We start from the raw sequence: 69,295 nt of genomic DNA on the forward strand, positions 1-69,295 counted from the left end.
GCATGCGCGCAATTTTTTTTTTTTTTTAATCTTTAATTGTGTACCCCTTTTTATGTTCCGGTTGATTTATTTTAACAATTGCTCATCCTTGATATTTTCACGAAGAAACCCCGTCCTTCATTTGACCTCCAACATCCCCCGCCCCCGTAATAAAACTAAAATTGTTACTTACTGAGAAGATGTGGATACATAATTTGGACGGAAGGACGATGCAAACCAAGATTGAGAGTAATAAAATAATTTCATGTCGTTGAATCGATAGCGGTAAATCTTGTGTTTGGAATGTTACACATGTAAGAGAATAAAAAATGATTATTTTATTAGGAATAAAATAAATATTTGTACCTACATGTAGATAAAAAGGGGTACTTATAAGCTCATGAATGATCACACTCAGTGACTCTGTCCCAATTTGAGTATTTGAGTTTTTATAAGACAGACCGCGTTATTTTTCTGGCGTCTCCAAAAAAAATATATATATACTATTTTGCCAGTTCTAGATGTAAGGGGAAGGCAATATTGAAAAAAGAATTATCGACGGAAGGTTCTGAAAAAGAAAAAAAAATGAACAAAATGACCCCCCTCTTTTCATAATTTTTCAAAAAGTGCTTGATTTTTTTCTACATTTAAGTGACGTCACAATTTAAAAAAAATGACGTCATTTTTGGAACTATTGGCATTGCGTTTCCAAATTGTCAGACATTTCCGAAGATTCCGAAGTTTCCGATATTGAAAGTGAAACAGACTCAGATGTTGATCTAGCTCAAGAGATCACAGAATCGGAGAGTAGCGAAGATAGATAGATAGATAGATAGATAGATAATTTTATTAACCAATCATGGTGCCCAAAATTTGAGCTATACAATCAAATGAATTACAAAATAAAGCACAGAAAATGATTAGAATGATTAAAGTACATTTAAACAAAAAACCACATGAATACACATTTACACTAATTAACCTGATATAAACCAAGTTATTGACAAAACATAGTTGTTATGGGTGCCACTGTGACCTGGAGAAGATGAAAATGTGCCGAACCAACGACCATGGTTTAGAATCTACCCACCAGAAATAGATGAAATGCAACAGAACTTTGCAGAGAATGTTGGACTTCAAGACGTTCCTCCAAGGAATTCAAGACCTATAACTTTTTCCCCCTGTTTATGACAATGGATTTCTTGAGACAAATAGTTACAGAAACCAACAGGTACTATTATGTACATAGTTTATCGATCCATTCTTTATGTATACATCTGGCACCAAGGAATTGATACATAACTATAGAACATTTTCATAATTTAAAACCGGACATAAGTCGAACATTTGAGCTGCGTATTTGCTTTATAAAAGTTATATTGACATTTTATATATAAAAGTCAGAAGTTAGACAATGAGCCCCTTCATGATCGATGTGTTGGCTTATTTCTCATCAAAACGATAAAAAGTTGTCTTGAAGCGCTAGCTCCTTTTTTTCGTGGAGAAAAGGTACATTTTCGTGAGAAAATTATAACCGCTTGCTTCTATAAAAGCAAACAGTTTCATTTCAAAAAGTAACTTTGGATGGAAAACTTATAAAACCTATTTCTTTGCAGGTATGCAGCAGACTATATTGCTAGTAAAGACAGAATTCAACGATTCTCGCGCCTGCATGACTGGTTCAAAGTTGGGAGACCTGAAAGCGTTTTTAGCGGTTATTCTCAATATGGGTATCACAAAGAAACCGGTTATAAGTTTAACCCAATATTGGAATAGCCTACAACGTTTGCTAGCCAATCAACAAAATGGTTTAGAGACATATTTTCAAGGAACCGGTTCCAATTGATTTTAAAGTTTTTTCATATAACTATCAATGCTATGATTCCTAACCGTGATGATCCACAGTATTCCCCGACCGGAAAATTTCAATGCTTCGTTGATTTGATTAATGCAAAATCTTAACAATATATATATATTATACATCAAATCAATCCTTAAGCATAGACGAAAGTTTGATAGGAACACGGTGCAGGTCAATAATGATTCAATATATACCCTAGGCAGGGAAATTCGGTGTTAAATTATGGGTGCTTACTGAATCAATAACGGGATACATTGTTAATCTTAATGTATATAAAGGAAAGCGTTATGACCCAACTCCTGCCGGAATGTTACAGGGAAGTTACGTAGTATAAAATTCACTTTTAGACTCGTGCATTTTTTTTTAATAAATACTTCCACGTTGTCACAGACAGCTTTTTCACGTCAATTGATTTAGCAAAAGAACTACTGCGGAAAGGGACATTTATGACTGGAACTTTACGTAAAAATCGTGCCATGCCAAGTTCTATGAAAAACCCGACAATTAATGAAAACGAAGCCAAGTTTTTAATACAAGGACAGTTATTGCTATGTGTGTATATATAAGGAGGCTAGGCGTAGGAAACCTGTCCGTCTGTTATCCACAGCATGTAGAGCCGAACTTAATAATAATGGGAAACCAAAATTAATTGAACATTATAACACAAAAATGGGAGGAGTAGATCTAGCCGATCAGCTTGTCAGCGCATATGTCGATGATAGAAAAACTATGAAAGTAAGGAAAAAAGTTGTATTCAATCTACTACAAAGAATGGTGACAAATGCTTATATACTTTATAAACAAAATAGTGATGCACCAAATCTCTCTAGATTATCATTTCTGCAAAGTATAATTGAGGATCTCGCACCGCGTCAGACTTCCTAATCATGAACCAAATAATGCGCGCATACGACTCCGTAAGATCCCCAACGGAAAGGAAAAAGATTGTAGCGGTTGTTCAGACAGAAACGGGTGGGATGAGAGAAAGAGAACGAGAACTGTTTGTGTTAGATGTGGGAATGGACTTCATAAAAAATGCAAACATAATCATGTATGTGTGGACGAATAATGAATATATCTAAAATTGTGAAATCTATTTATTTATTCGCCATGTATATGCTAATGACTTACTCGGCATCAACCCCCCCTTTCCGCACCCACACACAATTTCTAAAAGACAATCCAAAACAAAAACAGAATATGTCTGTATTATGTGCAAAAGAAAGAAAAAGACAAACACCAAAATTATTGCAAAGCTGTACAAAACATTTAAATTGTAAATAATCTTAAGCAGGTAAAAGAAACAACTGGACTACATAGTATCGATAGACAAAAAGCAAACACGGGAACAGATTAAACACACATTCAAGGTCATTCAACATCGTATCTTCAAAACAAACGAGAAAAACGGACACAAAAACTGGGGCGACCTCAAGTGCTTCGGAAGTGTAAGCAGGTCCTGCTTCTTGCAAATACAACAGGCATGTTTCTAAAAAATAGGAAATTAAATGGAAATGGGGAATGTGTCAAAAAGACAAAAACACATCTAGCGGGATCACTCACAAGTCTTCATTGTTATATAAACAACAATTTTTAACAAAAAGCAAATTATCATTTATAAAAACATCACTGAAACAGTAATGGCCCTAGCATAGAACCCTGTGGTACGCCTTTATGTATGTCACTCCTACCACTCAAAACATTGTTGGGTTTTATTTGTTAACTATTAGATAAATAAGAATTAAAAAAAAAATACTGAATGGGGGATACACTATGTGCTGGTAATTGATATAGCAAGATGTTGTGGGACAGGAATTATAATGCCTTAGAAAGATCCATTTATACCGCTGCAATGTGTTGGTTTTTATGAAGAGCTTTACACCAATCTAATCCTCCGAGTATAGTATGGTCTAACAACTATGTCAACGTCTAAATGCACGAAAAAGAAAGGATTGCATATTTCATTGGTCACGTATTCATAAATAGAGGAAGGGGTTCGGGGTGTCTCTCGGGCCTCTGATAATTGTTCAGGGAAACAAGTATTTTTAATTGACAAATTTACAAGAGTAGTCAACCTACACACTCAATGCATTTTGATGTAAATCATTTGGATAATGGAGATGTACTGATTGATATTTTAGTCTTGTATATCGATCTATATATGATTTTTGTATTCGTTGCTAACGACGTTGTAATAGCTCTCAGTAACTGCAAGTACTCTCAAACCTATAATTACTGTCTTTTTGTTGGTTGTGAGGGATGTATACATACCCTGCCACGTCCAGTCTCTGTTTTTGTTTATTGTATTTCTGCCTTGTTTCATTGTGATGATTTTAGCTCTTTAACTGTTGTTAATAGTACAGTATATCCTTTTGTTGTACTGCTACACCACTGTTCCAGTTTAGTGTTATGGTTGGCGCCTTTAAACATTCTTTATGTGCCTGAGACAGTAGTTCAGTGGTTGTTGTTGGTTCATATACGTCATATTTGTTTTTCATAAATTGCTTATTGCTAAATCATATAAATTAGGCCGTTAGTTTTCCCATTTGAATTGTTTAATCTTTTTTCACGCCAAGACCTTCAATACCCAACTAAACGGCATGAATAATTTTCGTTATTAAAGACCGCCCCTTTGCCTATCCCATCTACTTAATTTGAACTTTTGTGGATAGTTGTCTCATTGGAAATCATACCACAACTCCTTATTTTTAAATTGAAATGAACCAGGGGCGTACTGTCCTACATGTATGTAACAAGTTGTATTACATCATGTAGTAACAACTGGGATACAAGAGCTGGAATAGGTGACACTTGCAGAGCATTGTCCGAACGCCGACTTATCGTGTTCTACACAGATGTGCTGATACTTATTGTAATTCCGTCATTGAAAGTTACAAATGGTCAGTACCCCTATTTACACTATTACAAAAGTTGTAGCATGTCAAACAGTGCATCCTTCAGACAACAGTTGACACTGAATGTTCTCAACAACCCAATCTAACTGTATTCATATCAATAGTTTGTAATCAATTATTTTTTTGATCCTGACCGTAACTCAAAATTTTGGAACGTCAATGCCGTTCAATTTCGTATTTTATTAGACCTTTTTAACTTGTTTGATTCGAGCTTCACCGCAGAATATTTTGTAGACAAAATGCGAGACTTGCATTTATATTATTGCCAGTTAGGGACTTTTCTCCGATATAGTCTTTTTGTTTTGTTTACAAGCTCTGCTCCCATGCAAACATAACGTAATCTTAAATGTTAGGAAAAAGAAGCACTGATTATGTGATGTACGTGCATTGTGATTGACATTTAAGACTTTTACGTGAAGTTGTACACTTCTGCTAGCAGATATCGATAAAAACAAAACTGGAATCAATCTTGTAATGATGATTTATTAACATTATTAACATTTTCATGATATTTATTATCAATAAAAACAATGTGAACATTTTTCTTAGCAGTCTTTTGTAAAATGTCATTCATGGACTGCTTAGACATGTGGTGCTGAAAATCATCACGCAAGTAGGCGCGGTCTTCTATTCAAGTCGTTCCAATAAAAATAATTTAATTTGGATAAACTCTGTATATTACACACCATCTCCCATACTATAAAGTAGGAACCAAAGTTCTAGCCAATGACTTTGTAAAATTGCCTGGGGGTAATAACTGAAGCGCGTTGTACCTGCGCTGAACATTGCTAGATGATACGAAATCGTGTTCCACAAAGGCTGAAGTGAATGTGGTAATGAGTCTAGGAAATTTAAGATCTCAAAATTTTATAAACAATAAAACAAAATTGCAAGTTATACCTGAACAAGAGCAGCTAACTAGATAGGGAGTGCCAAGCTTAAATGAATAAACTTTAAAAACAGATACTAGTATTTTAAGTGTAGAGATGAGCACGAATGGGCCCTAGATCCTCCCACCCTTAAGAGAGCTAATACTTTGCAAAAGCATAGCTATATCATAAAAGGAGGCACCTAATGATAACTATACGTGTTCCTCACAGGCACTTATCTCAGATTTTTGACAACATGCAAGATGTCGGGTCCCAGATCTAGAATCGGCGAACAATATTATTAAAAATCACCACAAGTAAAAAATAAAAATCATCACAAGTTAAAAATAAAATTCAACATAATTAAAAAAAACCTCACTTATTTAGTACCTCTCTTTCCTAAAGAGGGAAACAGTAAACTACTAAACTATTATAAAATACAACAATTTACACCAAGCATTACAAACTTATCCGCACTGGCGTTGGTATGGCTCATAACACGTTATTGAACTTACATGAAAGTATTTACACTTTTTAAAAGTGAGAATGTAGTACGAACAGTTCAAGTATTTCATAACTAAATACACAAAAATTCTCAGTGTTGATGATAACTTCACAAACAGTTCATGTTTCATCTCTAACACGACATAGTTTAAATTATTAACTCAAATGTCTAAAGTTTCCAAAACTGTCAATCTAAAAAAATATATTGGTAATAAACTGCTTAATCTGCCCCACACTCCGGAGCGGTACCGGAAACAGTAACTACCATCCTGGAAAGTTGACATTCACACTGACAATTATTGTAAGAAACGGACATCTATCACTGGTCTAGCTTCAATAGCTATAATATCTCCTAGACTCATTAGATTATCTATTATGGCACCTTGGAAGTACAAGGTAGACACCCCATTCCCTGGGAACCGATCTTCAGCAAGATGCTGCAGTTCCTCCAATGACTGACAAGGCATCATCAGGCAGTCTGCCCCATGATGCAATACCACAATATGCCTGGCACTGGGCGGCGACTGGTAATTCATAACAGTATCCTCGTGATCAATCACTCTCGAACTTGAACGCCGTCGAGGCTGGTGCAAATCCATGACTCGGGAGTTAGTTTCACACGAAAATTCATCACGCTGCTCAGATCTAGCAGGGATACGTTGGTCCCGCTCAGACCTCACAGGATTACGTTGGTTCTGCTCATATCTAACAGGGGTACGTTTGTCCCACTCAGACCAAGCAGCGGTACGTTGGTCCCGAACAGACCCAGCACGGATACGTTGGTGTCGCTCATATCTAGCAGGGGTACGTTGGTCCCGCTCAGACCCTGCAGGGGTACGTTTGTCCCGCTCAGACCCAGCAGGGGTACGTTGGTCCCGCTCAGACCAAGCAGGGGTACGTTGGTCCCGCTCAGACCAAGCAGGGGTACGTTGGTCCCGCTCAGACCCAGCAGGGGTACGTTGGTCCCGCTCATACCCAGCAGGGGTACGTTGGTCCCGCTCAGACCAAGCAGGGATACGTTGGTCCCGCTCAGACCCAGCAGGGGTACGTTGGTCCCTCTCAGACCCAGCAGCGGTACGTTGGTCCAGCTCAGACCCAGCAGGAGTACGTTGGTCCCGCTTAGACCCAGCAGGGGTACGTTGGTCCCGCTCAGACACAGCAGGGGTACGTTCGTTCACCACGGGATTTCTGTAGAATCTGCTATTTATAGCATACAGCTCTTTCTTGTCCATGTGATTTCCTTGAGGATCGTACACCTCTGAGTGTACTAAATCCTGCTGGGTTGGTGTCAGAAAATGGAGGAGAGATGCCATCACTCGCCAATGAAGAATACAGCATGGGCTATTGATCCGGCTAGATGGTTCAATCCTGAACCATGCACGAGTAGACCAATTCATTTCTCTACAAACTGTCCTAAACACTGGCATATCCTCTCCAAACTGTTGATAGCCACGTGGTACTCTCGAGTTACGCCTTAGAAAATCCACCAAGTCCGTTGATGTGGCGTCGTCAGAACGAGTTAACCACTTGGCTAGCACCATGATCATATAGCCCCGATATTGATGGAATGTAGGATCTGTCATTAAAGTGACATCGTGGCGAAGGTCAAACATTGACGATAGATGTTCCTGAAGAACATGTCTACGGACACTTCTGGTGACGACAGGACATTTTCTCACTGGGCAGTGTTGATCGCGATTACTTGTTATCCAAGTTCTCTCCTTATAACCACTCCTTGGGCAAATATAAAATTCTTGCTCAGAGTTTGAATTTCCCCTACTCTTGGGATATATTGATTCTCCCTGCTCCTGTAGACTTTCGTAGGGAACTTCTTCATTTGTCAATTTCGCGGCAAAGGTAACGGTGCTTTCCTTATCGTTGAGGCTAGAGGCTGAAATACCTGTTGCTTCAAGACCAATACCAACATCAATTTCTCCCGAGGATTGGGGATCATTTTTCTCTTCAATGGTGACACCCATTTCCACCACTTTTGGCTGTGTGGGCTCTATCGTTACATGACGTCCTGGGTTATCTTCATCGACCGCAAGTTGAACATTTTCCACAAATTGACTGTCAGTATATTCTAAAGACCTTGGTCGCCAGAACCTACCGTTGTCGGAGTCAGAATTGCTGTCGGAATCCACATATATGATCTGACCAGCTATATTCTCTGTCCTGCAACGATAAAAGAAAAATATATCATTAACCTGCATTCTGTTCTTTTCCTTCTACAGCTACTAGCTAGCTGTCAGATGTCGGTATATTGATAAAATTAATACTCAAGCCTAACGTGACGTTAAACCACTCCCCCCCCAAAAAAAAGGCTAAATGTTATGGTTTATTACAATTATGCAATTGGACCACCATTCCAATTGATTTGTGAGTTTAAATTCGCAAGGATACCGCGGAACCCAGTGTCTCGGATTTCTTTTGCTGTTAGTTGCAGGCTCAACACAAATGTGGGAAAAAATTCTTCTAGAAATTACCTTATTATATTTGGTCATTAAATAGCTTCTGTCCAAGTTTGGTACAAAACTAGGATAGTTTAAGGAAGTTATTAAAGTTTTTAAAACTTTAACCACAGAGTGAATGTAATGTTTCACTGACAGAAAAACTTAAGTACATTTATAAGTTAAATGCGGATATCAAAACAGGTTTTTTTTGTTATAAAATTTACTTCTAGGTATCATCTTTGGATCAGAAACAAGCTTCTATTCAAGTTTGGAAGAAATCATGGATATTTTTAAGGAAGTTAAAAAATTTTAAAAACTTTAACCACATAGTGAATATTTGTGAACGCCGTTGCCGACTCAGACACTGACGCCGAAAAAAGTCGCAGACTCGACAAAAATGCAACATATTTTGGTTAAGACTAAGTATGTTGGGTTTTTTAATATTGCGGTTTGTTTATAAATAGGATTGTTAAGTCCATTAGAAAACCCGTGATTTAATAAGTGATCATGTTGAAGATAAGTCATTTATTTTCTGGAACAGTCATTTAATAGTTAAAATCTTATTAGCTAGTATCCAGTTTAAAATGTTGCACGCCAGACATTCGTTTTGTTTACAAATGACTGATCAGTGATGCTCGAATAAAAAAGGTTAAAAAGGCCAAATAAAGTACGAAGCTAAAGAGCATTGAGGACCCAAAAGTCCCAAAAGTTTAACGAAATACAGCTTATAAATGCACCTTTAAAATATCTATTGCTAAACTCCATAACAAAAATTTTTTGCACTTTTAAATTTTCATCCCATTAATTTTGGATATTATATCCCAAAAGCAGGCGGATTACTCTTATCTATTTTGTAACAATATTTCCAAAGAGATTGTTGAATTCATGAATACCCTGAATTCCAAACGGTAACTGGTTTGGTACTCGAATAGTTTATTAAGGGAAAAACCTTTTAACGGTCTTCAAAGGGTGGTGTATGTTTTTTTCCTAAAAAAAATTTGAATCCAAAATTGATGGAAAAAAATATTCTGTTCAAGCAGAAGACAAAAAAAAAAACCCAATTCGGACTATATATTTTCCCCGATATCTGATGGTGTTAAATTTTGAACAAAATAATTTGATTAATAGGGTCGAAAAACTAAATTAAAATGCTTTCTGACTCAATAAAAAAAAACATACCCCCCTTTTTTAAAGTTAAATCGTTGCTCCCTAATTAGAGTCACAGGGGCTTGTTTAGTGGGTCAGACGAGGTTTTACTGTCAACGGCGTTCGCTATCCTAAATAAAAAAAAAAAAACAGTAATGCATGGTTTTTATATAGGATAGCGATCGCCATTGACAGTAAAACCTCGCCTGACCCACTAAACATGCAAGCCCTGTGTAAGAATCATTAAACACAGAGGCGGATTTAGGGGGGGGGGGCAGGGGCCCACCCCCCCCCCCCCCCCCCCTTTTTGGGAAAAAATGTGGTTGCTTATATAGGAAATCACTGAAGCGTGACTGGAGCGGGCCCCCTCTTAGGTCAGTCAGTGGGCCCCCACTTATGAAAATTTCTGGATCCGCCACTGAAACAAGCTACTCACGAGTCATCCTGTTCTCTTCTTTTTGAGTTAGGAACTAAATAAGATTTTTCACACAATTTCCTTTTTTTTCGACAAGATTCTTGTTCTGATTCTAAGCTTAGATCACTGTCACTGTCTGAATATTCAACTAATCTTGACATTCTGAAATGATGCCGTTAAAACGCCGGGAAAGAGATGAACGGAGATATTTCATGAAGGGGAAAGAAACAACTTTATATTATCTCTACGATATGTGGACCAGTCCACATGCGAGGTCTGAATAAGTTTACAAGATAGATAATCATGGACCAAACATAAACAAAAAGAGAAAAATAGAGACAAAACAATAGAAAATAACGGGGTACGTGCTAAACTATACAGAATAGAGACTAGTATTATGCAATATATTTAAAATAAATAAAATGCAAAATGGAAACACCCCAAACCAGATCTAATTTGTGTAAAGAATTCACAAAAAAAAAAAAAAAAAAAGGATTTGTTTCAAAAAATCTAAAATATTCAACTTATTTGGTTGTATTCATGGCTTTTCCTAAAATATAAAGTTGACTTTGAGAATTCGATTGAATATAACATTTGCTGATATAAAAATAACGAGATGTGATATGATTGGCAAAGCTCAAATGAAGAGGATGTAATCAATTACAGACAACCAGTGTCCAAACGGTCTTCAAAATAAGGTAAAAAAAACGGAGTGTCTATTCGTCCGGCTAGCCGGACGAATAGTTAAAAATCTCTATTCGTCCGGCCATACGTCTGCGGATGCGCAAATATTCAATATCAATAAAAGTGTCATATGACGTGGAAAATGTCCCGGATGAGGATAACCCACGCGGTGTCGGATAACACACACGCGTATGCAATGGACGTGTTGAGAATTGGAGATCGTGATTCATATTTAAAGATGTCATAGAGAAAACCAGAGAGAATGTGATTGCCTTAAACAAATGTCTTTAGGAGTGATCCCAGAACAATAGAGTATACATGTTTACTGTGAGGAATAAGCCTGACATTAAAGTGAAATTGATGATTTACCCTCATTTACCTTATGGAGGCAAAATGCATTCGGAAAAAATACTATATCAAACTTGCTTGAATGCATTATTTTTTAGTTATACTACAACGCAGATCTATGAACATACTGATATGCCTTGACTGGGAATAAGACACCAGGGTTTGGGTATCCCCCCTTTTTTTGTTGTATCTAATATACATTTTTTTTCTATTTTTTTTTATCGAAAACACAATCCTCCTTTTGAATACAGGTAACACGTGCCTGCCCTTCTCAAATTTCATATGAATTAAAAATTGCCGAACAATTTAAATGAAGAATGGTGCATAATCATATATGAGGACCTTACTTTAACCAAACTTCACAGAAACTATAAATTCAGGATCTTTTGAAATCATAGATGAAGCCAATAATGATTGGCCCGACTATTTCCCTTACAGGAAATTCATAGGCAGAACAACAAAAGAGAGAATCATTTTTGCCCCCCCCCCCTAAACCCAAGTTCCTTTAGAATATTAGAATAAAAAAAATCTGAATCAAATGTATGTTGTTTTTTTTGTATAAGAATGAGTTTTTTTTTCTTTCATAAAACGAGGTTAGACAATATATTTTAAAACAACCCGTGCTTCATTCAAAACCTTCAAAACACGATGTTATATCTTCATCATTATACATTTGGCCGGACAAATAGCGAAAAACCGTAAAATTGCTATTTGTCCAGCTTGCCGGATTAATAGACATTTTTGACTTTTTGTCCGGCTAGCCGGACGAATAGCCACTGCCTAAAAAAAACACCATCCATATAGTGGGTTATAAAAGACTCCGGATGAAAAATATGAACAATTCAGTTGGCAAATGTAACAGCCTTATGTAAAACACGTCAATTTAAGAACAAAATATATGGGCGTTTTTCAATAAAAGCGTAACTTTCAGACCCAAAAAAATGGAAAATCAACTAGTCTAAAATTTAATTTCAAGGGTTATTTGAATACCTATATTATAGACCTGTTTGTAAACAAAAAGAGCAGTCTTAAAAACTCTTTAAAATGATATTGTTTTCATAATTTGTGTACTGTTTCGTAGGGGACAAAAGTCCCCTAAACTGCTTCTAAACACACTTATTTTTGCAATTTTAAATGTTTCCTATAGACATTCCAGTTTGTTCACTTTTTATACTAGAAAAATATCATTTTTTTCTGAATTGGAGAACCATTTTTGTCGAGCCTTCGACTTTAGTCGAAAAAGCGAGACTAAGCGATCCTACTTTCCGTCGTCGGCGGCGTCCACAAATATTCACTCTGTGGTTAAAGTTTTTGAAATTTTAATAACTTTCTTAAACTATACTGAATTTCTACCAAACTTGGACAGAAGCTTGTTTATGATCATAAGAAAGTATCCAGAAGGAAGTAAATTTTGTAAAAATAAAATTCCATTTTTTCCGTATTTTACTTATAAATGGACTTAGTTTTTCTGCGAGGAAACATTACATTCACTCTGTGGTTAAAGTTTTTAAAATTTTAATAACTTTCATTAACTATCCTTGATTTGTACCAAACTTGGGCAGAAGCTTGTTTATGATCATAAGATAGTATCAAGAAGAAAATTTTGTAAAAATAAATTTCCACTTTTTCGTATTTTACTTATAAATGGACTTAGTTTTTCTGCGAGGAAACATTACATTCACTCTGTGGTTAAAGTTTTAAAAATTTTAATAACTTTCATAAACTATCCTTGATTTGTACCAAACTTGGATAAAAGCTTGCTCATGATCATAAGATAGTATCAAGAAGAAAATTTTGTAAAAATAAATTTCCACTTTTCCGTATTTTACTTATAAATGGACTTAGTTTTTTTGCCAGAAACAAAACATTCAATCTGTGGTTTAAGTTTTTAAAATTTTTATAATGTTCTTAAACTATTCTGGATTTCTACCAAATTTAGACAAAAGCTTGTTTCTGACCATAAGATATTATTCAGAAGTAAATTTTGTAAAAAAAAAATTCACTTTTTCCGTATTTTACTTATAAATGGACTTAGTTTTTCTGCGAGGAAACATTACATTCACTCTGTGGTTAAAGTTTTTAAAATTTTAATAACTTTCATAAACTATCCTTGATTTGTATCAAACTTGGACAGAAGCTTGCTTATGATCATAAGATAGTATCAAGAAGAAAATTTTGTAAAAATAAATTTCCACTTTTCCGTATTTTACTTATAAATGGACTTAGTTTTTTTGCCAGAAACAAAATATTCACTCTGTGGTTTAAGTTTTTAAAATTTTTATAATGTTCTTAAACTATTCTGGATTTCTACCAAACTTAGACAAAAGCTTGTTTCTGACCATAAGATATTATTCAGAAGTAAATTTTGTAAAAAAAAAATTCACTTTTTCCGTATTTTACTTATAAATGGACTTAGTTTTTCTTCCAGTTAACATTACATACAGTCTGCAGTTAAAGTTTATAAAACATTTATTAGATTCATAAACTATCCTGGATTTTTTTACCAAACTTGGAAGCTTCTTTCAATCAAAAGACAGTATCGAGAGGGAAATTTTTATTGATGTTTTTCCTCATTTTTGTTGAGTCTGCGATTAACAGCAAAAGTAGGCGAGACACTGGGTTCCGTGGAACCCTTACGAATTTTTTTATAGATAAAGATTAGACAGTACTTCACATATGAAGGTACAACTCATGTTACGTAGTGGACATTTTGATGCGTTTCGTAGTTGACAAAACCGTTTCGTAGTGGACAAAAAGTTTCGTAGTTGACATCAACCCTATTTTATGTTAATAAAAACATAATACAAATTACATGAATCTAATCCTTATTAATTGTTTTGCACGGATATAATTGAAAAAAGAGTAAAAAAGGACTGCATGGTAGTGGTAGTGTGAAACGTTTTTCTCCCATACTTGTTTCGTAGGTGACCGTTTCGTAGGGGACATATTCACATTTTTTATTTTTTCCCAACAATCCCTATATAGCAATAGTAACAAGACTGATTGTATTCATCAAAGCACGTATTAAACTGTACACTGATATGTTTTCATAATTTTAAAACCAGATACTGAAGGAAATATACGGTATCACTCTGGTACATTTGATGTGCTCAATTTTTCTTACCAACAATTTAATTGTCGTTATAAAAGCATCACTTCTTTTGTAAGACCCTAATGTTTATATCTCTTGCAAACAAAAATTATATTGATTTTATAAAACTGTTAGCAAATTTTAATTACTTCGTTTCGTAGTGGACATTTTGTCAGGGACACACCTTCTGAAATTAAAAATCCTAAGCTGTTTATTAAAATATGTTGGCTCTAAACATACTTTTGAATTATTAAAGAACTTATATTAAGTAAAAATAACATTCATTCCTACATTTTTTTACGATATTTCAGAGTATGAATGTTGAACAGGCGGTCTAGGGACATGCCATTTTGGTTGTTTCGGACAATTAAGGAATCAATATCTTATCAATCCCTCTAAAAAATAAACTATTTCTTTGTTTAAAAATGTTAAATTTAATTCAATGTACTGACTGCATAAAACATTACTTGCAAAGATCAAACACAATTTTTTGAAAGTGGCTGGGACAAGAAAGTACGTTTTTATTGAAAAACGCCCATATATGTTACAGTGAATTTGTATAATCATCAGGATTATGTAGAATCACTATATATTCATTAGTAATTGTATATAATCCCTGAAAATGACCAGTGATTTTACATACTAGTAATCACTGAACATTATACAAATGCACTGTGGCATATACATTTAACTGATATGAACCAACGACAATCACTCAATTACAGTTAATGACTTGGCCCGGACAGGCATATTATATAAATTGTGGCGGGATTAAAACGGTTTGAAGGCGCATACCTTTCTTTGACATGGGACAGTGAGGTACATGTAACAGTACAATATTAGAACACACCATTAAAATCATTTGAAAAAGGTTTAGCTCAACGGATCGATACAAAGCAGGAAAAAACACAAAACATAACACAGACGGACGTGGCAGGGTATTTATACATCCCTCACTACAGAAAAAAAACAAAAGGTACAGATCAAAGAGTTCCGCAGTTTCTAACAGCTAGTTCAACAACTACTAAGTCATTTGATCTATTTGATGGTATGGGCCGGGAAATCTGGATTCGGAATATATTTTGTTGTCATCTGCTTGAACAGAACTTTTTTCTCATTGTCAATCATACCATATCTTCTTATTTTAAAAATAACAAATCATGTTTCTAAGACTAAAATATCAATCAGTACACATCCAACATCCGATGGATTTAGTATTAAGACGTCATACATTAACAGTCATATGATGTTTGATGTTGTTTGTATCACAATAAGAAGATGTGATATGATCGCCAACGAGACAGCTATCCACCAGAGACCAAACTGACATAGAAAGTTAGCAAATGTACGTCACTATACGGCCTTCTATAGGTTTAATGGCCTATTTGTATCGCTGATTAACAGTACGATCATAGCTATCGCTGTTTATTGGATGGGCTGTCATGCATGGTATATATGTAATAGCATTCGTTGCTTCTTTTTTTACATACAAGATGCGTTGGATATTTTCGAACTACAATTATCTAGTAAGAAATACCCTTTTCATTACGATATTTTTGTCATACATTAGTCGAGTGTTTCAGAAAAAAACTCATTTTAAAGTTGCGTCAACATCTCAAGGAAGGAAACTTCTCATTGTTCTTAAAAGATTAAATCAATTGAATCTTTTCTGCACTCATTTCACCATGCACTTATTACATCTATTGTTCAACTTCATTGTTTTGAAATAAAGAAAAGAAATAAAATATATTAGACAATATACACTTTATGAGACAAAAGATATAAAAATAATACCAAATCGTTTATTTAACTAGAAATAACACTAATTTCCAAATAAACCTTTATATGGTATGTTCGAAACAAATAGATTGAAAAATATATTGAACTTGTATGTGCTTCAAAACTAAAGTCAGTCATGATTTATTTAAGGAATAAGGAATGACTGTAATATTTTTTCTGCCTATGAAGAAATAACATCAAAAATGTGGTGTACACTAAATAAGCGTAGCGGTTTATTTCATAGTGTGCATGAATTTTTTATGTTATTTCGAATAGACAGAAAAAAATATTAGTCATTTCTTACAATTATATCTAAATTCCATTTTAAACCGGAGTAAACCATGAAAAAACGTCGATGATGTCAAGGTCACATGACAAAATTATGTCTATGAGCTGATAAACAAAACGCCAGCCAATCAGAAGACGCGTTACATCCAAAATTAATTTATTAATATATAGACACGATCTCTCGACATGTGTTTTTTTTTTCTTTCTTTAGAATTTCAAATGTTTTTACTTTTTAAAATGCGGACAACAGACTATGTACATAGAAACCACCAATACATCTATTGAAACTGAAATGAATACATCATTGAGACAGCAATCAAACATCACCATATGAAAAAAATCCCCTTAATCACTGAAACATGTTCAGTAGTTAGCTTGCTTGTATGCAATTTAGCCGTTCTACTGAATCGGCGACTATGCTATGAAGGGAACAGACGTCGCACAGCGATGCCATAAGAAGTTCAGCTTGACATCATCGAGCCTCCTCTTGGGGTTTTTGATTATGTGATAACTTGGCCGTTTTTAAAGTGATTATTTGATTACCAGACCAAATATATCATGATTATTTAATTTTTTATCACTTAATAATATTTGACTGATTTTTTATTATTAATTTGGATTATCTTGCTAAATAATTAATAATTGGTAAAATATTGATATTATGTGATTCCATTGGTAAAATATTGATATTATGTGATTACTTGTGCACCCACATAAGGGGCCAAATGATCCAGTTAAAATTTTCATAGCTGAAGTGCGATGATCATGCTGAAGTGCGATGTTCACGCTGACTTGCGATAGTCACGCCGACGTGCGATGGTCCTTACACGTTGGTGTGCGATTGTCTTTTTGACGCATGGTTGTTAGTTTAAAATCTACAGACGTGCAATTATCTTGAAAAGTAGATTTTCAATTGTTAGTATATAAAATTACAATTATTATTCTGGTATATGACTGTTACCAAAACTACAGCTGCATACTAAATGAGAGATATTTCTCTTTGATTTTCTACATGTGGAAATAATTCTGCATTAACAACATGAACAACTGCAACAATAACTTGATTTAAACTAACCAAAGGCAGTACAAAAATGAATTAAAGTCTGCTTAATAAAATACAGGGCAATTTTAGTCTTTGTAAGTACATATAATATCGAAATCTAAGGAAGCGATGCAATATTTTCTAATTGTCATAAATTGGTATGTTATAGCCCATGTTGCTTTTGTTATGGGGAGTCCGACACTTAAACTACTAATTTTTTTTTATGATGATGAAATAAAAATTTACAATCTTCTTGTTGTTTCTTAGTTCGTTCTTCCGTAAAACTAAAAATAGGTAAACACCACAACAGAATGTTTAACAAGTTATTTTCTGAAAACTGTACAATTAATTTCCTGTTTCATGTATCCCATGCAATCATTTACAAACTTTTTGTCTATAAACATTGATAAATAGATATCTGGAAAATCCTTCTAAACAATATAAGACATAATGACAACGTTTGAAATGGAAACCACCAATACATCTTTTTAAACTGAAATGAATACATCAAATGCCTTCATTACACTGGGTCGTTCAACTTTACAGACACTTTTAAACGCGACTGATAATGCTACAGTGCTGCCTTCAACAAAAGGCGTCAGATTGAGTCCGCGTGTTCCCGTTGTGTCTGTAGTATCCTTTGTGCTTGGAGTAATTGGGAATATTCTTGCAATTTGCGTAATATTTCGATCCCGAAAACGCCACAGGTTGAGTGTGTTTCATAGACTTGTAGTGACATTAGCCTTTACTGACTTATTTGGAATTATAACAACATCCCCTGTAGTTTTTGCCGTTTTTTCTGGAAAAGTTAGTTTGAAAACGAGTGAATCATTATGCAACTACATGGCCTTCATGATGATATTTGCCGGACTAGCAACAGTTCTTATAGTTGGTGCCATGGCTTTGGACAGATACTTTGCGGTACTTCTTCCATTCAAATATAAATCAGTTAAAAAAGTCTTTATTGTTAATTTGGTTATATCTGGAATATGGCTTTTTTCTCTACTTTTGTCTGCACTGCCTTTAATTGGTGTAGGTGAAAACGTTGTACACTATCCATGGTCGTGGTGCTTTTATAATTTCTTTGGTGACAGAGTAGAAGACAAAATATATGGATATCTTTATTCCATACTAGGACTTGGTATAATTTGTTTGACGGCTATAATGAATTTGCTGGTGATTGTAGGTATTATTTCTGGAAGAAGTGTATCAAGACGTGGAAGTATATCGAACAAAAAATCACGATCCAGAAAAGACATTTCTATGTCCGTGTTTTTAGTTGCAATAGTTTTAGTGTTTGCCGTCTGCTGGGCGCCATTTATGGTAGGTTTAAAATCAAAAATTATATTTCAAGCTTTATATTAAGGAAAATTGAAGTCAACAGTAACTGTTGAAAATCTAGTTGAGTTGTTACTGAAAAAAATAACTCTGATGAAAAATAATCTTTCCTGTAACTGTTGCGTTGAAAGCCCATTCCAATTATAAAATTCACCGAAAAATTCATAGAGCACAATCTCGCACCTACCGGCCTAATTTCCACTTTGCCTAAGGTTCGGTCTTGAATCAAACAAAATTTTTACATTATTTTCCTGGTGTTTAATGTTATTGTGTTTCGGGGAAAATACATATATTTCATTTCTTAGAATAATGTAAAGCTTTGACGAAGTGTACCATCTTGAAATAATAGTATGACATAAAAATAAGATGTGATGTGGTTGTCTATTAGACAAACCTCCGACAGAAACAAAATGACGTATAAGTTAACAACTAAAGGTTACTATACAGCCTTCAACATAGAGCAAAACCAATACCACAGAGTCAGCTTTCAAATCATGCTACGAAATGACAAATATAAAATAATTCAAACGGAAAAACAAACGACCTGATTAATGTATAATTTTATAACGACATTCTTATGCACCTGTAAGTATAACAAGCAAGTGTGTTTCGCTTTAAAATGTATTCATCATTATTTCTCTATTCAACAAAATGAACCATACAAGGATTTACTTCCGTATGTACTTACTTAACTATATATATTTTTATATTCTTATTGCAAAGGTATGGACACTTATATTATCTGATGGGCGACTTTTCTATAATGACTTTCGGTAATTGATTGTACGGGGCCGGCCGTTTCAAATGCCACTGATAAAACTAACATTCCGATGTTTTTTTGATGGACGAAAATGAAAACAATCGCAAAACATTAAACACAAACAACAACTCTTAAGAGAAACATTACAAAAATGACAAAACTGATGTGGTTCTGCAAATAATTTGCATATTCGATTTTGTAATGTCTGTTTCAAAAACCATACAAACTTAAAAGGTTTATACATATACAATAAGATTTGATCGAATTCTGCAGGAACATAATGTCAAAACTTAAGAACATCAGTGACAATTCTGATAATGATACTGAAAAAGTAAAGAATACATTCAACGTCTGTTTTACATTTTTAGTGTCATCCAATTTACTCAGTACATATGGGCTTTGCATTTGGCACGGTATGTGAGTACTTCATGCATAGACTCCTTAAGCCAACAACGTAAATGGCTAATAAAGAAAACGATTTAGTAAAGTCGTCCACAGTCCTTTGTGACATGCGGCAATTGTTAGACAAAAGTACTAGATTTCACTACATTCCTTCATGGTCTACGAATAAACTTCCATTCTGTATTTTGGGGCATTTCTTTTTTGAAATTGCCCATTACAGTTATTAAAAGTTAGCTTCTTAAATAGTTATAAAAGTTGCATAAATAGTAAATTCCATGTGAACTTATATGTGATAAAGTAGATCACATTCATCGAAGTAAAGCATTAATCAGTCTTAGTGAGTATACTGTAGTTAGTTATGACCAACATGCTCATTGTGCATTTAGGAAAAAAAGCAACAATTATTTTATTATAATTACCGATGTAGCTTGTTTCCTTGGTAATGTATATTATTTCAAAATAAGCAAATCGTTTTGCAAGCAGGTAAATGAATTTCATGTTTACTAAAATGTGTTTTGGATTTTGTTATTAAAGTTAAATTTGTCTTGTAATAAGAAATATATTCTGCGATTATACGTCATGTTAACAAGTTAATACTAAGGAAATAAATCAGGTCAGTGCGGGAATTTCTCGCTACATTGAAGACCTGTTGGTGACCCTCTGCTGTTGTTTTTTATTTGGGCGGGTTGTTGTCTCTTTGACACATTCCCCATTTCCATTCTCAATTTTATCAGTTACAATACAAGATATCTTGAACAAGTGAGGTGCAGTTTCCTTTCGATAAGATACTTCCGCAAGGATTAATATTACAAAGGTTTGACGAAAACAATTCTTTAACAATATAAGTAAAAAAAACAGTGAACGCAATTACATTTGTTAAAAGAACATGGGTGAAACAGTAACCCCGTTTACCTTGGATCCTTCCAATGTTACGCATTTTTTTAACACAACCGAAAATGGTACAACATCAACTCTCGGTAAAGGCGTCGGATGGATCCCGCGGATTCCACCCATGTCCGTAGTATCGTTTACACTTGGCGTAATTGGCAACATCCTTGTAATTTGTGTATTATTTCGAACTAAAAAACGACACAGATGGGGAGTGTTTTACAGATTTGTCATAGCCTTAGCTTTTACGGATCTATTTGGTATTATCACAACAACTCCTGTGGTTTTTGCCGTCTTTTCTGGAAAACTTAGATTATGGGAGAGTGTACCGTTATGCCATTACATGGCGTTCATGATGATATTTGCCGGACTAGCAACAGTTCTTTTGGTTGGTGCCATGGCTTTGGACAGATATTTTGCCATTATTCATCCATTCAAATATAATACTATTGATAGATATACTATAGTTAATTGTTCTATATTTGGAATATGGAGTTTTTCCGTTCTTATAGCTGTATTGCCTGTGTTTGGCCTTGGAGAAAACGTCGTACACTTTCCAACTTCATGGTGCTTTTTTAATTTCTTTGGTCACGAAGTTGAAGACCAAATATATGGATATTTTTATTCAGTACTAGGACTTTTTACCATTTTTGTGACGGCTATACTGAATTGCCGTGTAATTATAGGAATTATCTCCGGGAGAAGAAGTACTGCTAGACGCGGAAGTATAACGAACAAAAAATCAAGATCTAGAAAAGACATTTTTATAACTGTTTTCTTAGTAGCGATATTTCTTGTATTTGCCATTTGCTGGGCACCGTTTATGGTAAGGGTTTAATCACATTCATCTATAAGTTTTATTTTCAATTCAGATACAAAATATGTCGTTATATATATTGTGACACATTTCTGAAAAATGACCACAACATGTAAGGATGAAATCTGATTTTCAGAGAATCATATACATTCATGCAACTATCTTTACATACATTTCACCTTCATCTGGATCATCTCAAGGTTGAAAGGAATGAAAGGCGACATTTAATAAAAAAAATAAAAATTAAAAGATACATAATAGAATAAGTGAAACCGTTTCAAAATGAGGTATTGAATCCAAAGATTGGTTGATGTAACTAAAACATATGGTTTGTGCATAGTTAATTCAATTAAACAATATTAAAACGAAATTTCAACTTAAACTTGAAATTTACCCTCGATTTCCCCCTTCGAAATGGTGTTATTGTCACTAAAATGTCACTAATGTTTGCATTTTTTTTTAAATAATAAATTGATTTCAGTGTGGAGATTTCAGAGGCGTAATAAAAATAAAAGGTTGAATATATTTTGTCTTACTTTTTAAGCGAAAAAAACATAATCATTATCAAGTAAAATATTTGTGAAATATTATATGAAATCTACAACTTTTGACTAGATTCATTATATATATAATTTCGTCGAATGCATTACATTTAAAATTTATGTATTCCTCGGATTGTGGAGGCGAAATTTACTCTTACATTTTGCATAGCACTGAACAAGATATATATTACAATATTTAAATTTCAGATAAGACTAATCATCAACCAAAGCCGTACTGTTAAACGTAACAATAAAGCAGATTTGAATGCCTTAATCCTTGCAAGCTGGAACCAAGTCCTTGATCCCTGGGTTTATCTTTTATTCAGACATGAGATGCTCAAGCGATTTGTCCATTTGGTCGAAAAATCCCGAGGAGGATCGGCCTTGAGACGTCTAGTAAGCTTAACGGGAAGCTTTAGGAGCACATCATCTGGTTCCGAAATGACACAGAACACAGAATCACGACAAGTGCAAATTGATTCGTGTGTGGGTGAAGAAATGAGTTCAAAAAATGGAAGAAAAACCGAGACTACTGATGTCAGCGATGAAAGAAAACCCATGACTACTGATGTCAGCGATGAAAGAAAACCCATGACTACTGATGTCAGCGATGAAAGAATGATACAAGACAAAGTTTCAATATCCGACGAAGTGTAAAACTGTTCTTGTTTGAAGTCACCTTACTTCAGCTAAGTACATTATCGAAATGCAAAATGCATGCTTATGGTAATTGTATTGCTAACAGCCAGCAAAGACATGTTAAACGCGTACACTCTTTTTTTGTTTTTACTTCATTTCTTTAAAGTTATATAATATTATGTAATTTTTTATTGAGAATTGAAGAAATTATTTGGGTATACAGAAAAATCACAATTTTATCTAGTAAAGAGTTTTTAATTACAAAAACAGTTAGATTTCTATATTTATAGTCTGGTTATACAGGGGCGGATCAAGCCATTTTTAAAGGAAGGGGTTCCAAATATATGTGCCCATTAAAATGTATTGATGGTCCCAACAAAGGGTGTTATAAACCTGGAACACACTCTTAGATCCGCATCTCTTGCGTAACATTCTTTTTTTTAATTATTGTTGCCCAGAAATTACGACTTACATGCACGTTCAGACTGTTTACCAACTGAAACAATGGTACTTTTTAAAATCACATTTTACATGTTAAGGAGGCAGTACATACATTAAAATTGTCAAGTAGGTAGTATTGAATTTAAGTGCATTAAGAGAACAATGTATGGAAATAAAGTTTAAATCTATATTAGGAAAGAAATGACATTGTTCGATATCTGATTTTATTTTATTATTGTTTGCAAACATATTTTTGTTATTTCGTCTTCATTTTCATTTTGTTTGTTAGTAATGAGCCTTTTTTGTTTAACAAGTAGTTAGATTGTTTATGTTCGACATAAGAATATGACATCATTTTTGTTTAAAGTTTTTTTTATTATACAATTCTAAGTTTATGTGCTTTTTGCAGATGTTCATTGTATATCACTAACATATCGAAAAATGTTTTCTTCACATTCCTGATCACATTTTCGTCATTGAAATGAATAGATATGAACTCTACGTCTATATTATAAAATGAATAGATATGAACTCTACGTTTATATTGTAAAATGAATAGATATGAACTCTACGTTTCTATTGTAAAATGAATAGATATGAACTCTACGTTTATATTGTAAAAAGTGTTGTTATGTCCATGATTAAAAAGGCACTTTCGGAAAATCTTGATCAATGTTTCGTATTTAAAATGTGGTACAAAATAATCTAAAACACTTTCATGTTGCATGTGTTTGTTTATTTGTAGGTATAATTTGTTCTTGTCTCTTCGCATATGGATTGCTTTTAACTCAAACACGTGTTTGTGGAGACAAAAATAATTTGTTTATTTAAGGATTGAATGCTTCTTTTTGTTAATTTATTGGGGTGTAAACGCGTTGACCGAAGTACATTTTGTATGAAGCGCGGAGGCGCTTCATTCTAAAAATGTACGCACGGTCAACGCTTTTACAACGCTCTAAAGTTACAAAAAGAAGCATTCAATACTTATAATTACATATTTTAGCTATGATCATGAAAACACGAATCTTATATATTTTATTATTTAATTCACCTGTGCACTTTATTGTTGGAGCACGTGTTATCATGAATGAAAAGTTGTATTGAGAAATGCAACTGCTTACGGAATAACACGTGATGTGCAGTTAGCCAATCAGAATGAAATATTATAATGAAACATACATCTAATGTAATTATTCCTTATTTAATATAGGGAATGTTTTTACTGTTTCAAGATTTGTGGGGGGCTTTTTCCATGTTAATTTATCTTATATACATTCGATACGCATTGACACTTTTGAAAAAGGGAGGCAACAGATACCCATATGATATTCGACCTTACAAATTGAAAACAAATTAAGAAAGTCAGGACTAAAAAACAAAAAAGAATGAAGAGACGAACAACAATATACAGAAAGCTCAACATTCAGGAACTAAAGACTTGGGTTGCTATTAGGTGCTCCAGGCTCCAGACGAAAAAAGCATATTGAGGTTAATGGAACTATGATAAAGATTATTATATACCTTTGATACCCAGCCGACGCACCTTTTACAGTTTTTTTTTCGTTTTTCGTATTCACTACCTAATCGATTAACAAATTGTAAAGAAACTAAGGTTTCAATTCCCTCAATGAAAGTTGGTCTCAGATGAATGTTGGCTATCTAATATGTCTTTCGTAGTTATATATAACTCTTCAACTGTTCATCCTTGACTTCAAATATTCGGCTTTGAGAGTTCCTGATGAAGGTTAATCCAGAAAAGCGCCTAGGATGCATGACGTTTTTTTTTTATTTGAACATGGACAAACTACTGCTGCCTAGTTTATTATATACCCAAAGTGAACGCTTTTACACGACATGATGCCATTCATTAACAAAAAAGTAAAATCACAAAAATACTGACCTCGGAGGAAAATTAAAAACAGAAAGTCCCTAGCCAAACAGCAAAATATAGAACTAATAGTTATCAAAGGTATTAGGATTATAATTTAATACGCCAGAAGCGCGTTTCGTCTACATAAGACTCGTCAGTGACGCTCAGATCAAAATAGTTATAAAGCCAAACAAGTTCAAAGTTGAAGAGCATTGAAGACCCAAAATTCCAAAAAGTTGTGTCAAATACGGCTAAGGTAATCTATTCTAATACTAAAACACATCAAACGAATGAATAAAAACTGCCATATTCCTGACTTGGTACAAGCATTTTCTTATGTAGAAAATTGTGGATTAAATCTGGTTTAAAAGCTGGGCCATATGAGGGGCCAAATAAAACCTTTGGAACCGCGACTTGAATAAATTACATGACGTCATAAAAAATGATGAAGTCTGCAACCGGGCTGATATCGATAGCATCAAAGAAGGCCGATATAACATGAGATTGCAATTGATTTCATTAAACCTATAATTATCTATTTATTTCTAGGTGTATAATATAATACTGCCGTTTCATTGTTTAGAATAAGAAATGAAATAAAATTAGCAAAAACTATCATTACGCGTATACATAGCTTTGTGAGAGTTGTTCGGTTTTGAGAATGACGTCAAGATCATGAGGGTGGTAATGAGTGTACTTTCATTACGAATAATGGTAAAAAAATGTCTTGCCAAATGACGTTTACGGTTAACACATTACCGAATTATGAAAATATTAACTGATGTAAATATGTGATTACCCTTTCTCTTTTTTAATGCTTATATTATATATATATTTTTGTATGCTTATTTTCTGTGCATTAAAGTAAAAAAAAGTACTCTAATATTTTGTCAATGTTTTGCCGTGCCTTAGACTAATCAAATCATCGTTCTTTCTCTATATATAACAAGTGGGAAGGGAATTTAGTTGGAGGATAGCCTTTTTATTGAAATGTATACTGCAGTCGTTCTAAAACACAGTCTTGATGCTTTGTAATATACAGTCACTGTCCTAATATGCTTTAAGCCACTACTACCACATTAAAACAAATCGTTCATAAAGATTTACACTTACTTCTTTAAATTCATACTACAATCATAGAACAAAAAATATTGTTCTTGTATTTATTTGTTAGTAAAATTGTATAAATAAAGGCAACAGTTGTATACCGCGGTTCGAAAGTCATAAATCGATAGAGAGAAAACAAACCAGGTTACAAACTTAAACTGAAGGAAGCATATAAACTATCAGAGAAAAACAACGAACCAACAGAAACTCTGAAGTTCAACAAAAACCAAATGACAATGCAACACACACAGAAGAGAACTATAAGATAACAACTGCTATCTTCCTGACTTGGTACAGAACATTTTAAGAAAAAGTTGTGAGTTTAACCTGGTGTTGTGGTTAGCCAAACCTCGCGCTTTTATAGCAATGTTAAATATAACACTAAAATTACAACATTACATGACAGGATTACAGTACAAATAAATGCAACAAAATTCAGGACGGAGAAATACATAAATAAACAATATAATAGTACATTTCGAAATGCTAAGACGCGCGTTTCGTTTACATAAGACTCATCAGTGACGCTCAGATCAATATACTAGTAGTTAGTCAAGCAAGTACGAAGTTGAAGAGTATTGGTGATCCAAAATTCCAAAAAGTTGTGCTTAAATAAACATGCGCTCATTCCTCGTTGTTTAATTTCATTAAGAAGTCGGCTTACTGATTTCAACCACACACATTTTGAAGCGTTATAATACATCTCCAGAGTAAGAGGTTCATTTCATGAAGAATCTTCGACAGAAGTTTTGAAAAATATTTATGAAAAACAAAAGTTTACACATATTTTCCAAATAAACTGATGTAACTTCCAATATTTTTTATAGACAATACTCTTTGGTATTTTCTGTCTCTGTCTTTGGTTACCTTAATACCCGTTGGTCTCTATATTTCTTTTGAAGGTTTGATTTTTTTATGGTAATATTTAATTGACGAAAGACTCAAATGGACATTTTTTCATAGAAACTAATGTGTTATTACGTTTGAAAAGCTAGAAACCACGAATAAATGTTTAAATGTGTAACCTTAAGAATATCTTTTTACGTTTCGAAAACACATTTCATTTACAGATGGTACATAAAAACAACTCACCAAAGATGCCTTGCTTTTTTATAGCCAGTCTCGCGTTTCTCCTACAAAAGTTTCTAAGAGACGTTCGAATCAAAATCGTTAGAGTTCAAAATTGTACGACGAGCATTGAAGACTAAAAAATTCCGAAATGGTTTGCCTACAAAGCTACATGATTATCCTTCTTTGATTCAGAAAATCTTGAGAATTTAGTAAACATTGCATAAAACTCTAGCAAGTAAAAAACAACTGTCACATTTCCGACTTAGTGCATGCAACCCAAGTTTAACATACCATATTTACCACAAAATGCAGGTAAGGTCATGAATATGAGAGTTGTTCACCATTTGTTTAGTTGGCAGAGAAAGTCTTACGTTTGATGTTGTAAGGTTTAAAGGATCCCACACCTTTTCAATTTACCCTGGAGTTCGGTATTTATTGTTTTATATATCTGATGATCCTCAGTCTTATCGATACTGTTTTTTGCATTGTAATAGGACATGCTTAACCCTCTTGCTGCCAGTTGTTTTTCAAGGTCGCATTTCATATGCCAGAAAAATTGACTACTAGACGTCTTGTCTAAAATGAGTGGATTGTAGTCAGTATTTGGATGAAACTTGTACGTCCATATATGACGTCACACCATGCGGACCGTTACATTTGGGACCCTGTTGACACTGTTCAATCTTTGATCTTTTATTTGAAAAAGATACAGCAATGAAGAAAAGCTTGCATAAATCATTTTTGTATGTAGGGGTCTATCTTTTTTTCATATTATTCTTTGAAATCGAAAAATAGGGTTAAAACCCAAAAATCTAGTTTAATCTCGTTACATGCTCAGTTGTATTCAATGTGGAAAACGTAAACAATTATAGGTCAAAGTTATGACGTTTAACATGTGGAGCAGGATCTGCTTACCCTTCCGAAGCACCTGAGATCACCCCTAGTTTTTGGTGGGGTTCGTGTTGTTTATTCTTTACTTTTCTATGTTGTGTTATGTGTACTATTGTTTGTCTGTTTGTCATTTTTTCATTTTGAGCCATGGCGTTGTCAGGTTATTGTCGATTTATGAGTTTGACTGTCCCTCTGGTATCTTTCGTCCCTCTTTTTTAATACGAAGTCTTGGACCACACCGAACAATAAGCTCTAAAGGGCCCCAAACAGACTAGTGTAAAACAATTCAAACAGGAAAACAAACGGTCTAATATGTGTCAAAACTGAGAAGTCACGTTGACTTATTTGTAAATCTTACTTTGCTGAACATTATTGCTGTTTACAGTTTATCTCTATCTACCCCGGTATAATAATATTCAAGATAATAACCAAAAAACAGCAAAATTTCCTTAAAATTACCAATTTAGGGGCAGCAACCCAACAACGGATTGTCCCATTCATCTAAAAATTTTAAGGCAAATAGATCTTGATTAACAATGTTACCCAATGTCAGATTTGCTCTAAATGCTTTGGTTTTTGAGTTATAAGCCAAAAACTGCATTTTACCCCTATGTTCTATTTTTAGCCATGGCGGCCATCTTGGTTGGTTTGGCGGGTCACCGGACACATTTTTTAAATTGGATACCCCAATGATGATTGTGGCCAAGTTTGGTTTAATTTGGCCCAGGAATTTCAGAGAAGAAGATTTTTGTAAAAGATTACCAAGATTTTCGAAAAATGGTTAAAAATTGACTATAAAGGGCAATAACTCCTAAAGGGATCAACTGACCATTTCAGTCATGTTGACTTATTTGTAAATCTTACTTTGCTGAACATTATTGCTGTTTACAGTTTATCTCTATCTATAATAATATTCAAGATAATAACCAAAAACAGCAAAATTTCCTTAAAATTACCATTTCAGGGGCAGCAACCCAACAAAGGGTTGTTCGATTCATCTGGAAATTTCAGGGCAGATAGATCTTGACCTGATAAACAACTTTACCCCTTGTCAGATTTGCTTTAAATGCTTTGGTTTTTTGAGTTATGAGCCAAAACTTCATTTTACCCCTATGTTCTATGTTTAGACATGGCGGCCATCTTGATTTGTTGGCCAGGTCACCGGACACATTTTTTAAACTAAATACCCCAAAGATGATTGTGGCCAAGTTTGGATTAATTTGGTCAAGTAGTATCAGAGAAGAAGTTTTTTGTAAAAGATAACTAAGATTTACAAAAAATGGTTAAAAATTGACTATAAAGGGCAATAACTCCTAAATGGGTCAACTGACCATTTCGGTCACATTGACTTATTTGTAAATCTTACTTTGCTGAACATTATTGCTGTTACAGTTTATCTCTATCTATAATAATATTCAAGATAATAACCAAAAACAGCAATATTTCCTTAAAATTACCAATTTAGGGGCAGCAACCCAACAACGGGTTGTCCGATTCATCTGAAAAATTTCAGGGCAGATAGATCTTGACTTGATAAACAAATTTACCCCATGTCAGATTTGCTCTAAATGCTTTGGTTTCAGAGTTATAAGCCAAAATCTACATTTTACCCAAATGTTCTATTTTTAGCCATGGCGGCCATCTTGGTTCGCTGGCCAGGTCTTCGGAAACATTTTTTGAACTAGATACCCCAATGATGATAATGGCAAAGTTTTATTAAATTTGGCCAAGTAGTTTTAGAGGAGAAGATTTTTGTAAAAGTTAACAGACGACGCCGAACGACGACGACGACGATGACGACGACGACGGACGCCAAGTAATGAGAAAAGCTCACTTGGCCCTTCGGGCCAGGTGAGCTAAAAAAGTTAACAAGGCCACATACCGTACGAAAGTGAAGAGCATTGAGGACCCCAAAGTCCTAAAAGTTTAACGAAATACAGCTAATAAATGCACCTTTAATATCTATTGCTGAAACCCATAATAAATATTCTTTGCACTTTTAATTTTCATACCATTAATTTTGGATATTATATCCCAAACGGAGGCGGATTACTCTTATCCATTTTGTAACAATATTTCCGAAGAGACTTTTGAATTCAAGAATACCCTCGGGCCTGAATTCCAAACGGTAACTGGTTTGGTACTCGAATATTAAGGGAAAAAACTTTTAACTGCAAGGAGGTATGCTTTCTTTCCTATAAAAAAAATCTTTGATTCCAAAATTGATGGAAAAAATATTCTGTTCAAGGTGAAGCAGAGAACACAAAAATATTCTGACTATAGATTTCCCCCGATATCTCATAGTCTTAAATTTGGAACAAAATAATTTGATTGATAGGGTTGAAAAACTAAATAAAATTGTGTTCTGACTCCAATAAAAAAAAACGTACTCCCTTTTTGAAGTTTCGAAATCGTTGCTCTCTACATGATTCTAAGAATCCAACAAGCTACTCACGATTCATCTTGTTCAGGGCCGTAACTACCTATGAGGCAGGGGAGGCAACTGCCTCCCTTGAATTTTCCACACTAAATTTTTTTTTGAAGTAATAAAATGAAATATTGACAATATGTACACGAAGAACTTGAATTTATATTATAAACAAGTTTTCAGTTTTAACAGTGTTTTCATGATACGTGGTACATCTGTCATTTTCCGGATTTTTGATCGACAGTGAACCGTTTCAGTTTTATAATTTTTTGTGTGGCCGTCCATCTGTTATTCAGTATTTTCTATGTCATGTAAACAGTATGTCGTACGATAACACATATGAAACTTTGCTTTCGTCAATTTTGAATAAAACTTAACTACTCACATTTATTTAGAGGCTCGATTAAGCAGAGGAAGTTCCCTTTGTATTGTGAATCTTTTATGATATCGGAAATTCGTTACCGGCTGAATCAGCTGTTGGATCATTTTTTTTAACGTGTCTATAGTTAGACAGTACATACGAGAACATTGATATGGTCAATGCCTTAGACAGAAGTTAAAACACTCCCATTCGTTGTGGCAGGGACTCTCTATATACTAGTATAGAAAGTCCCTGATTGTAGCTTTATATATACATGTCTGTTCAGCATTCAACAATATTGAAATTCGATATACAAACAAATAAGTTAGGATCCTTCTTAAAAAAGTCATTAGAACTGAGGGCAGGGGACTCTTAACAACTTGTTTGTTGTTAAAAAAAAATGTGATGCTGTTGTTATTGTGTATGTTTAATATGGATGTTTATTGTGTTTATTGTGTTAATATATGTTGGTCATGCACAAACTGTAAAGTTTATATGACAATAAAATATTTGATTTGATTTGATTTGATTTGATAAAAAACAGAAATTATCTTGCGTTCTATGATCTTGCTTTATATGTTTTTTTTTTTAACTTACCAGTTTGATTTCTAACAAAAAAATCTTTAAATACAGATAATAATTGTTTGCATAAAAATTGCTTCCAGGATCAAGCATTACTGATGAGTCTTAAAGTAAGGAAATCGGAGGAAAACGGGTAATTTTTAGCCACTGATTTTATTGAGAAAAATCCGCGGTCACAATTTATTTAATGATAAATAATTATAGGTCAAAGTGCGGCCTTCAAGATGGAACCTCGGCTCACCCCAAACAGCACTGTGATCTCTGCTTGTTTTTGCATAAAAAAAATGCTTCATGCCGGCAGGTTTAAGCAATACTGATGTTTCTTTAGGTAAGGAAATCGAAGGAAAACCGGTCATTTTTAGTCATTTTCTGAGAGTTTGCGCCTCCAAACCCCCTCTCAAAGGGGGCCTCAATCGGCAGCCCACAAATCCCTGCCTCTCCTGAATTCGAACTCTAGTTACGGCCCTGTTGTTCTCTTCTTTTTGGGTTTGGATCTAAATAAGATTTTTCACACAATTTTCTTTTTTTGCGACAAGATTCTTGTTCTGATTCTAAGCTTAGATCACTGTCACTGTATGAATATTCCACTAAACGTGACATACTAAAAAATGTTGCTTTACGCCGAGAAAGTATTGGAAGGGATATTTCAGGAAGGGGAAAGACTCGACTATATATTTATCTGTACGATGTGTGGACCACATGCGATGATCTGGATAGGATTTACAGGTCTTTACAGGATAGATCATAATGAACCAAACATATACAAGTAGAAAAAAACAAAAGAAAATAATGAGGGGCTAACTATAAAGAATCAAGACTATTTTTCAGAGCATTGAATTTAGCCCTTTGTATTTGTGTAATAAAACCACAAACGAAGGAGTTGTTTCAATAAATTTAGAATATTCAACTTATTTGGTTGTATTCATGGCTTTTCCTAAAATATAAAGTTTACTTTGAGAATTTGATGGAGTATTGAGTTAACTGTTATGAACCTGTTATTACTATACTATATATAAAAATATTAATTTTCGCGAACCATTTAGGTCACGGAAATTCCAAAATATGGCATCAGTAAGGAGAGTTGTGCAAATAATGTGAATACACAGAACCCCCATCCAAATTATCTTTAGCTAAAAGTATTCATCATTTTCTATTTTATATGAACTAACAACATTCCATTTTTCTATAATTTCGATTGAAATATTCCAAAATCTTAGTTAAAATCGATCGAATGCCCCAAATAAACATTGTCTGATTGGTTGAAGTACTGTGGCGTCGATGATAAGCATAATAAGCCTCGATGTAAAGAATAAGCCTCGATGTAAAGCACACGCTTCACATGAATAAGGAGAGTTTTACAAATAATGTGAATACACAGATCCTCCATCCTATTTATATTTTGCTGGAAATGTTGCAGTGTTCATCATTTCTGTTTTGATTCTGCTCACAACATTCCATTTTTTCTATAATTCCGATTTAAATATGTGGAACCCGCAATAAAAATAGATGGCCTCAATGATCATGATGATCTAATAGCAACGCAAAAAATTCCGTTACCCTGAGTTCTACGATGTTACATTAGCCTGGGATCCGGCCCAATCTAGCTGCGCGTCGTAAGGTCAAGATTAGCCAGGATCCCAGTCTAAATAAATGTTACATAAACCAACCAAATCACACATACAGAACTTTGCGCTCAAATGTAATTCTTGGTGAAGTATACGGGTAACTTCGTTTACGAAAATTTATACACACTTTATCATGAACATATTACCTGGCTTTTGCATATTCACGTTTTTTTATGCTGAACTGTAGTTTTTTTTACATGAAGCAATAGGAGTAAGAATATTTATTTAGCGCCAATTTAACCAGCATCCTCACAAATCAACAAAATTCTTTACCGGTATTTTTGTGAAATTTCAGTTCTATAGGCTATCAATTAGAGAAATTTTGGTAAGTATTACTTATTTATGTTAAGGTTCTACTGATGTGCTTCTCCAGATCTTTTTGACGGTCCGTTTTATCCCATTTATCTCAATACTATCTCCGATGACAGGAATGTCAACTCGACCTATTCGTGTCGAAAGGGAAAATCCAATCTATTCTTCAACGGTTCATGCATTATTTTTGTATTATTTGATAACCAATCACATTCACGTTGCATGTTTGCATGAAAATGGTTATGTACATGTATTAGTGAATTGTAAGGGTGATGCAGCATGCGAGGTCAGTGCGCGATCACGTGACATTATTGTTTGTAAACAAACATGCTCCCCGTGTAACACGTGTCTGAATTATCCTTTCAAAGTGTTATGAATCTTTCAATAACTATTTTATAATATTTTTTGTTTTTGTTTTTAGGTTTGCATATCAGTAGTCTAAGTGAATTAGAAATAGTTCCGAGTTGTGTGTGGGTTTTTTTTAATAGTCTATAGAATTAGATGGTAAGTCTACATAAGTTATATGTACATGTAACTAAATTAAAGTCTAAAGTCTAAAAAGATGACTCCACTTTCCCTCTATATTTAAAACCCGCTTAACAATTTAAACAGCATTTGCTCCCCTTGAAAGCTAATTTGCCCCTTTCCCGTCATTTCCCTTTAAATTTGCTCAAAAGTCATACTTATAGTCCATTTACATTAACGGCTGATTTGTGATTTTACCATCTTAACTGAAATTTTCATATTGAACACATTTGACCATTCAGTATGAGTTCCGATGTTTTTTGTCTTATATGAAGGAGGTTTTAGGTCATGTTTTCCTAAACACCTTATTGCTATTTGTCTGTCCGGATTGTTAAAACCACAAAATCAGATAGTGATGAATATGCAAGTTTTCAACAATCCCGGAAATTACACCTTATTTAATTATCGCTATTTAGTCCAATCTGGGAAAACCAGTCATACACTGTATGTACAACTTCCTGTTGGGGTCATGCGGCCGAAAATAAAGGTTTTTTAGTAGAGAGCTGAGGGAGGAAAACTTTAGAAAGCGATCATCAAGAAACTTTAATAGAGTACGATCCACTTTTTTTCCAAATTAAAATTGAAGTAAAAAATTATTTTGTTTAAAGTATTTACAATAAGTTAAAACGGGTCTCATTAAAAAGTATTGTGCATGGTGAATTGTTTCAACAGCCCCAGATAGCTTCAACTGGATGAAAAAGTTGTGTAATTTTAGAATTTATCCGGTATGGAATAAATAGCGATTAGGTGTATTGACATCCACGAAAAAATATAGAAAGTAAAATACATGTAACTCCCCTTTAGGTTTTGATAAATATTGAATATGACATTAAAAGTTATAAAACTTTATTCTTTGAATATGTTTCTAGCGTAACATGTACGCTTAGTACTGCTTTTTATACGTCCGTCAAAGACGTGACGTATTATGGTATACAAATGTCCGGTGTCCGTCTATCTGTCCAGCGTAAACATGTGGCACCGTAACTTGAGAACGACTTATCCAAATTTCATGAAACTTAATATTGTTGTTTCTTATGATGGTCACATGATCTGTATACTTTTTGGTGAAAATAAGATTAAAACTTTTTGAGTTACGACACATTGCAACTTAAACAGGGGTGTGTTTTTTTCACATGTCACACCGTATCTCAAAACCAATTCTTGATTATGGCTTAAAACTTTAAACACTTCTTAGTTACATTAATCTTAATATCTGTATACTTTTTGGTGATGATTCAAAATTTCATTTTTGAGTTATTGAGTATTTATCATGTTTTTTCCAAGTCCGGATCCATAATTAGTATCAAAAACCGGAAGTGTGCCATTTGGCCACAGACCACAATTAATTTCTCTATCATTTCTTTAGAACATTTTGTATCATTAAAAAAATTGCACCATGCACTTTTGTCAAATTTTTTGTGTGTCTTATGTATAGCACTAGTCCAAAAATATATCCAAAATTCAGAAAGATTGAAGCAATCACTTTTACAAATTTAGCCAATATACATCCATACCCCTATGGACAAGTCAAGAGATGTTCCGAAAACTGTAAATATGACCTTTTTGCACATGGCCTAATCACTCATTCCATATCAAAATCAGTTTAAATACAACATCCAAAAAATTATTTCACCTCTCATCTTTCATTTCCACCCGATAAAATCTAAGAAATGAGTGGGGAAGGGAAAGAAAAAAAATTAAGGAAAAATACACTCTAATTAAAAGGAACTACGAAAAGCGGGGTCATTAATTGTGGTCTTGGGCCATTTGCAATGTTTATGAAGCACCTGCTGTGCAAATTTCTTGGATTTTAACCTATTTGGAATACCTTTTGACATTAATAAAATGTTTTACTGCCTTTCTATGCAAGAGGAAGCAAGAGAGAAAAAAATATGTCATTTATCAGAAGCCTGTGTCAAAAACAGGGTCGATTGATAATTTTTTTTTAATTTTTTTTTTTGAAAGATCCAATAAAAAAGTTAGGGTCGGGGTTTAAAAACAGGGTCGGTCGGGTTACCTGAAACAGGGATCTTTTTTTTCTCGGCCCAAGGAGAGTTGTTCAAATAATGTGAATACACAGAACCCCCATCCAATTACGGTTATTTTTGGAAAACAAATAGTGTGATTTGTCAAATTCAGCTGATTTTTTAATCGTCTGGAAAAAAGTGTACATTTTATGAGGGGGGATAATCCCAAGCTTAAAAACACCCGATCCCGGAGTCCCAATAAAGGTCCTATCCCCCCCTCTTTTATGGTCATGTCTAAGAATTACTGTTTAATCTTCATTTGGCAAGAATACTTCAGTAAAATACCCCCATTTCTACCCTCATACATGTATATGGACAGATCATATGTTATCCTATGTCATTTGAAATTGTGACGCTAGAATGCATTGAGGTCAAGGTGAATTCCGAGTATTGTCTGATAAGTTAAAGTCCGAGAAACTCGAAAAAAGTAAATAAACAAGAAGGAGGAAAATAAATCTTTCTATATATTTCTTTCGCCAAATTCTTAAGCAAATGACGAATTTTTATCGCCACAAGTATTATTTTTCGCAAATTTGGGAAAATGGCGACCGCCAGTGGAAACCCTGTGTGAGGACACCCTATCAAGCTTGCGCTCGTGTTGTGTTAAAACATTTTTAGTATGCTGAAAAATAAACAAATAATCGATATTGTAAAATATCATTGGTTGAAGAGCCAATGATTTACATACATGTATATACATAAATATATCAACCATAAAATACAACTAATTTAATTTACACCACAGTCCTGTTGGAAAAAACCTTTATGTCTATCACGTACATGTATATAACTTATCTCATTCTAGTCCATTCAACTGACAGAATCAGTGTAAATTTCATGAATTCTTTAATATCATGCAGAGCTCCAGATAAGCTGCGTATTTGCGTGATCCTGCAATACAAATAATAGAAAACCCAATGCAATTGTCCATTGAAGGGTTCAACAACCCAATTAATTCAACGGAGAACCCAATTATATGCCAAAACCATGAGTTCTCAACCCTTTTATTGGCTACCGTTTGTGTTATTTACCCTTATCTGTTTACAGTCGTCGCTTAAACTTTTTTTTATAATATTTATAATTGGAAATTTCCTGTCGTTCTAAAAATAGATCCCTGCATCAAGTAGCTGTAATGGGTCCCTGTTTGAGTTTTCCGTTGCTTGATAGGTACACGTGTTTTTGTAAATATTTCGATCTTCTCGGTGTTTATCCAATAAGCGTGTGTCATGTAGTCATATTTTCTTTCGCATTGCTCGGGATTTTTCATAACATACATCGAATTAAAACGAAAGTGAATGTCCGGTTAAAATATTGAATAGAAGCATGTTTTCGGCTTATTTTGGAAAATTGAGGGAAAGTTATGATAACAAGACTCAGCTAGTGTCTTTAGGAACAGTCCATCGAACGCACGGGCGTGTGTGCGTACCATAACGAAAACATTGCTAATAAACACAGGGTTTCATCAAAAACGAATTCAGTTGGAAAAAGTGAAAGGCCCAATCAATTATGAAATGATAAAGCATCAGAAATCAAAAGTTCTAATAAAATACAACTAAACCCAGATTTATGTAAATTGAATAAAAGAAAATCATTCAAGTATAATTAGTTTATATACTATTTTTATACGACCGCAAATTTTGAAAAAATTTTCGTCGTATATTGCTATCACGTTGGCGTCGTCGTCGTCGTCGTCCGAATACTTTTAGTTTTCGCACTCTAACTTTAGTAAAAGTGAATAGAAATCTATGAAATTTTAACACAAGGTTTATGACCATAAAAGGAAGGTTGGTATTGATTTTGGGAGTTTGGGTCCCAACATTTTAGGAATTAGGGGCCAAAAAGGGCCCAAATAAGCATTTTCTTGGTTTTCGCACTATAACTTTAGTTTAAGTTAATAGAAATCTATGAAATTTTGACACAAGGTTGATGACCACAAAAGAAAGGTTGGGATTGATTTTGGGAGTTTTGGTTTCAACAGTTAAGGAATTAGGGGCCAAAAAAGGGCCCAAATAAGCATTATTCTTGGTTTTCGCACAATAACTTTAGTTTAAGTAAATAGAAATCAATGAAATTTGAACATAATGTTTATGACCACAAAAGGAAGATTGGTATTGATTTTGGGAGTTGAGGTCCAAACAGTTTAGGAATAAGGGGCCAAAAAGGGACCCAAATAAGCATTTTTCTTGGTTTTCGCACAATAACGTTAGTATAAGTAAATAGAAATCTATGAAATTTAAACACAAGGTGAATGACCATAAAAGGAAGATTGGTATTGATTTTGGGAGTTTTGGTCCCAACAGTTTAGGAAAAAGGGGCCCAAAGGGTCCAAAATTAAACTTTGTTTGATTTCATCAAAATTGAATAATTGGGGTTCTTTGATACATGTAACCCGAATCTAACTGTGTATGTAGATTCTTAACTTTTGGTCATGTTTTCAAATTGGTCTACATTAATGATTAAGGTCCAAAGGGTCCAAAATTAAACTTAGTTTGATTTTGACAAAAAATGAATCGGTTGGGTTCTTTGATATGTTGAATCTAAAAATGTATATAGATTCTTGATTATTGGCCCAGTTTTCAAGTTGGTCCAAATCTGGGTCCAAAATTAAACTTTTTTGATTTCATCAAAAATTGAATAAATCGGGTTCTTTGATATGCCAAATCTAACTGTGTATGTAGATTCTTCATTTTTGGTCCCGTTTTCAAATTGGCCTACATTAAGGTCCAAAGGGTCCAAAATTAAACTAAGTTTGATTTTAACAAAAATTAAATTCTTGGGCCTCTTTGATATGCTGAATCTAAACATGTACTTAGATTTTTGATTATGGGCCCAGTTTTCAAGTTGGTCCAAATCAGGATCTAAAATTATTATATTAAGTATTGTGCAATAGCAAGTCTTTTCAATTGCACAGTATTGTGCAATGGCAAGAAATATCCAATTTCACAATATTGTGAAATAGCATTTTTTTTTTAATTAGAGTTATCTTTCTTTGTCCAAAATAGTAAGCAAGAAATATCTTATTGCAAGAAATTTTTTTAATTGGAGTTATCTTTCTTTGTCCAGAATCAACTTAAATCTTTGTTATATACAATATACAATGTATATTCACTTTTTACTACCATTTTTACCATTCAGTGATAACAAGCAGTTTTTTACATCTCAATATTTTATGATGTATTTAAATGAGTAGTTATTGTTGCAAACTCCATTAGAATATTTTAATTGAGATTAGTTTTGGAATAAGGGAAAGGGGGATGTGATTAAAAAATTGGGTTCAATTTTTCTCATTTGAAATTTCATAAATAAAAAGAAAATTTCTTCAAACATTTTTTTGAGAGGATTAATATTGAACAGCATAGTGAATTGCTCTAAGAGAAAACACAAATTTTAAGTTCATTAGAACACATTCATTCTGTGTCAGAAACCTATGCTGTGTCAACTATTTAATCACAATCCAAATTTAGAGCTGAATCCAGCTTGAATGTTGTGTCCAAACTTGCCCCAACCGTTCAGGGTTCAACCTCTGCGGTCGTATAAAGCTACGCCCTGCGAAGCATCTGGTTTATTCATTTTACGGTTAATTAATGAATACACACACCATGCACACAGCCACTGATCAGGCACTGGTCTCAGAATTTATCATATAAAGGTATAAGACGAGTGCCTGTGAATACACATATCCTTTTTTTGAAAAAAAAACTGTTTGAAACTGGACACAAATTTAACCTACAATTGCTTCTCAGTGAATAAACCAAATAAAACAGCTAGCAAATAACCCTAACCAAAACCCTCAACCAAATAAAAGAGCTAAACAAAGACAGAAACATATTACATGTATTAATTTAAGATGGAAAAAAATTGGGGTTGATATTGCCTAAATATTCAATATTGTGTTGATGAAAAAACCCAATACATGAAGGAGCTTGGTGGTGAAAAACCCAATTTGATATTACCCTGAGGGGTGAATTGGAATTGATAATGCAATTAAAAAACTTTATCACCCAATTATATAAGAAAATGGTGGGTAAAAACCCCAATTTATGAATTCTTATCTGGAGCTCTGATCATGTACATGTATAATCATGGACTATTCTTTTATATAGCAATATCTGTTAGCCATTTAGAGGTCTTTTGCATTTAAAGTTCAGTTTAAGTGGGCTTATTTTGCGAAAACGAAGTCAATTTCCAGATCATAGTTTACATTTTCTTTATAATTTGCTGTGTCAAAATAACCTCAATATCAAGGACAATATATAGACCCAAAAACCATCTATCACATTCTACACATGAGATTTTAGCAGGAAAGACTGTGATTGGAGTATTTAACCATTGCAACTTTTTAATTTGATCTCCTCCACTAATTGAAGTAGAATATTTAATGAAGGTGTGTCCACAATTTAGAATATGTTTATATATGTTTAGAAATGATGTTGAGCCTGTTTTATAAATTGAAAAGGTTACATTTTCCCCCTTATTTCAAAATCTAAGCTTGAACCTCTGCGGTCTTACAAAGTTGCCCCCTGCCGGGAATCTGGTTGTAACATGTACAACAATCAAAGATCAACCCACACTAAACTGAATGTAATTGAAAGACATCTAGAGGTTGATATCAGAGGCGGATTTAGGGGGGGGGGGGGCCTGCTTTTTGAGAAAAAATTTGTTTGCTTATATAGGGAATCACTGAATCATGACTTGAGCGAGCCCCCTCTTAGGTCAGTCAGTGGGCCCCCACTTGAGAAAATTTCTGGATCCGCCACTGGATATACAGTATCTAACAGAAGATGAAAAAGGGAACAATATGGTGAATTTTAGAGATTTATATTATTTCATGTACATGCATTTGAAATATATCAGATATATTGTTTCGATTTTTTTTAGTTCTAAGTTCCAAGGTGACCTAGCTTCCATTTTAGAAATCGGATTTAAATGCTAGTCTATCAGAGGGATTTTTCCTTTTAATTGGTTGTAGATATGGAATCTTATTTTACCATGAAGTCAGATTTGAAAATGACTTTGGGAATGAATGTCAGTTTTAGTCTTATATACAAACATGTATGTACTTTATAATTTTAGTCTTGCATGTATATAATTATGTGTACAATACATATATCACTGATTCAGTGGCAATGGTAAATAGACACTGACAAGTCTTAGATCTATAATATTTTATAGTTTTGAATGTTTTGTCCATTGACTAAAACTAGGTGGAGGTTTGTGTGTTCTTATTTCCAACAGAGGTACACTCAACATATATCAATATGTGCATTAAGCAAATTGATAGTTGCTAGATACGGAATGATTATACAACAAGAAAGTTTAAACCTGTGTTTATATACTTAAAATATGATAAAAAAAATCATGTCTTTTTCAGGACTTCAGAATCCAACCATGTAGTATGGAATGTTGATGAGATATGGTTTTGGTCAATGGATGTTAATGAAGGACCTGTAGTACAAAGTATATCACTGGATTTAGCTCTTTGTCTAAGTGTATTATTAAAGTACTTTGCTTTGAGCTCATTTCATTGTTATGCAATTCATTCTTTGTGAAATAAAGATTTGACAGAAAACTCTCATGTACAAGGATTTGTCAAACTAGTACCACCTCTATTTACAATGTAAGTATTAGGGAGATAAAAGCATTCTATTTTGATTTGAACCAAACATATTATAAAAAAAAAGAACAAATTTTCCCGAGAATGCTACTCCCACTACTAGCAATATGATGCTAGGTTGTTTTAATACATCTGTAGACTGTACTGCCTACTTATGACTCGGTCCTGAGTGTAAATGGTCCTTCAACTATGTGGGGGAAAATTATAAGGCCTATCTAGGCTTATCAATTTCTAAAACTCTATTTCATTGTACATATTTGAAATTTTTATACAACCACAGAAATTTTTGCAGTTGAAATACATGTAGGTATCCTGTCGTCCTCTTCCCAAGACGGATGGTTTCCAGATAATAACTTCAGTATAAGTAAAAAGGAAGCCATTTAATTATAACATAATATTTATAATCATAAAAGGAAGCTTGGGATTGTTTTGGGGCGGTTATATATATATATATAGTCCCTAAGGTTTATGAATAAAGGTTCCAAAGGTGCCCAAAACAAGCATTAATCTTGTGTCAGTACAAAAAGTTGTGTATAAGTATTTCAATTGTTCTGAAACTGTACCATAATATTTAATACCATAAGTAGAAGTTTGGGGTCTATTTTGTGGGTTATGGGGCAAACAGTCGAGGAATTGAGGGCCAAAAACAAACATTTTTATACGACCGCAAAATTTGAAACATTTTTCGTCGTATATTGCTATCACGTTGGCGTCGGCGTCGTCGTCGTCGTCGTCCGAATACTTTCAGTTTTCGCACTCTAACTTTAGTAAAAGTGAATAGAAATCTATGAAATTTTAACACAAGGTTTATGACCACAAAAGGAAGGTTGGGATTGATTTTGGGAGTTTTAGTCCCAACATTTTAGGAATTAGGGGCCAAAAAGGGCCCAAATAAGCATTTTCTTGGTTTTCGCACTATAACTTTAGTTTAAGTAAATAGAAATCTTTGAAATTTTGACATAAGGTTTATGACCACAAAAGAAAGGTTGGGATTGATTTTGGGAGTTTTGGTTTCAACAGTTTAGGAATTAGGGGCCAAAAAAGGGCCCAAATAAGCATTATTCTTGGTTTTCGCACAATAACTTTAGTTTAAGTAAATAGAAATCAATGAAATTTAAACACAATGTTTATGACCACAAAAGGAAGGTTGGTATTGATTTTGGGAGTTTAGGTCCCAACAGTTTAGGAATTAGGGGCCAAAAAGGGACCCAAATAAGCATTTTTCTTGGTTTTCGCACCATAACTTTAGTATAAGTAAATAGAAATCTATGAAATTTAAACACAAGGTTTATGACCATAAAAGGAAGGTTGGTATTGATTTTGGGAGTTTTGGTCCCAACAGTTTAGGAATAAAGGGCCCAGATTTAAACTTTGTTTGATTTTATCAAAAATTAAATAATTGGGGTTCTTTGATATGCCGAATCTAACTGTGTATGTAGATTATTAATTTTTGGTCCCATTTTCAAATTGGTCTACATTAAGGTCCAAAGGGTCCAAAATTAAACTTAGTTTGATTTTAACAAAAATTGAATCCTTGGGGTTCTTTGATATGCTGAATCTAAAAATGTACTTAGATTTTTTATTATTGGCCCAGTTTTCAAGTTGGTCCAAATCAGGGTCCAAAATTAAACTTTGTTTGATTTCATCAAAAATTGAATAAGTGGGGTTCTTTGATATGCCAAATCTAACTGTGTATGTAGATTCTTAATTTTTGGTCCCGTTTTAAAATTGGTTTACATTAACGTCCAAAGGGTCCAAAATTAAACTAAGTTTGATTTTAACAAAAATTGAATTCTTGGGCCTCTTTGATATGCTGAATCTAAACATGTACTTAGATTTTTGATTATGGGCCCAGTTTTCAAGTTGGTCCAAATCAGGATCCAAAATTATTATATTAAGTATTGTGCAATAGCAAGAAATTTTCAATTGCACAGTATTCAGCAATAGCAAGAAATCTTCAATTGCACAGTATTGTGCAATAGCAAGAAATCTTCAATTGCACAGTATTGTGCAATAGCAAATATTTTCAATTGCACAGTATTCCACAATAGCAAGAAATATCTAATTGCACAATATTGTGCAATAGCAAGAAATTCCAATTGGATTTCAATTGGAGTTATCTTTCTTTGTCCAGAATAGTAGTTGAATCAACTTAAATCATTGTTTTATACAATATAATACAATGTATATTCACTTTTACTACCAACTGATAGATCAAAACAATCTTTACCATTCAGTGATAACAAGCACTTTTTTTACATTTTAATATTTTATGATGTATTTAAATGAGTAGTTATTGTTGCAAACTTCATTAGAAATTTGAATTGAGATCAGTTTTGAAATAAGGGAAAGGGGGATGTGAAAAAAAAATTGGAGGGTCAATTTTTTTCATTTCAGATTTCATAAATAAAAAGAAAATTTCTTCAAACATTTTTTTGAGAGGATAAATATTCAACAGCATAGTGAATTGCTCAAAGGCAAACATTTTTTTTAAAGTTCATTAGACCACATTCATTCTGTGTCAGAAACCTATGCTGTGTCAACTATTTAATCACAATCCAAATTTAGAGCTGAATCCAGCTTGAATGTTGTGTCCATACTTCCCCCAACCGTTCAGGGTTCAACCTCTGCGGTCGTATAAAGCTGCGCCCTGCGGAGCATCTGGTTGTAGATTCAAGACAATAAATTGGAGTTATCTTTCTTTGTCCAGAATGGTTGTTGAATTAATATAACCTAAAACCATTGCTTTATGAAATCTTTGAAAATTGGAGTTATCTTTCTCTGTCCAGAATAGTAGTTGAATCGACTAAAAATAATGCTATATATACAATATACAATGCAAAATTCACTTTACTACCAACTGATAAATTTAAGCAGTCTTTAATAGCCATTCGGTGATTACAAGCACTTTGATTATCATTCTAGGGTTATCCCCTTTCACAAATGGAAAAATTTCTCAAGTTTGTCTCAACTAAATTTAGTGAAATGTGTATATAATGCTTATTACCAGTACCTCTAAACTCGGTTTAAGTTCAATTTTTAGCAGCTTCACTTTTACAGTTCTTGATTTATGTACCTTTATAACGTTATATGCTAGCGGAGGCATCATCACCATGACTATGACATTTACACTTTAATACTTTATGATGTATTAAAATGAGTAGTTGAATAATTACTGTTGCAAACTCCATTAAAAATTTGATTTGAGATCATTTTTATACAACCGCAAAAATTGAAACTTTTTGGTTGTACATTGGAATCACGTTGGCATCTTCGTCTTCATCCAAAGACATTCGGTTTTCGCACTCTAACTTCAGTAAAAGTAAAATAGATATATATGAAATTTAGACACAAGATTTATGACCATGAAAGGAAGGGTGGGATTGATTTGGGGTATTTTGGTCTCAACAGTTTAGGAATAAGGGGCCAAATAAGAATTGTTCTTGGTTTTTGCTCTATAACTTAAGTATTAGTAAACAGAAATCTATGATATTTTAACATAATGTCTATGGCCACATAAGGAGGGTTGGGATAGATTTTGGTAATTTTAGTTCCAACAGACAGGCCCCAAATAAGCATTTTTCTTGGTTTTTGAACAATAACTTTAGTATAAGTTAATAGAAATCTACAAAGGTTTATGACCACAAAAGGAAGGTTTGGATTAATTTTGGAGTTTTGGACCCAAGGAATAAGGGGCCAAAATTAAACTTTGTTTGATTTCAGCAAAAAAATGAATTACGGTATTGACTAATTGTGCTTCTTTGATATGCCAAATCTAACCATGTCCAAATTTTTAATTTTAGGTCCTGTTTTCTAATTGGTCTACATTAAAGTCTAAAGGGTCCAAAATTAAAATAAGCTTGATTTTAATAAGAATTGAATTCTTGGGGTTCTTTGATATGGTGAGTCTTAACATGTACTTAGATTTTTGATTATGGGCCCAGTTTTCAAGTTGGTCCAAATCGGGGTCATAAATTATTATACTATATTGTGCAATAGCAAGAAATTTTCAATTGCGCAGTATTCTGCAATAGCAAGAAATCTTCAATTGCACAGTAATGCACAATAGCAAGAAATATCTAATTGCACAATATTGCGCAATAACAAGAAATTTTCAATTGCACAGTATTGCCAATAGCCAGAAATATTCAATTGCACAGGATTGTCCCGTTTTCAAATTGGTCTACATTAAGATCCAAAGGGTAAAAAATTGAACTTTATTTCATTTCAACAAAAATTGAATTCTTAGGATTCAAACGCATTGATCTCAGCAATTTCTTCACTGTCGTTCCCTCAATAACTGCATTAAACAGTTTCTAATCATTATTCATTCAAAACCTTTTTATTATACCAATGTCTCACACACAACATATTATAGTATACTGTTGTCTATCAGTCCATCATCCACACTTCAGACAATAACTAGAAAACACTTCCCCTACTTTCAAGAAACTTTGTTGAAATGCTTATATCTATTGACATTAGCTCCACATCGATTTTATAAATTTTAGAATTTTCGTTTCCATGTTATGAAGAGATTTTATCCTTAAAAAAGAGAGAATTTTCCAATTTTGAACAATAACACAAAAATGCATCCATCACCTTTAATTAAACTTTGGTGAATTGTTTAAACTATTGACCTAAGGTCCCTTTTGATTGTAATAAATTTCAGATTATACATTTCTGTGTTATGAATTTTTATATATGCTTAAAAAAAGAAGGGATTTTATAGTTTTTGGACACCTATAAGTGCAGGAGTTTCTGGCTACATTGAAAACCCATTGGAGACATATCATGCGCTTACTGTGCAGCTATTTATTAACAAACTCCATATTCAAACACTCAAACAACTTATTCATAGAGAGGGGTGGAAGTTGAAGCCCCCTTTTTTTATCAGTCAATGCATTTGAATGAAGACATGTACACATCAACTCAATTTGTTAATACACATTTCCAGTCTAGCTTTCAATACATTTGTAACGACTTTTAACCCCACTGACAATTTGCGTCTGTGTCCATACTTGTATATATATAATATATATAGATTTATAACGCGCTTAACATTTAACTTGTTAAATGGGTAATTTGTTAGTATACTATAACATTATATGAGAAGGAACAATACATCACTGCACTCATAACATTGTGCGCACGTAGAACTGGTTAATATAAAAATAAGGAGATTGTCAAAGCTCAAATGAAGAAAATCGTGAGCAATTACAGGCAACCACACGGCCATGAGAAAAAACCATCCATATAGTGGGTTATAAGAGGCCCCGAAATTGAATATATGATACAGTTCAGTTGTGAAATATAACGACATAATTTATAACACAACAATTTACGAAAAAAAAAATATAAATAATATGAACAAACGGCAACAACTCAATTATAGTTTCTTGACTTGGGACAGGCGTATATAAATATAGTGTGGCGGGATTAAACAAGTTTTAAGGCGCAAACCCTTTCCCTAACATTGGATAGTGCTGTAGTACATGTAACAGTACAATATAAGAATACACTATTGAAAAAAAAGTTTAGCTCAACAGATCGATACAAAGCAGACAAAAACTCATAACAAAACACAGACGGATGTGGCAGGGTATTTATACATCCCTCACTACAGAAAAAAATAAAAAGTACAGATCAGAGAGTACTCGCCGTTTCTAACAGCTAGTTCAACAACTACTAAGTCATTTGATCTATTTGATGGTATGGGCCAGGAAATCTGGATTCGGAATATATTTTGTTGTCATCTGCTTGAACAGAATTTTTTCCTCATTGGCAATCATACCACATCTTCTTACTTTTATAAATAACAAATAATATTTCTAAGACTAAAATATCAATCAGTACACATACAACATCCGATGGATTTAGTATTAAGACGTCATACATTAACAGTCATATGATGTTTGATGCTGTTTGTATCACAATAAGCAGATGTGATATGATCGCCAGAGACCAAATGACACTGAAAGTTAGCACATATATGTCACTTTTCGGTCTTCTACAGGTTTAATGGCCTATTTGTATCGCTGATTAACATTACGATCATAGCTATCGCTGTTTATTGGATGGGAATTTTCGAACTACAATTACCTAGTAAGAAATACCCTTCTCATTACGATATTTCTGTCATACATTAGTCGAGTGTTTCAGGAAAAAACTCCTTTAAAGTTGCGTCAGCATATTAAGGAAGGAAACTTTTTATTGTTCTTATATGTTTAAAACAATTGAATCTTTTCTGCACGCACTTTATCATGCACTTATTACATTATTGTTCAAATTCATTGTTTTGAAATAAAGAAAAGATATCAAAATCATTATTATTATTATTTACAGTGTTTATATGGCGCTTATCTAAATAAACATTCACTCTAAGCGCTTTACAATGCATAAAAAAAAACAATGATATAAGTACATATACATAATTATATATATATAAAAAAATAACAACAACTTTGTGTTAATGTTTCAATAGAATCAAAATAGAAACCGTAAAGAAACACAACTAAATATATGAAAATTAAAAATATAGATATTAGAAAATATACACTCAGTCTAATAGACAGAAAAATAAATTGCAATCAAACCGGAGTAAACCATGAAAAAACGTCGATGACGTTAAGGTCACATGACAAAATTATATCTATGAGCTGATAAACAAAACAATGTCAGCCAATCAGAAGACGCGTTACATCCAAAATTAAATTGTTTGTATATAGACACTATCTCTCGACAACTGTGTTTGTTTTTACTATCTTTAGAATTTTGAATGTTTTTACTTTTTAAAGAGCAGACAAAAGACTATTAAAGTTATCCAAATACATCATTGAGACAGCAATAAAACAGCACCTTATGAAACTGAGAATCCCCTTAATCAGTGAAGCATGCTCAGAGTAGTAAGCTTACTGGTATGAAATTTAGCCGTTCTACTGAATCGGCCGCTGTGCTCACTGCTATGAAAGAACAGACTTCGTACAGCGATGCCATAAGAAGTTCAGTACGACATGATCGAGCCTCCTCGTGGGTTTTTGATCATGTGATTACTTGGCCGTTTTTAAAGTGATTATTAAATTTTGATTACCAGACCGTTTATATGATTATCTTGTTTAAAAAAATAATTAATGATTATGTGATTATATTGGCATAGGGGCCAAATGATCCAGTTTAAATTTTTATATGATGTCATTGATAAAAACAAATGAATTAAAAATTGTCTTGTTTCAACTTTCAATTAGATGTTACCCCCTAAAAGAAATAAAAATACCATGAACATTGCTCGACGGAAAATAAATACTTTGATATAACCCCATTTTTTACTGATTCACTGTTTTCTTGTATATATCCCATGGGCACGTTGAAGCGCGACGGTTACACTAAAGTGCGATGGTCACGCTGAAGTGCGATGGTCATTTTGAAGTGCAATGGTCATGCTGAAGTGCGATGGTCTGCGCCGAAGTGCGATGGTCCGTATACGTTGATATGCGATGGTCTTTTTGACGCATGACTGTTAATCAAGTTAAAATCTACAGACGTGCAATTATCTTTAAAAGTAGATTATCAATAGTTAATATATAGAATAACATTTATTATTCACTGTATATGGCTGTCCAAAACTATAGCTGCATACTAAATGAGAGAGATTTCTCTTTGATTTTGTATACATGTGGAAATAAATCTGCATTAGCAACACGAACAACTGCAACTATAACTTGATTTAAACTTACCAAAGACAGTAGCAAAATGAATTAAAGTCTGCTTAATAAAATACAGAACAATTTTAGTCTTAGTAAATACATACTATCGAAATCTAAGGATTAATCTTTTAAAAATGGAAAAGCTCCAGATGCTGATAAATTCACCATAGAACACTTGAAATATGGGGGACATACAGTTATAAATATACTGACAAAATTGATAAACTTGATTTTTAAAACTGTTGCTGTCCCAAATAATTTAAAAATTGCAATTTGGGATAGGATGCCCTCTGTTTAAAAACGGAGGAAAACCAAAAGAAGATCCAAATTCACATAGACGTATAACTATAACTAGTGCTTTTGGAAAAACTATAGAAAAATTACATTTATCTCGTAACAAACGCTCCATTAAAAATCAGCAAAGTAGATTACAAAAAGGGTTTACTGAAGGGGAATCCCCTACTGTAGCAGATTAGATTTGATTGTAACTTAACTAAGAAGACTCTAAGAATAGAAGCTAAAGAAAATCGTTTACCGATATATATTGGATTAACTGATGCTAAAAAAGCGTTTGATATAGTATGGCATGCTGGTCTATTTAGAGAAATACATAAAATTAACATTTCTGGAAATAATTGGTTATTATTTAGGGCGTGGTATGAAGACTTAACTACAAAAGTAAAATGGGAAGGAAATTTTTCACGTGAGTTTAAAGAAAAACAAGGCGTCCGTCAAGGAGGTGTTTGGTCTCTAACTGCGTATAAAGTTTTTATCAACTCTTTACTTAAAATCTATGAGGAAAATAAAATTGGTTCGTACATAGGTTCAATATACTGTGGTGCACCGACCGTAGCAGACGATGTTACAGTGATAACCAATGATCCATATGATCTACAAACTATGATAGATATTCAAATGGACCATGCAAACAAGTTTAGATATACTATAAGTGACCAGAAATCTTGTGTCTTGAAAATAGGAGATAAGTCAGAACATTCCTGGTATATGAACGATCAAAAGTTAAATACACCGAATAATGCTACGGTACCCACTTAGGAATAAAAAGGAACATACATTCTAAATTTGGAGTTAAAGAAGTTGTACCAGATAGAATACAAACTGCTCGTAAAACAGTATATGCGTTGATGGGCGCTGGTCTCTGTGGCTTGAATGGGATAAATCCGAAGGTCTCAGTCCACATGATAAAGTGCTTTGTCATACCGAAGCTACTGTATGGCCTGGATATTATTCGATTAACAAAAACTGATATAGCAAAACTATCTGTTTATTATATACAATTGCTGAAACAAATCCAGCATATGCCGTCCCGTACTGCGAATTCTGCTGTATTAATCCTAACTGGTCAGCTTCCTATAGAATCTGAAGTTCGCAAAAAAATGCTTTCCCTATTTCGGAACATTGCTGATAGTCATGGTTCTGTTGAACGCAGTATTGCCCAAAGACAGCTTGCTTTGAAAACAAGAGACTCTGAAAGCTGGTTTATTCAAATTATAAAATTAACAGAAATGTATGAATTGCCATCCCCAATAGAGGTATTGGATCTAGTCCCAGAGAAGCATATTTGGACAAAAATGGTTTATAACGCAGTGAATGACTATTGGAAAAACATCTTAATTCTTGAGGGTAGGACAAAAGTATCTATGAAAATGCTTAATTTTGAACATTTTAAAGTAGGTGTACATAAAATGTAGTTCATAATATCTGGGAGAGTAGTGGTTCAGAACTATTATCTGTCAAAAGAGCCTGTGTCAAAGCCAAAATAATAAGTGGGACTTACACTCTTCAAGCTGATCGAGCAAAATTTAATGGAAACAGAACAAGTTCTTTATGCCCTCTGTGTTTTAAACAATCTGAAGACTCAGTGCACTTTCTAATAAAATGTAATTCATTGGAAGGAGTGAGAAGGAAATTCATTATACTACTAAGAAATCTACTAAATGATAAGATTAATGCTCTTCTTGTGGATGATTTATTTAACTTTGAAGATAATCTATTACAATTTATAGTGGACTGTACAAAATTCCAGTTTTTAAACAATTATGGATAAATATTGAGCGCCTGTCAAGCAGCTTATGTTTTGGTCTACATCAGAAGAGAACTAGTTTATTACTATAAAGACTGTCTGTATAGCTTTCCAAGTTAAAAAAGACATATAGTGCAATATTTCATTTTTTTTTGAGTGTGGTATAGTTATCAAAGGTACCAGGACTATAATTTAGTACGCCAGACGTATAGATGATAATGATATCTTAAGATTTAAACTGATTGTTAATAAAATTGAGAATGGAAATGGGGAATGTGTCAAAGAGACAACAACCCGACCAAATAAAAACAACAGCAGAGGGTCACCAACAGGTCTTCAATGTAGCGAGAAATTCCCGCATCCGGAGGCGTCCTTCAGCTGGCCCCTTCACAAAAATATACTAGTCCAGTGATAATGAACGCCATACTAATTTCCAAATTGTACACAAGAAACTAAAATTAAAATAATACAAGACTAACAAAGGCCAGAGGCTCATGACTTGGGACAGGCGCAAAAATGCGGCGGGGTTAAACATGTTTGTGAGATCTCAACCCTCCCCCTATACCTCTAACCAATGTAGTAAAGTAAACGCATAACAATACGCACATTAAAATTCAGTTCAAGAGAAATCCGAGTCTGATGTCAGAAGATGTAACCAAAGAAAATAAACAAAATGACAATAATACATAAATAACAACAGACTACTAGCAGTTAACTGACATGCCAGCTCCAGACTTCAATTAAACTGACTGAAAGATTATGATTTCATCATATGAACATCAGGCACAATCCTTCCCGTTAGGGATTTAGTATCATACCATCATAACATATATGAGAAGAACATAACCCGTGTCATGCCAACAACTGTTTTTAGAATAAATGTGTTTAGTTCCGATGCAAAGACCTTATCAGTGACTCAATATTAACGCCAAAATATGCAATCTTTAATGACTTGACAACAGTATCGTAATTATATCCCTTCTTAATAAGTCTATTCAAAGGTTTTGTAAGTTTCTGAGGTGAATACTGACACCTTTGTGCTTTATAAAGAATATTACCATAAAAAATTGGATGTGAAATAAATATAGTTTACTATATTTTAAACAAATCAGTTAGGCGGTTTTTCTTAACGCCTATATGATAGGTGGTAATTTTACACCTTCTTTTTAGATTTTAAATGTTTACGTGATATAGATACAATGGATAAGCGTTGATTCTTGAAAAAGAAACCATGAGCCCGGAGGCATAAGTACAATTAACAGTGAAATTTTGGGAGAGATCCGTTTGCGCCAAAAATGCATCCTTTTGCGCCACAACTTTTTTTCTCTAATGCTACGTTTGCGCCACCTGTTTTAAAAATCACATGGTATCATTTGCGCCAAAAATAAAATATACGATTGCGCCAATTTAAAGAAAAACATTCCTTAAACAAAGAAAACATTTTTCTATTACAGTTTCCTGATTTGGAAGGCAAAAGGCAATCTAAAAGTGGAATATAAATTAAATGTCCATTCCTGAATCCATGTATTGTATACAATTGCTGGAAATACTTCGGACAGCACTTAAATGTTCCATCAGCAAAAACATCTTTTGCCCCGCATACAAAGAAATTTCAAGTTAGCTTCACAACCGAGAATAACAATGCCACTTTCAATATCATTTACTAAAACAAACTCTTCTTCTTTATTTGTAATCACTCTACCTCACTTAAAATTTCTTGAAATTCTACTGAACTTTTTGGTTGGGCATGGTACAGTTATCTTCTCTCTCTGTACATAGACTGTCTTATGCATATCAAGCCATTTTTCTGTAGATGTTCCTCTTCATGATTCCACCTCCGATGATCTTAGCTGGTCTTTCGGATATATTTTCTGTAACTTTTCTTTTGCATGCTGTTCATAGTATTTGACGCTCTAACTTTTGTGGGTCTGTCTCATGTATATGTGAAAGATTTCCACTCAGACAAACATGATACTAAATATATATTAATCTTTAATATGTACGATCAATATGAGTTCAGGTAAATTGGCGCAAATGAGTTCCGAAAACTGGCGCAATTTATACTTTTGAAGAAAAAAAAATTGGCGCAAATGATACCCCTGAAAAACAGTAATTGGCGCAAAAGGAGTGTTGCCGAAATTTTTCATTACCATAAGTTTAAGAATTAATAATTCTGTAATACGGCTCTCTTGATAGGGGTATATACTACGTGTAAGTGCAAGGGTTAGGTCTTACAGTTCGCATTTTATGAGCTTGTTTAAGTATAAGGAATGTGAAATAGACATTTGCTGATCTGAGGAAGTTTTACAGTCAATGTGCGTTGTGGATACATGTGATGTATATATATTCTATTGATGAGGAGAGAGACACAAGTGAGATAATGGACAAAATGACAGTGGATGAATCTATCAAGTTTTAGATTTTAAAATATGACTGTATATACAGTTTGAATTCTTTTAAATAAGTGTGGTGGCGGTGTATATAAGTGTATATTACGGATTACAAATGTGTCGAGGTTTCTGATTGGATAACAACACAGAGATGTCAGTATATATTCAGGAAACTGCCGGGGTATATACGACGTTTTTATCCCCAATTGGAACCTCAAAAACGTCATCATAACACCGGTTACTATGTGACGTACTCATAAGCTTTCAGACTGTCAGAGGTTCACAGAGGGAAAATAATGACGTGCTTCAGTCAATAATACATTTTTGATACAAAATCACGCAATTAACACTTTTAATACTTTAATTTGATGCTAAAAGTGTTATTATAAATTATTACATACACGATAAAATTATGTTCACAGCAAATTAGAAAATCCTTCACGTATGCCGAACATATCAGGTTGGGTTTTTCAATATATATGTGTTGTCAACAAATACCTGCACTGGAAAATAACACTAAGTCAGGGGTAATCCGTAATATATGTGTAATTCAGGTCTCAGAACGGGTATATACTGTGACATTCCCGGCTTAGGGCTTATATCCCCTTCGCCTTCGGCTCAGGGGATATAAACTCTAAGCCGGGAATATCACAGTATATACCCTCGCCGTCGGCTTAGGGGATATAAACTCTAAGCCGGGAATGTCACAGTATATACCCTGTCTGAGACCTGAATAACATATAATATAGAAGATGTTTGTTCTATTATCAATATTACTTTTACTGTTGAATGGTTTCATGTGATATCCGTTTCACGTGGCTCGGTACTTATACATCTCGTCAATGTGTTTGTATTGGCTTTCATTATTTTTTTGTGGTTTGTTTTGTATTTGCGACTTTTTGTATTTCTTTTGTTCTTATAACGTGACTCTGTACTTTAAAAGATCCCGTCAGTATGATATTGTTCTATTATATGTCATTATGATATATTTCTATTATGAATTACAATATACGTTGAACCACAAACGTCAAAATCATTCAATCGCGTAGTGAAATTAACTATTTTTGGATTCTTATAAATTCTATATATAACTTTTGGACTAGTTTAAATCTCGGTCTATTTCTTAAATTTATTCTTACACACTTTTCATTTTTTAACCCTGTATGCTAACATTCCCATGAAAATTTTAAAATTGTTTGTACGCACATTGAACGACAAATTTATGTGACATATACAATTTTCTGACGTCAGACACTCAAATCAATAAATGTGTTCGTAGACAGTAGATGTTTTTGTGTTCTGTTAAATTGTTCCTTTTAAAATTGTTAAACGATGATGACTGATGTACCCATATTTTGACTATTATATTTATTGTGTCTGTTTATTTAACGCATCAATGTAAAAATATCGGAAATTGATGAGACTGTCATTAAAGTGAAAGGGTTAGCGCTATAGAACCAGGTTTAATCCACCATTTTCTACATTTGAAAATGACTGTATCAAGTCAGGAATGTGACAGTTCTTGTCCATTCGTTTTTGATGCGTTTTGTTATTTGATTTTGCCATGTGATTATGGACTTTCCCAATTGATCTTCCTCTAAGTTCAGTATTTTTGTGATTTTACTTTTTAATCCAATAGTGAATATTCAAGAATAAGGGATTCTACACTTCAAGAGGATTTTACAACTGAAGTGGTTCATCTAGTAAAGGTGGAAAATACAGAATAGGTAACAGGTAACAGGAAGCAATGCAATATTTTCTAATTCTCATAAATTGGTATGTTATAGTCCATGTTGCTTTTGTAATGGGAGAGTCCGACTCTTAAACTACTCAACTAGTCTTTGCTTTTTAGATGATGAAATAAAATTTACAATCTGCTTATTGTTTGACAAGCTCGTTCATCCTTTAAACTAAAAATAGGTAAACACCACAAATTTGTTTTTACAAGTTCGTTTCCGAAAATCGTACAATTAATTTCCTGTTATAAGTATTCTATGCAATCATTGACAAATATAAAAGAATAATTTTGTCTATAAATATATATCTGGAAAATCCCTCTTAACGATGTAAGACATAACGTTTGAAATGGATACCACAAATACATCTGTTGAAACTGAAATGAATACCACCAATGTCATCACTATACTGGGTCGTTCAACTTTGCAGACACTTCTAAACGCGACAGATAATGCTACAGTGCTGCCACCAACGAAATGCGTCGGATTGAGTCAGCGTGTTCCCATTGTGTCCGTAGTATCCTTTGTGCTTGGAGTAATTGGGAATATTCTTGCAATTTGCGTCATATTTCGATCTCGAAAACGCCGCAGGTTAGGTGTGTTTCATAGACTTGTAGTGACATTAGCCTTTACTGACTTGTTTGGAATATAACAACATCCCCTGTACTTTTTGCCGCCTTTTCTGGAAAAGTTTGTTTGAAAACGAGTGAATCATTATGCAACTACATGGCCTTCATGATGATATTTGCCGGACTAGCAACAGTTCTTATAGTTGGTGCCATGGTTTTGGACAGATATTTTGCGGTACTTCATCCATTCAAATATAATTCTGTTAAAAAAGACTTTATTGTTAATTTGGTTATATCTGGAATATGGCTTTTTTCTGTACTTATGTCTGTACTGCCTACAATGGGTCTAGGTGAAAACGTTGTACACTATCCCAAGTCGTGGTGCTTTTATAATTTCTTTGGTGACAGAGTAGAAGACAAAATATATGGATATCTTTATTCCATACTAGGACTTGGTATAATTTGTTTGACGGCTATAATGAATTTGCTGGTGATTGTAGGTATTATTTCTGGAAGAAGAAGTGTATCAAGACGTGGAAGTATATCGAACAAAAAATCACGATCCAGAAAAGACATTTCTATGTCCGTGTTTTTAGTTGCAATAGTTCTAGTGTTTGCCGTCTGCTGGGCGCCATTTATGGTAGGTTTAAAATCAAAAATTATATTTTAAGCTTTATATAAAGAAAGATTGAAGTCAACAGTAACTATTGAAAATCTAGTTGAGTTGTTACTGAAAAAAAATAACTCTGATGAAAAATAATCTTTTCTGTAACTGTTGCGTTGAAAGCCCATTCCAATTATAAAATTCACCGAAATATTCATAGAGCACAATCTCGCACCTACCGGCCTAATTTCCACTTTGCCTAAGGTTCGGTCTTGAATCAAACAAAATTTTTACATTATTTTCCTGGTGTTTAATGTTATTGTGTTTCGGGGAAAGTACATATATTTCATTTCTTAGAATAATGTAAAGCTTTGACGAAGTGTACAATCTTGAAATAATAGTATGACATAAAAATAAGATGTGATGTGGTTGTCTATTAGACAAACCTCCGACAGAAACCAAATGACATATAAGTAACAACTAAAGGTCACAATACGGCCTTCAACAAAGAGCAAAACCAATACCACTGAGTCAGCTTTCAAATCATACTACGAAATGACAAGTATAAAATAATTCAAACGACAAAACAAACGACCTGATTAATGTATAATTTTAAAACGACGTTATTATGCACCTCTAAGTATAACTAGCAAGTGTGTTTCTCTTTAAAATATATTTGTCATTATTTCTCTATTCAACCAAATGAACCATGCAAGGATTTACTTCCGTATGGCAGTTTCAAATGCCACTGATAAAACTAACATTCCGATGTTTTTTTGATGGACGAAAATGAAAACAATCGCAAAACATTAAACACAAACAACAACTCTTAAGAGAAACATTACAAAAATGACAAAACTGATGTGGTTCTGCAAATAATTTGCATATTCGATTTTGTAATGTCTGTTTCAAAAACCATACAAATTTAAAAGGTTTATACATATAAATAAAATTTGATCGAATTCTGTAGGAAAATAATGTCAAAACTTAAGAACATCAGTGACAATTCTGATAATGATACTGAAAAAGTAAAGAATACATTCAACGTCTGTTTTACATTTTTAGTTTCATCCAATTTACGCAGTACATATGGGCTTTGCATTTGGCACGGTATGTGAGTACTTCATGCATAGACTCCTTAAGCCAACAACGTAAATGGCTAATAAAGAAAACGATTTAGTAAAGTCGTCCACAGTCCTTTGTGACATGCGGCAATTGTTAGACAAAAGTACTAGATTTCACTACATTCCTTCATGGTCTACGAATAAACTTCCATTCTGTATTTTGGGGCATTTCTTTTTTGAAATTGCCCATTACAGTTTTTAAAAGGTAGCTTCTTAAATAGTTATAAAAGTTGCATAAATAGTAAATTCCATGTGAACTTATATGTGATAAAGTAGGTCACATTAATCCAGGTAAAGCATTAACCAGTCTTAGTGAGTATATTGTAGTTAGTTATGACCAACATGCTCATTGTGCATTTAGGAAAAAAAGCAACGATTATTTTATTATAATTACCGATGTAGCTTGTTTCCTTGGTAATGTATATTATTTCAAAATAAGCAAATCGTTTTGCAAGCAGGTAAATGAATTTCATGTTTACTAAAATGTGTTTTGGATTTTGTTATTAAAGTTAAATTTGTCTTGTAATAAGAAATATATTCTACGATTATACGTCATGTTAACAAGTTAATACTAAGGAAATAAATCAGGTCAGTTACAATACAAGATATCTTGAACAAGTGAGGTGCAGTTTCCTTTCGATAAGATGCTTCCGCAAGGATTAATATTACAAAGGTTTGACGAAAACAATTCTTTAACAATATAAGTTAAAAAACAGATAACGCAATTACATTTGTTAAAAGAACATGGGTGAAACAGTAACCCCGTTTACCTTGGATCCTTCCAATGTTACGCATTTTTTTAACACAACCGAAAATGGTACAACATCAACTCTCGGCAAAGGCGTCGGATGGATCCCGCGGATTCCACCCATGTCTGCAGTATCATTTACACTTGGTGTAATTGGCAACATCCTTGCAATTTGTGTATTATTTCGAGCTAAAAAACGACACAGATGGAGAGTGTTTTACAGATTTGTCATAGCCTTAGCTTTTACGGATCTATTTGGTATTATCACAACAACTCCTGTGGTTTTTGCCGTTTTTTCTGGAAAACTTAGATTATGGGAGAGTGTACCGTTATGCCATTACATGGCGTTCATGATGATATTTGCCGGACTAGCAACAGTTCTTTTGGTTGGTGCCATGGCTTTGGACAGATATTTTGCCATTATTCATCCATTCAAATATAATACTATTGATAGATATACCATAGTTAATTGTTCTATATTTGGAATATTGAGTTTTTCCGTTCTTATAGCTGTATTGCCTGTGTTTGGCCTTGGAGAAAACGTCGTGCACTATCCAACTTCATGGTGCTTTTTTAATTTCTTTGGTCACGAAGTTGAAGACCAAATATATGGATATTTTTATTCAGTACTAGGACTTTTTATCATTTTTGTGACGGCTCTTCTGAATTTCCGTGTAATTATAGGAATTATCTCCGGGAGAAGAAGTACTGCTAGACGCGGAAGTATAACGAGCCAAAAATCAAGATCTAGAAATGACATTTTTATAACTATTTTCTTAGTAGCGATATTTCTTGTATTTACCATTTGCTGGGCACCGTTTATGGTAAGGGTTTAATCACATTTATCTATAAGTTTTATTTTCAATTCAGATACAAAATATGTCGTTATATATATTGTGACACATTTCTGAAAACTGACCACAACATATAAGGATGAAATCTGATTTTCAGAGAATCATATACATGCATGTAACTATTTTTACATGCATTTAACCTTCATCTGGATCATCTCAAGGTTGAAAGGAATGAAAGGCGAAATTTAATAAAAAAAAAAAATGCAAATTAAAAGATACGTAATAGAATAAGTAAAACCGTTTCAAAATGAGGTATTGAATTCATAGATTGGTTGATGTAACTTAAACATATGGTTTGTGCATAGTTATTCAATCAAACAATATTAAAACGAAATTTCAACTTAAACTTGAAATCTATCGTTTGAATATTTTTTTTGAATGATAAATTGATTTTACAGTGTGAAGATTTCAGAGGTGTAACAAAAATAAAAGGTTGAATATATTTTGTCTTACTTTTTAAGCGAAAAAAACATATTCATTATCAAGTAAAATATTTGTTAAATATTATATGAAATCTACAACTTTTGACTAGATTCATTATATATGTATATATATATATAATTTCGTCGAATACATTACATCTAAAATTTATGTATTCCTCGTATTGTGGAAGCGAAATTTACTATTATATGAACAAGATATATATTACAATATTTCAATTTCAGATAAGACTAATCATTAACCAAAGCCGTACTGTTAAACGTAACAATAAAGCAGACTTGAATGCTTTAATCCTTGCAAGCTGGAACCAAGTCCTTGACCCCTGGGTTTATCTTTTATTCAGACATGAGATGCTCAAGCGATTTGTCCATTTGGTCGAAAAATCCCGAGGAGGATCGGCCTTGAGACGTCTAGTAAGCTTAACGGGAAGCTTTAGGAGCACATCATCTGGTTCCGAAATGACACAGAACACAGAATCACGACAAGTGCAAATTGATTCGTGTATGGGTGAAGAAATGAGTTCAAAAAATGGAAGAAAAACCGAGACTACTGATATCAGCGATGAAAGAAAACCCATGACTACTGATGTCAGCGATGAAAGAATGATACAAGACAAAGTTTCAATATCCGACGAAGTGTAAAACTGTTCTTTTTTTAAGTCACCTCACTTCAGCTAAGTACAGTATCTAAATGCAAAATGCATGCTTACGGTATTTGTATTGCTAACAGCCAGCAAAGACATGTTAAACGCGTACAATATTTTTTTGTTTTTACTTAATTTCTTTAAAGTTATATAATATTATGTAATTTTTTATTGAGACTTAAAGAAATTATGTGGGTATACAGAAAAATCACCATTTTATCTAGTAAAAAGTTTTTAATTACAGAAACAGTTAGATTTCTATATTTATAGTCTGGTTATACAGTGGCGGATCCAGCCATTTTTAAAGGGAGGGGTTCCAAATATATGTGCCCATTAAAATGTATTGATGGTCCCAAAAAGGGAGTTCTAACCCCGGAACACACTCCTAGATCCGCATCTCTTGCGTAACATTCTTTTTTTTAATTGTTGCCCAGAAATTACGACTTACATGCACGTTCAGACTGTTTACCAACTGAAACAACGGTACTTTTTGAAATCACATTTTACATGTTTATGAGGCAGTACATACATTAAAATTGTCAAGTAGGTAGTATTGAAGTTAAGTACATTAAGAGAACAATGTATGGAAATAAAGTTTAAATCTATATTAGGAAAGAAAAGACATTGTTTGATATCTGATTTTATTTTATTATTGTTTGCAAACATATTTTTGTTATTTCGTCTTCATTTTTATTTTGTTTGTTAGTAATGAGCCTTCATTGTTTAACAGGTCAGGAACACTACCTTAATATGGAAATGCATAAATTAGCATACTTATGTCCTCGCACATGTAATTGTTTATTTACGTGTGACGCAATATATTTTTACCTGGGTTTTTGACCAATCTACTAAATGAGCAACAATGCATGATGGACTACTACGTGTTTACAATCAACCAAAAAACGCGTGTTATTTACTGACGTACAACACATTTTTTCGTACAATTCGGGATTAACAATTTCACTAAGTCTTTCATTTTGTCCATCCATATTTATAGTTTGTGATATAAAGCATTCGTTCCATGCTCAGATTAACGAAGAGATGGTTCTATGCGAAGAAACAAACGTTTGAATTAACAGATATACAGCCATTTTAATTTATTATGTTTGACGATGACACGAAGATTTCGGGTATTTGTCCATCAGACAGCAGCGAAACAAACAGTGAAAAACATAATTCCCATCAGACAAACTTACTAGTGTAAAGTAAGCCGTCGATGATAGCCGGGGCTAATATTCATGAAGGCAGCAACTTGTGTATACTAGTAGAAAAAATGTATGATCCTTGAGTTTTGTTTTCGTAAAAAGCCGAAGACTTATAGTTTATCAAATATATGATGAGGTCACTAAACTTTCTAAATTTTAACCTTTTTTTATGATTAAAATTAGAACACTGAGTAAAATTTTCGTATTGAGAATTTAAAAGGTATAGAACATGAACAAAACCTATATCATCCATCATATTTCATCAAAACTGCACAAAACCTTTTAAGATAGATAGTTTATTCTCGTAAAACCATGCAAATACAAAGGTTACAAAGAAGTTAAAAATAATATACATAAAGAATATACATGTATATACTTATATACAGTCAAATATAAATTTAAAATTGTATGAAGAAATACTTTCTCAAAGTATAAGTATGGTAAATTATTGTCTGACAGTGTTAACAAAATTTATAGGTGTAATTGATTTTTTAACATATTTCAGTATTTGGGACCTTCAAACTGTTCCAAAGATAGTGAAGCAGCAACTATAGTTTCACTTATTTTTTTTTCGATTTTGCAAAGTCTGATTTTTTCTAATGGAGATATTGTTGGTTTCTTTTTAACGGACCCGGATATTTGGATTGTTTTACACAAGTAATTGTTGGTCCCTTTATAGAATTGAGAATGGAAATGGGGAATGTGTCAAAGAGACAACGACCCGACCATATGACAGACAACAGCAGGAGGTTACCAATAGGTTTGCAATAGCTTACTTTTCAGCATTGAACGCACGTTTTAGAAAAAAATACTGAATAGGCAATATAGATAAGAGATATATTCTGAGAAAAAAATTAGCAACAGACGGGCTTTATCGATGGATGCAACTATACAAAGTATGTTTACCGATATACCGACCCCGCTTTTACAACGCTTCTTTTTAGAATACATGTACTTCAAATATTATAGTGCTCTTACTTTCAGTACAGATCCTGAAAAAAAGTTTACCTATCCAGAACAGATACATGTAGAAGTGTTTCAGTGCCAGTTTGCATGTTTTTCGAGGCAGAAATCTTTTTGGAAAGACATTATTCAGGTTTAACAGAGTTAAAAAAAAATCATACTAGACAGTGGTTAATTCATCTAAAATATCACTGTTTCACGCCTGTTTCACGCCGTGAAATTACTGCACAGGTACAATTATACATTGGGAAAAAAAGTGTTCAACTACTTTAACAAAGCGATAAAGAAAGTCGAATCGTGAAGCCCGTAAACAATACTTTTTTAATCTGTGCATGCAAATTGAAGATTGTGTTATACAATAAACATATTCGCAGATCAAATATTTTGAGAGTCCCAGACACTATATTTGTTGACACTTTCCCACTAATTCCACGTATTTTCAAGTGATAGTAAATTCGTAGTAGCCTACAATGCATTGTAGTTCATTGAGTCGATTGGTCAGTTTTTCAAGGTCGTGTGTTTTGGAAATTACTATGCAAATATATTCTGACAGGAAATCTAGAGTTCTCGACCTGTTTAACAAGTAGTTAGATTGTTGATGTCGTCATTGTTTAAATTTTTTTTATAATACAATTCTAAGTTAATGTGCTTTTTGCAGATGTTCATTGCATATCACTAACAAATTGAAAAATGTTTTCTTCACATTCATGATCACATTTTCGTCATTGAAATGAATAGATATGAGCTCTACGTCTATATTGTAAAAAGTGTTATTATGTCCATGATTCAGATTCATGGTATTTCTCTGATAAAGGCACTATCGGAAAATCTTTGATCAATGTTTCGTATTTAAAATGTGATACAAAATAATCTTAAACACTTTCATGTTGCATGTGTTTGTTTATTTGTAGGTATAATTTGCTTTTGTCCACATATGGATTGCTTTCAACTCAAACACGTTCTTGTGGAGACAAACATAATTTGTTGATTCCTTATTTAATATAGGGAATGTTTTTACTGTTTCAAGATTTTTGAGGGGCTTTTTCCATGTAAATTTTTCTTATACACATTCGACCCGCATTGCCACTTTTGAAAAAGGGAGGCAACAGATACCCATATGATATTCGACCCCATAAACTGAAAACAAACTAAAAAAAGTCCGGACTAAAAAACAAAAAAGCTTAACATTCAGGAACTAAAGACTTGGGTTGATGTTAGGTGCTCCTGTAGAAAAAAAGCATATTGAGGTTAATGGAACTATGATACAGATAAACATGTTTAACCCCGATGAAATTTTGCGCCTGTCCCAAGTCAGGAGCCTCCGGCCTTTGTTAGTCTTGTATGATTTTTAATTTTAGTTTCTTGTGTATAATTCGGACTTTGGTATGACGTCCGTTATCACTGTACTAGTATACATATTTTTTAAGGGGCCAGCTGAAGGACGCCTACGGGTGCGGGAGTTTCTCGCTACATTGAAGATCCTTTGGTGGCCTTCGGCTGTTGTCTGCTCTATGGTCGGGTTGTTGTCGCTTTGACATATTCCCCATTTCCTTTCTCAATTTTATATTATATACCTTTGATACCTTGTCGATGCACCTTTTATAGTTTTTCCGTTTTTTGTATTCACTACCTGATAGATTAACAAATTGTAAAGAAACTCAAGTTTCAACTCCCTCAATGAAAGTTTGTCTGAGATGAATGTTGGCTATCTAATATGTCTTTCGTATTTATATATAACTCTTCAACTGTTCATCCTTGACTTCAAATATTCGGCTTTGAGAGTTCCTGATGAATGTTAATCCAGAAAAGCGCCTAGGGTGCATGACGTTTATTTCATTTCAACATGGACAAACTACTGCCGCCTAGTTTATTATATACCCAAAGTAAACGCTTTTACACGACATGACACCATTCATAAACAAAAAAGTAAAATCACAAAATTACTGAACTCGGAGGAAAAATAAAAACAGAAAGTCCCTAGTCAAACGGCAAAATATAGAACTAATAGTTATCAAAGGTACCAGGATTATAATTTAATACGCCAGAAGCGCTTTTCGTCTACATAAGACTCATCAGTGACGCTCAGATCAAAATAGTTATAAAGCCAAACAAGTACAAAGTTGAAGAGCATTGAGGACCCAAAATTCCAAAAAGTTGTGTCAAATACGGCTAAGGTAATCTATTCTAATACTAAAACACATCAAACGAATGAATAAAAACTGCCATATTCCTGACTTGGTACAAGCATTTTCTTATGTAGAAAATTGTAGATTAAATCGGGTTTAAAAGCTGGGCCATGTGAGGGGCCAAATTAAACCTTTGGAAATGCGACTTGAATCAATTACATGAAGTCATAAAAATTGATGAAGTCTGCAACCGGGCTGATATCGATAACATCAAAGAAGGCCGATATAACATGAGATTGCAATTGATTTAATTAAATCTAGAATTAACTATTTATTTCTAGGTGTATAATATAATATTGTTTACAATAAAAAATGAAATAAAATTAGCAAAAAATATAATTACGCGTATACATAGCTTTGTGAGAGTTGTTCGGTTTTGAGAATGACGTCAAGTGCATGAGGGTAATTTCGTTACGAATAATGATAAAAAAAAGTCTTGCCAAATGACGTTAACGGTTAACACATTACAGATTAATGAAAATATCAACTGATGTAAATATGTTTATAACCCTTTGTTTTTCTCTTTTTTAATGCTTATATTATATATGTATTTTTGTATGCTTATTTTCTGTGCATTAAAGTAAAAAAAAAGTACTCTGATATTTTGTCAATGTTTTGCCGTGCCTTCGACTAACCGAATCAACGTTTTTTCTCTATATATATAACTAGTAGGAAGGGAATTTAGTTGGAGGATAGCCTTTTTATTGAAATGTATACTGCAGTCTTTCTAAAACACAGTCTAGATGCTTTGTAATATACAGTAACTGTCCTAATATGCTTTAAGCCACTCCTACCACATTAAAAAAATCGTTATCAAGTGAAAACACTTCTAAGAGAAGTTCATAAAGATTTAAACTTATCTCTTTACATTCATACTAAAAACATAGAACAAAAAATATTAACAGTAAACAGTAACCTTTCCATGAAAATTTTGGTGTTAAAATATTGTTTTTCAAATTTTTGCTAATTTATGATAAAATGAATAAATTTTCTTGATTTGGTAACAAAAGAAGTTTTGCCTATTTACTTTTCATATCTCCAGGACCTTGTGTTCTCAAAAATAGGGAGTGCATTTGTCTGGTTTAATATTATTTTTTTTTAAAGCAAATGGGGCAGTTTTGAATTAGAATGCTTAAAATACTATGAATGCGATGTGTTACAAATCAAATATTCTGAAACACAGTGGTAAATTTCTCAATGAATTTGATAAATTCCATCCTGATACTTAAAACAAAAACCTTAGTATTGTGAAGACAAGTAAATGGTTGTCAAATTGGCAATTAAAAAATAAGACAATTAGGTGCCATTTTGAACCGATTCTGAACCGATTTTATAAATGAACTTGTCCACATACTCCCCAGCTAAGTATTAATCGTCTCGATAATTCAAATATCTAAATTAAATGCAAATATCTATATCCACATACTCCCTTTACTATCATAATAAATAACAAAAAAAAATAAGTCACAAAAATAGGACACAAAAATTAGAGACAAAAATAAGACACATCAAAAATAAGACAAAACCATGTACAACAAATGTCCTGAATGAATTTACATAGAAAGAATAGAATTTGGAAGTCTATTTGGATTTGTATGTTTCCCGGCAGTTGTTCTTGTTGTTCGTCTTGGTATAAACATATCATCTGAACTGTCTGATTCACTGCTGTTATCATCCCCAGATTGTTGTATATTACATTTAATGACATCACGACGATTCAAAGTTCTTGAAACACCAGCGCCATCATTAGGTTCTACAGTGACGGTGTTTTCTGACAAACGCACTACACGATAAACAATTGAGCTCCAAGTGTCTTGTATCTAGTTTCTTCCATGTACACCACGGTTTCTAATATAAACTTTGTCATCGACACAAATTTCAGGATTGAAACGTTTCTCATCATGTTTAGTCTTGCGGTATTCAGCACGATCTTTTGTCTGCTCCCCAGCTTTTTCGTAAGCATATCGTAAACGATTCTGATGCGCAATAATCCATTCATCTAACGATTGATCGGTTTCATCAGTCTGATTTGTTCCAAGTAAAAAGTCAATTGGCAAGTTAGGACTACGACCAAACAATAAATAATAAGGACTATAACCTGTTGTTGAGTTCTGTGACACATTGTACGAAAAGGCAAGTTCCGGTAAATATTTTGGCCAATGTTTCTTCTTATCTGGAGAGAGTGATTTCAGAAGATTGTGTAGTGTTCTATTAAAGCGTTCACTTTGTGCGTTTCCTTCGGGATGATAAGGTGTAGTTCGAGATCTACTGATTTGGTACAGTTTACAAAGCTGACAGATCACATCAGATTCAAAGTTCCGACCTTGATCGGAGTGTAGACGTTCTGGTACTCCATATACACAAAACCATTCAGTCAACAATACATTCGCAACAGTGTCTGCTTTCGGATCTTTCGTAGGTACTGCACGAGTAAACTTTGTAAAAATATCCGTCATAACTAATACGTTTTCTTTCCCGTGTGCTAGTTCAAGAACAGTAAAGTCAATTGCAAGTATTTGTAACGGTCTGTTAGCTATCAAATGGCCCATTGCTGGTCTTATGGCAGGTTGTGGCATCTTTGAAACAATGCAACGTTCACATGATTTACAATAATCCTTGATATGCCTAAACATTCCCGGCCAATAACACCTGATTCTAATACTGCAGAAAGTGCGCTCAATTCCTTGATGCCCTAATTTATCATGACAGTTCTTCAATACTTTGTCCCGTAACACGGCTGGTAAAATTAATTGTTTCAATTGTCCCTGATTTGGATCAATGATTACCCTATAAACTAAACCATCTACAACTTCAATACGGTCCCACTGACGTAATAATGTTACTGACGGCCTATCAAATTTCCGTTGCTCCGATCTCAATGGTTTACGTTAGTGTTCCATGTTTCAATAAATTTACCGACCACTGTAGCCCGTTCTTGTAAATCTTTAATTTCCTGTCTATCTTAAGTAGGTAATGTCACGAATGCTTCCTCTGTATACACTGATTTCCTTGAAACAGACTGTATATTTGATGCTAAGTTATTTGGTACAACAGTTCCTGCAGCAAATATTTGAAGTAGATTTTTAACATCCTCAGATTTCGAAAGTTCAATTTTATCGTGCATACGTGATAACGCGTCGGCATTGTTATTATGTTTGGCTTGTCTCTATTTTACCTCAAAATTAAAAACTGCTAATTTTGACAACCATCTCTGCTCATGTGCACTTAGTTTTGATGTTTGTAAATAACACAATGGATTATTGTCTGTAAACACTGTAAATTTTGATCCAAGTAAATAATCTCTAAATTTTTCAGTTATTGCCCAAGTTAAAGCTAGGAGTTCTAATTTTCTGGAACTATAATTATCCATATTGCGTTCATTTGGCCTCAAAGCACGACTAGCATACGCAACAACACGCAATTGTCCATCGACAAATTGTGATAAAACAGCACCTAATCCTTGCATACTTGCATCAGTTTCTAAAGTAAACGGTTCATCAAACTTCGCATAACTCAATATTGGAGCAGTAACTAAGTGTTCTTTCAGAGTATCGAAAGCAGTCTGACAATCAGTAGTCCATTCCTTACCAAATAATTGTCTTGGATGAGGTGTAAATTTTTGAGCCAATTTGTGTAAAGGTCCTGCAATTTTACTAAATCCCTGTGTAAATCGACGGTAATATCCTGCTAAACCCAAGGAAGACTTTAACTTCTTAACAGTTGTAGGTATTTCAAAATCTTGGACTGCACTGATTTTATGTGGGTCTGTATGAATTCCTTCATCTGAAACGACGTGGCCCAAATAGCGAAGTTTTCGTTTAAAAAAATGACATTTCGAAGGCTTCAGTTTCAAACCATGTTCTCTTAATCTTTTGAATACAACTTCTAAACGTTTCAACAAACGTTGAAATGTTGCAGGTGCATTGCATAATCCGAACGGCATTCGTAGATATTCGTAAAGTCCAAACGGTGTTGTGAAAGCAGTTTTCTCTATATCATCTTCATGCATCGCCACGACATTGTAACCACTAGTTAAATCCATTGTTGAAAACAATTTAGCTCCACTCAAAGCATCAAAGGATTCCTCAACACGAGGTAATGGATAAGCATCTTTGTAAGACTTCTGGTTCATTTTTCTAAAGTCCACGCACATGCGCAGAGAATTGTCTTTCTTTCTCACTAGAACAATAGGTGAAGCGTAAGGACTTGTGCTTTCACGAATAATCTTGTTTTCAACTAGCTTCTGTATATGCTGCTTTACCTCTTCATACTGGTTAGGCTGAATTCGTCTATACGGTTGAACAATCGGTTCATCATCTACAGTGCGAATTTTATGTTTAACTGTCTTTGTATATCCAACATCAGTATCACTTTTCGAAAAAAATATCACTATAGTTATAAAACAATGTTTTTATTTCATCTCTTTGCTTTCTTGTTGTTGACAAATGACTAATATCTACATGTATTTCAA

At 33.5% G+C, this 69,295-nt stretch overlaps 2 protein-coding genes across 3 annotated transcripts; both read left to right on the forward strand.

Moving 5' to 3' along the window:
- The first annotated feature begins 17,771 nt into the window (after window positions 1–17,771).
- Window positions 17,772–25,948, forward strand: LOC143080647 (prostaglandin E2 receptor EP2 subtype-like). 2 transcript variants are annotated; one of them, XM_076256594.1, is made up of 2 exons: window positions 17,772–18,697; window positions 22,329–25,948. In XM_076256594.1, exons 1-2 carry the CDS (start codon window positions 17,873–17,875, stop codon window positions 22,776–22,778), a joined length of 1,275 nt encoding a protein of 424 aa, XP_076112709.1. In that variant the 5' UTR covers window positions 17,772–17,872; the 3' UTR covers window positions 22,779–25,948. The 2 variants fall into 2 exon arrangements, with proteins under 2 accessions (XP_076112709.1, XP_076112708.1); XM_076256593.1 differs by lacking the exon at window positions 17,772–18,697 and adding an exon at window positions 20,677–21,588.
- Window positions 25,949–58,428: 32,480 nt separating this feature from the next.
- On the forward strand, window positions 58,429–61,104 carry LOC143080648 (prostaglandin F2-alpha receptor-like). Its single transcript, XM_076256595.1, has 2 exons — window positions 58,429–59,356; window positions 60,052–61,104. The coding sequence occupies exons 1-2, from the start codon at window positions 58,529–58,531 to the stop codon at window positions 60,466–60,468; spliced, it is 1,245 nt and encodes a 414-aa protein (XP_076112710.1). The 5' UTR covers window positions 58,429–58,528; the 3' UTR covers window positions 60,469–61,104.
- Window positions 61,105–69,295: the final 8,191 nt, after the last annotated feature.

The sequence above is a fragment of the Mytilus galloprovincialis genome, chromosome 6 (genome assembly GCF_965363235.1).
Source record: "Mytilus galloprovincialis chromosome 6, xbMytGall1.hap1.1, whole genome shotgun sequence".
Classification (NCBI taxonomy): domain Eukaryota; kingdom Metazoa; phylum Mollusca; class Bivalvia; order Mytilida; family Mytilidae; genus Mytilus; species Mytilus galloprovincialis.

Bases quoted from the DNA above. Each gene is read 5' to 3' on its own strand.
- LOC143080648 (XM_076256595.1), top strand. From the start codon at position 58,529: ATGGGTGAAACAGTAACCCCGTTTACCTTGGATCCTTCCAATGTTACG. The intron at 59,357-60,051 runs GTAAGGGTTTAA...TTTCAATTTCAG, and splicing joins TTTGCTGGGCACCGTTTATG to ATAAGACTAATCATTAACCA.
- LOC143080647 (XM_076256593.1), top strand. From the start codon at position 20,761: ATGGGTGAAACAGTAACCCCGTTTACCTTGGATCCTTCCAATGTTACG. The intron at 21,589-22,328 runs GTAAGGGTTTAA...TTTAAATTTCAG, and splicing joins TTTGCTGGGCACCGTTTATG to ATAAGACTAATCATCAACCA.